At 53.2% G+C, this 61,277-nt stretch overlaps 1 protein-coding gene across 1 annotated transcript; it reads left to right on the top strand.

Annotated features, from left to right (window-relative positions):
- The first annotated feature begins 1,345 nt into the window (after nt 1-1,345).
- On the top strand, nt 1,346-36,451 carry LOC112106566 (IgGFc-binding protein). The gene is made up of 20 exons (XM_026658566.2): nt 1,346-1,352; nt 2,270-2,323; nt 5,626-6,852; nt 7,099-7,439; nt 8,220-8,793; nt 10,677-11,275; nt 12,000-12,549; nt 16,406-16,995; nt 17,618-18,191; nt 19,089-19,288; nt 22,350-22,491; nt 22,982-23,313; nt 24,703-25,273; nt 25,907-26,502; nt 28,093-28,657; nt 29,020-29,609; nt 30,968-31,538; nt 32,925-33,124; nt 35,097-35,477; nt 36,164-36,451. Exons 1-20 carry the CDS (start codon nt 1,346-1,348, stop codon nt 36,449-36,451), a joined length of 8,952 nt encoding a protein of 2,983 aa, XP_026514351.2.
- Nucleotides 36,452-61,277: the final 24,826 nt, after the last annotated feature.

Here is a 61,277-nt window from a genome sequence, read left to right as displayed (position 1 = left end):
GGGGCTCAGGGAGAGGTCCTGGCAGTGGAGCAGCTATGACAGTGCCTGCACTTCCTCCACTGGTGTCAGAGGCGGGATGAGGAAGCTATGCCTGCGGTGGCCCTGACCTGACCCAGCCTGTGTGAAAAGAGTCACAAATATTGACACTAATGCAGGAGTGCTGTGCCAAGGGGTGGGGCCACATGGGGGGGTAGGGAAAGGATGAGGATTCAGGGGGGCAGAGGGATTGGGGGGCTGGGAGCCAGGACTCCTAGGTTTTATCCCTGGATCTGGGAGGGGAATGGGGTCCGGTGGGTTAGAGCAGGGGGAGCTAGGAGTCAGGACTCCTGGGTTCTATCCCTGGCTTTGGGAAGTGAGGGGGGTCAAGTAGCTGGAAGTCAAGCAGTGGCCCTGTTAATCGTGGGTGAATGGAGAGGAAAGAAATTGGTGAAACATTTTCTCCCAGGAGAGGCATGTGACCCACATCCCCCGTCTCTGCCACGTCCACCCCTCACAGATACTGCAGGGGCCCATTACCTCAGTATCCTGTCTCTGGTGGTTTTAGGATTAGGGTTTGGCACAAGAAGGTAAAGAAACCCGCTAGTGGCATTTGGTGGTGGTGGGGGGCATTTCTCTTTAACCCGAGGCATTGTGGGGTTCTATCCCATAATACTTTGACGCTCCTTCCTCAACTGCAGCAACTGCATAAGAACTCTGTCCTTTTTGCAAGCCTTGCTGAGTCCTTGATCCCAGGGGCACCATGTGGCGAGGAGTTCCACAGGCCTCTGTTGCATTGTCCCATCCCCTCGTTCTTTGAATGACAGGGCAAAGGGACTTGACTCTGCCTTCTCTCCCAGTCCAGAGATTGTAACTCTCTGACACAGCCCCTCCTATCTGTCATCTCTCTACACCTCATTCTCCAGCTCTCTTTGCCCCGAGCTGACTCTGTGTAGAATTGCCCTCCTCCAGGAAGCTGTGATGAAACCCGACCCATTTGCCTCACCCATGGGTGTCACCACCCGCCTGGGGGAATCCCTTGCCATATAAGCCCCTCAGGCTCTGCTGCTGAGCTAGCCAGGTGCTCCCAGCAGGTGAGTCCAAATTCTTTCCTTTCTCTCTTGCCCCAGCCACTCACTCTGCACAGGGGTGGGGTAGGGGAACCGGAGGGGACATTTTGGGGGCAGGAGATTTAATGCTGCTTGGATTCAAATTCAGTGGGCGTCAGATAGATAGATAGACAGATGGAGGGTGTGTATGGGGATGAGGGGGGGAGAGAAAGTTTGTATCTAGGGATAGATAGAAGGTGTATATATAGGTAGAAAGCTGATGGGCTCACATGGGGATGGATGGGTGGCTAGCTAGCCAGATGTTGGGTATGTATGGACAGACAGATGTGCATTGAGGCATGGCGAGAGAGACAAGAGGGGAGCAGATTCTCAGATAATGGAGGGGGACAGAGGAGAGCGTGGGTAGATGGGGGAAGGAATAGAGAAGGGGATTGCTCTGGAGCAGGACCAGAGAGATAAATGACAGACAGGGATGCTTCCGTGGGTTCTGTTTTGGGGTGGGGAGCATCCTGCAGGGCCCATATAAGGCCTCACCTCCCTCTAGACCCAGGGGAGCAGATCAGACCAATGGGCCCATCTACCCTGGTATCCCGTTGTCAACAGCGACCAGTCCCAGCTGCATTAGAGTAGGTGCAGGACACCACCTGATAGCCAATGAAGGAATGACGTGCTACAGGGGAAGCTGCTGATTGACCTCATGCCAGGAGGGATGGGTCTCAGGGGGATCACATGCCTGGGGGGCTCCAGCTCCTCCTCCCATGTCCATTACCACTTTGCTAAGGCAATCTAGGGGTGGATGGTCCTATTTTAACCCATTGTGGTTGGGACAGTATTGGGGTGTGGGAGAGATTGAGGGAGGGTGAGATTCATCTGCATTAACCTGTAACAGACAGGAGACCCTCCGAAAGCTGGGAATAGAACCCAGAAGTACTGGCTCCCAGCCCCCCCTCTCTAACCCACTAAACTCCACTCCTCTCCCAGAGTTGGGAATAGAGCCCCTAGACCCCTCTCCCCTCCCAGAGCTGGGGTAGAACCCAGGAGTCCTGGCTCCCTGTTGCCTTGGGAATCCCAATTCCCCATCAGTGCTGCCTCCCCCCATCCCCATACTCAGTGGGTCCCCTGGTCTGCCCACCTCCGCTCCCCCCAGGCTCCCCAACTCCTGGGGCAAAGGTGACCCCAAGCCCCCCACTCCGTCTCCCCTGATTAACCCCCTTGTGTTTCAGCCATGGTGACAAGGAGGATGCTGCTGCTCTGGGCCGGGCTGGCGCTGCTGGCGGGTGAGTGGGGATCCAACCCAGGGGCCAGGGGAGCTCAGGGTGAGGGAGGGTCCCAGGGGCGGAGCAGGGCATGGGGTTACTAGAGCTGGGAGTGGGGCAGTAAAGAGCATCCAGGGACTGGGACCTGGGCAAGGGGGGAACCACAGGGCAGGGAGGGACGGAAAATTCTCCAATCACCCTGGGTAAATCGGAAGTGGCTCCACTGGGGTCAGTGGGGCTGATCCCTTTCACACACACTGGTGTAAATCAGGAATGACTTCACTGGGGTAAATGAGGCTGATTCACCTCTTGCTCACCCCAGTATAAATCTGGAGTAACCCCACTGGAGTCGATGGGTCAGATTTTTCTCTCTGTGTAAACTCAAGCTCACTGCTGGGCCAGCCCCCTGAGCCAACCTCCCTGGTGCCCAGCATAGCTGGGGTCCTAGAGGTGCTGCTCCAGATGGGCACAGTTCACACAGCCTTGGGGCTGCTGTAATATTTGCAAACTGCTCCTGCTTCAGGGGGTGGGTGGCTGGGACCACGCCCCCTTGCCTTAGCCACACCCCTATGTTGAGGAAGGGGTGTGGCATAACTTCAGCTACTGCCACACTCTACTGGGGCATCACTCTGCCCACCCCGGCTGGGGCCATGCCCCAGGTGTGCAAAGTTTGCACACTCGGAGGGCACATCACACTCACTTTTCACATGCAATAGGGGGAGGGGGAGCTGCACAGAGCTCATCAGTGTGTGTGTGTGTGCTCGTGCACGTGTGAGCACGTATGCTATCATAGATATGTATGTCAGTGTGTGTAGGTCTCCGTGTTTGTGTGTGTCAGCATGTGTCTGTGTGTGTTTGTGTATGTCAGTGTGTCTGTGTGTGTCAATGTGTGTGTACATCTGCGTGTTTGTGTGTGTATGTGTGTCAGTGTGTGAGTCAGCATGTGTCTCTGTGTGTCAGTGTGTCTCTGGATGTTTTATGCATGTCAGTGTGTGTGTGTGTGTGTATGTCAGCGTCTCTGTGTGTATGTCAGTGTATGTTTCTCTGGGTGCATCAGTGTGTGTGTGTATGTGTACGTTAGTGTGTGTACATCAGCATGTGTGTATGTGTGTCAGCATATGTCTGTGTGTCTCTGTGTTTGTGTGTGTCAGCGTGTGTGCATGTCAGTGTGCATGAGTGCAGGGGTGGTTTAGCTCTTCCCCTCGGCCCTGCCCCTCCTGCAGCCTGGTTGCCTCCGAGCTGGGGAAGGGGCTGCGAATACAGCTGAGGATGGGCACAGAGCAAGGGTCTGCTGGCCACGCCCCACTTCAATTTGACCACACCCCCTTTCCTCTTTGGCCACCCCTTTCCTCTCTGACCTCACCCCTTTGCCTGCTGGTCACTCTTGCATTTCCTCTGACCACACCCCTTCTTCTGCTGACCATGCCCCTTTCCCCTCTGACCACACCCTTTCCCCTGGTCACTCTTGTATTTCTTGTGACCACACCCCTTTCCCTCTGACCACACCCCTTCTCCTGCTGACCACGCCATTGTCCATTTGATCTGACCACACCCATTTCCCCTTTTTGCCACGCTCTTTCCTCCTCTGGCCATGCCTTTCCCACCTGGACACACCCCTCTGGCCATGCCTTTTCCCCGACACTCAACCTCACTTGCCCACAGCGATGCTAGTGGCAGGGAGGGGCATGGGGGTCCCCCCCCCAGAGCTGGTTACTCCAGATTTAGGGGTGTTTCCTGCCAGGGTTGAGCTGGGCTTTGAGGCTTGCAAGAGTGGCGGAGGGCCTGGGAGCCAGGTCTCCTGGGTTCCATCCCCAGCTCAGGGAGATGTTTTAGTGGTTAGAGCCAGGAGTATCTGTGTAAGCAGGGGAATGGTCCCGCTATTGTGGGGAACTTTCCTGGCTTATACACTACCCTGGTGAAATGGGCTAGTGAAAGGATCTGAGTCCTCGCTCCCTCTCCCTTTACCCAGAAGCCTGCCTGACCTCGAGGGCTCCCCTTCCACTCTCCTGTGTGGCAGAGTCCTCGTAACCCCAACAAGGCTGGGCCCAGGATTCCTGGGGGTCTCGACCCCCAACCTTGTCATGGTCACATAGGGCAGGGGCTAGGGTGTGCCCACTCTGGGGTGCTCTCCTTGCTCTGGATGCTTCCCTGACCCGCTGATCGTTACATACAGTTCAAAGCAAATACAATTTATTAAACGGCATCCAATTAAAAAAAATAAGGAAAAAACGGGAAAGGTTAAAGGAAAACCCGCTCTGTGGCACGGGGACATCACAACCAGCATCTCTGGGATGTCAGGGAAGTTTGGTCTGTTCCTCACACGTCCCAGGCCCCTGCCCAGGCCCTGGCTGTGCTGCAGGGATGCTGCGGGTCGGACACTTGCTCTGGCGGTGGCCCCACGCTCTCAGGCTCTAGATGGCAGGACCCTTCTTCCCAGCGTCACCCCCGCCCCGTCAGGGTGACGATCCCCCTCTGAGTCTGGCCTGCAGAGCCTCTTGGCTGGGGGCATCTCCCTGCGCTGGGCCCACTGCCCAGGGTCCCCCTCCTCTCCCCAGCTGCTCACCGCACCCAGCTCCGGACTGCTCCAGCGCCAGCCCAGCCCCAACTTCACTCTGCCTCCAGCACGGCTGCTGCTGCTGCTCTGCCTCCAGCTCCCTGGGCTGCTTCTCTGGCCCCTCTGGCCGGCGTGGCTCAGCTCCGTTCGGGCCCCTGCTCTCTCCTTAGCTCGGCCCCACCCTGCCTGACCCAGGCAATTCCAGCTCATGCGGAGGACTGGACCCTCCTGGCTGCCCTGTCAATCAGGCTGACCTGGAGCATTGGCTTCTCCCCATTGGCCCTGGGGACTGTCAGTCTCAGGGTCTTGATTTCCCATGGACCCTTCCCCTTTATTTTAGTGCTGGGAGCTAGCCAGCCAAACCCACCCCACTGAGTTTTAGTAAGGGGACAACAGTCCCCCTTACATTTGGAATCTGAAATCTGGTTTCCCAGCTCACTGGGGGTAAATTTAGAGATGAGCTGGCCCCAGACAGTAACAGCAGCACCTGGACTCAGCTCTCGCACACCCGACTGTAACTTCCTTGGGGTTACTCCTCATCACACTACAGTGAGAGGTGAATTGACCTCACTGAGGGACCAGCAGAGCTGTGTGAGGGGCTGCCCATGGCTGGGGTCTACAGGTCAGGACTGAGGGGCACTGGCAGAGCAGTGTATGGGTTACTGAGAGCTTTAGCCATTGCTGTTAGCTCTTTTCCATCACTAAAAGCAGCTGCAAGACCCACTAGAGCTGCCGACTTGGTGACCCCTCTCTGTCCCTCTCCCCTCAGGCCCCGGCACGGCCGCCCCCATGGGCCAGGAGTTCATCACGGCTTTCATGGAGAATTACCAGATCAGCTACTCCCAGGCTGACTTCCAGCTCTTTGTCTCCGGCTACTCGCCCTCCACCACCGTCACCGTCGAGGTGCGTAAGTCCCAGTTCCGCCATACCTTCCAGCTTGGCCAGGGCCAGACGGTCTCGGTGAAGATCCCGGCCAGCACTGAGATGTCCGGCACCACCAAGTTCTGCAGCACCGTCCTGGTGCAGGCGGACAAGGATGTCTCGGTGATGTCACTCAATGCCAAGGAGCTGACGGTTGACACTGGCGTGGTGTACCCGGTCCAGAGCCTGGGCTTAGAGTACTACATCCTCACGCCAGCTGGAGACGTCTCTGGGACCTACAAAGAGTTCTCTGTCATGGCATGGCGGGAGCCCACCACCGTGGAAATCCACCTGAAGGGCAGTGTGAGGTTCCAAGAGCAGGTCTACCGGGCCGGCAGCAAGATCACCGTCTCCCTTGCGCCCTACGAGGCTGTCCAATTCCAGAGCAGCCAGGACCTGTCTGGCACCCGGGTGGTGTCCCGGAAGCCGGTGGCAGTGCAGAGCGGGCACAGCTGTGCCCAGAAGAACACCAAGTGCAACCATGTGGCCGAGCAGCTGTTGCCTGTCTCCAAGTGGGGCACGGCTTTCTTCGTGCCACCGATGCCCTTCCAGGCCAGCTACGACCTGGTATACGTGGTCGCCTCCCAAGCCACGCAGCTCACCTACCTCTCTGGCGGGACCCAGGGGAGACAGGGTCTGGTGTCTGGGCAGGTCCTGCAGTTGGAGGTGAGTCTGGCCAAACCACTGTACATCTCCGCCAGTGCCGGCATTCAAGTCTTCTTCTTCTGCACCGGCGGGACCCAGGGCATCATGCGTTACGACCCCTTCTTGGTCAGCATCCCGGACGTCTCCAGCTACTGTGCCTCCTACTCCATCGCTGGCCAGCAGGGCTTCCAAAACTATGCCATCATTGTGGCCAAGACTGCATCGGCCGCCGGCATCACCATGGATCAGCGACTCCTGAGCGGGGTGCGCTGGAAACCGATTCCCGGCACGGAGTATTCCTGGGGAGAGTTCAACCTGGGCAGCGGGGCCAGTGCCCGCTCGGTAGAGCACCCCAGTACCACCTTTGGGCTGCTGAGCGTCGGCATCGCTCAGCAGAACGGCTACGGCGTGGCTGCCCTTTGCCAGAGTGGTGAGTGGGGGGTATCTGAGGGAAAAGGGGGCTATGGGGTGTATCTGGGTGCTTGTCCTGTTGTAATTGTGAAATCTTAGGGTGGTGAGCAGTGTGAATAGCCCCTACGGGGGACCCCATGCATGGATGGGTGTGGGGGTGTCTCTACGGCTGGACCCTATGGGTTGACCTGGTGGCCAGTTTGCTTCCTGTTATAATGTTCTGTCTATCTCTCTGCTCGCCCTTTCCTTCTCATCCTGTCCCCAGAATCCCGGGTGCCCTCCTGCAGCTCTGTGCAGTGCCGGAAGAAGGAGACCTGCCAGATGACCAATGGCAGACCCGGGTGTGTGGCCACCTCCGTGGCAACTTGCTGGGCGCTTGGTGATCCCCACTACCGCACCTTCGATGGGCGCAACTATGACTTCATGGGCACCTGCACCTACACCCTGGCCAAGACCTTCAGCTCGGATTCAGCTCTCCCAGCTTTCCACGTCACGGCTAAGAACGAGAACCGGGGCAACCAGAGAGTTGCCTACGTGGGCTTTGTGACCGTGCAGGTCTACGGCTACACCATCTCTGTGGTCAGAAATGAATACGGGCTTGTGAGGGTAAGAGTGTACCCATCCCCTTTCTTAGCTATCCATCGAACTTTTCTTTGCTTTTCCCTCTTCATTTCTTTATTTTTCTTCCTTCATTTCTCTTTCTCCCTTCTTTTCTTTCTTATTTTTTCTTTTTTCTTCCTTCATGTTTCTTTCTCCCTTTTTTCTTTCTTCATTTTTTCTTTTCTTTTCTTTTCTAAAATAAAAAAAATAATTTCAGGTCAAAACAAAAATAAATTAGAAATTTTTGGCAAATTGAAAAGTTGACTTTTTTGTTTTGGGTTAAACAAAAGTTTCATTTTGATTTCAACATATTACATTTTAAAAAATGAAAGGAACTTTTGAATTGAGAAGTTGTCTCGAATTGAAAGACCGAAACCTTTTGATTTTTTCCAGAATTTTTTTTTTGAGGATTTTTCTTTTTCACTGAATAGTTTTGGTGTCACCAAATCTGCTTTTTTTTGGGCTGAAAAACTATTTCAGTTGAAAATTTCCCCCGGCTCTATTGCCAAGCAGGGCTGGGGGTCCACCTATCAGGGTCACACCTCTAGCAGCAGCAGATGTTTCAGGGGAAGGTGCAGGGAACCTGTGGGAGGTGGTGGCAGAGTTACCTGCCCTGGGAAATATCTCTTGTAAACACCAGGTGGCTCAAGGTGAAGTGGGTTCTCTTGACTTGCCCTGGGTGGGCTTTGGACTTGCCTGGTTTTTAAGGGAGAGGTTGCTGGGAATAGGACATAGGCTGAAAGGTTTGCCTGAAACGATGACCATTGCTTGTGGTTGCCCTCCCAGGTGAATGCCCAGCACTCCCGCCTTCCTATCTCCCTGATGGAGGGGAAACTGAGGGTGTATCAGAGTGGGGGCTCTGTGGTCATCGAGACTGACTTCTCCCTGAGGGTCTCCTACGACTGGGGCAGCTCGCTGGTGGTGAAGATCTCCAGCAGCTTCTGGGAGAGTGTGCGTGGCCTGTGCGGCAACTACAATGGGGAACCTGGGGACGACTTTGCCATCCCCACGGGGGCACTGGCTGCCAGTCCCGTGGAGTTCGGGAAGAGCTGGAAGGTGGAGGACGGGGACAGGTTCTGCTGGGACGACTGCCACGGGGTGTGCAAGAGCTGCTCCCCAGAGCTGGTCGGCAGGTACAAAGCTGAGCCCTTCTGCGGCTGGATCACCAAAGGGGCGGGTGGCCCCTTCAGCCGATGCCACTCCGTGATCGACCCCAAAATCTACCTGGACAACTGCGTCTATGATCTGTGCATGAACGACGGCCTCAAGGAGATGCTGTGCCGGGCGCTGACGGCCTACGCCGATGCCTGCCGGAGAGAGGGGGTGGATATCTCTGAGTGGAGAAGTCTCACAGGCTGCAGTGAGTGGGGTTAACCCCTGGTTTGATCATGGCAGTTAGTGCCAAAGAAATTCAGAGCACTGGCTGCTCAGGGGATGGAGCATGGAGTCTTTCCCCTCCAGGGGGCAGTGGCTCCCATCTGGCCCCAGGGTGGGAGACTGGCTGGCTCTGGGGGGGCTTGGAATGGGGCATGTGGCCTTTCCCCTCTAGGGGGCGCCATTGGGAGAAGGGCTGTTTTAGGGAGGTGGGAACATGTTGGCCTGGTTCTGGCGAGGAATTTGTGGCAGATCCTTGTTACACATTGCCTGTAACGAGGGGCTGGAGAGAACGGATCCATTTACTAGCGCACCCGGTTTGGGGAGGAGACCTGGAAGCCGCGTCTGTCACCCCTCAGAGCTGCAACAGTGGTTCTCAACCTATTTACCATTGTGGGCTGCATAACAATGTGTTATGTGGGCCATAGGCGCCGACTTCTAATGGCGCCGGTGGGTGCTCGATCCCCCTCTGCCCCCGGCCCCACCCCAACTCCACCCCTGCCGCACCCCTCCCGCCCCCATTCCAACCCCTTCCCCAAAGTCCCCGCCCCAACTCCGCCCCCTCCCTGCCTCTATTCTGACTCCTTTCCCAAATCCCCGCCCCGGCCCCGCCCCTTCCCCGCCTCCTCCCCTGAGCGTGCCACGTTCCCGCTCCTCCCCCTCCCTCCCGGAGTTTACTACAGCTGTTTGGTGGCAGCAAGCGCTGGGAGGCAGATGGAGGAGCAGGGACGCGGCGCGCTCAGGGGAGGAGGCAGAGGAGGACGTGAGGTGAGGCTGGGCTGGGTGGGGAGCTTGGCTGCCAGTGGGTGCAGAGCAGGCGGAGTCGGCGCCTATGATATGGGCTGCATCCAATACGACCTGTATGGCCCTGAGGGTGTCACATGGGCCGCAGCTGTGTGCTGATTGGGCTGCAGGTTGAGAACCACTGCGCGCCATGGTATCACAATGTTGCCCTTAATAAATAAGGCAACAACCCCCCCCCCCTCCAGTGGTACTGACACCAGGATGTGCTTATGGGGCTCTGCTTCCAGGCAATGGGGGATGGGGGGATAGGCTTGGAAGATGGTTAATTTGCGGGGCAGAGGAGGCAGCAGGGAGGAGACTAGGGAGCAGGCAGATATGGGAGGCAGGAGGGAAAGGAAAAGGGTCTGGGGGACAGAGGAATGTGGGGGGGAATAATATGGGGGACAAGGAGAGTTTGGGGGGGCAGAGTGTGGTGGGGAGAAATGTGGGAGAGCAGATGAGTGGAAAGCTGGATGTTTGGGGTCCAGAAGGGTCTGAGGTTGGGGGGCAGGAAGGAAAAGATGGGGCAGAAAGGGGGGCAGCAGGGACACACACACAGATCAGTGTCCATACCCTCCAGCAGGGGGCAGTGTACACACACACATACAGCAGGACCCATCCCCTCCAACAGAGGGCAGTGTTCTCTCTCTCTCTTAACCTGAGACTGTTTTGCAGTGCACCCTCCCACACCTCCCTCAGGACAGGGCTGTTTTCTCAGGACTCTGGCCTCTGCTGCGTTGCAGATAACTCCTAACAACAGTTGGTGGTGGTGGTGGGGAGCTGCAGGTTACAGAAGCTGGAAACAACCAACGCCCGCCTGACACAGGATATTTATTTAATTTAACCTACAAAAGTTTTATGAGTTTTGACCAATCTCTCCATTTTTCAGTGGGCTGGCAGGGGGATTATTTTAAGTGTCATGCTTGGCCTCTGGTGCTTGAGCTAAAGGAGAGCTCCCTCAGTGGGCAGCAATAGTAGAGCTCTTATCCTGCCTCTGAGGCTGATGCAAGAAGCTGGTGGTTCAAGCTGCAGCATGTGTTGAATGCAGCAATATTCCCAGTGACCCATGTCCCATCCCTTTGACAGCTCTGCCCTGCTCGGAGAACAGCCGGTACCAGCTCTGTGGCTCCGCGTGTCCTGCCACCTGCAATGACCGAGCGGCCCCTAGCAACTGCTCCTCGCCCTGCGTGGAGACCTGCCAGTGCAACGAGGGCTTCGTGCTGGATGCTGGGAAATGCATCCCCAAGGCCGGCTGCGGGTGCGAGTTTGAGGGCCGCCTCTACGCCCCTGGAGAGCAATTCTGGGGGGACGGCACCTGCATGAGACGCTGCATCTGCAACCCGCAAACCAGGCAGGCGAGCTGCCAGGTCGCGGGGTGCAGGACTGGGGAGCAGTGCCGGGTGGAGAAAGGCATCCAGAACTGCTACCCCATCAGCTACGCCAGCTGTGCGACCAGCGGGTATTCCCACTACCGCAGCTTCGATGGGCAGAGGTTCGAGTTCCAGGGCACCTGCCAGTACCAGCTTGCCGGGCTGAGCAAGAAGAGCCAGGAGCTGGTGGATTTCCGGGTCCTGGTGCAGAACGCCCGCCGGGGTGGCCGATCGGTGTCCTTCAGCAAAGTAGTGCAGGTCCATGTCTACGGAGTGGAGACCACCGTCAGCTGGGCCTATAGGGGCAAGATCATGGTGAGTCTGTGAGCTTGGACTGGGGAGACACCAACCAGTCAAGGGCAAGGGCTGGCTCCCCAGCTGGTCTGATTCTACGTCAGCCTGAGTTTCCACACTTCCTGTCCTAAACTCTCTGTCCAGTAGTAGCCTCCCCCCGGCCCTATCAGAGAAGTCCAAAGCACAGACGTCGACACAACCCCTTCCTGAGGCTGGGAAGTGCCCATTTCACAGCTGGGGAAACTGAGGCATTGACAGATTAAGGAACTGTCATATAATCACCCAGCAAGTCTGGACTAGAACCCTGCCACTGTAACCAGTAGACCCCACTCACCTCAAAGATGGGAACAGAACTCAAGAGTCCTAGCTCCCAGCACCCCCTGCTCTAACCCACTAGACTCCACTCCCCTCCCAGAGTCAGGGAGAGAACCCAGGAGTCCTGGCTCCCAGCCCCCCCTGCTCTAACCACTAGACCCCACTACCCTCCCAGAGCTGGGGAGAGAACCTAGAGCTCCCAATACTGTGCCTTAACCTAGAGACCATCTGTCCTCCTCAGTAACTTGTGGTCTGTTAATCAGCTGCCCTAACCCAGATGTGGCTGCATCTCAGAGCCGGGCGAGCCATCCCTATGGGGCATTATGTGTGGCTGTTCCCCAGCTGCCCCACCTTAGAGGCAACTGCATTTCTGCACTGGGGCTCAGTGAAAGCTGCACAGTCTTGTATCAAGGTGTCTGTTTATCCCTAGGTGAATGGTGTTTTGACCAATCTGCCATACCAAGTAGGCACAGGGAAGATCTCCATGTACCAGAGAGGGTGGGATGCCGTGATCCAGACAGATTTTGGCCTCACTGTCACCTCTGACTGGCACAGCCGGGCCACCGTCACCGTGCCCAGCACCTACGCCGGTGCCCTGGGTGGTATGTGCGGCAACTTCAATGGGGACAGGAGTGACGAACCGGCTGGGAAGGACGGCGCGGGTGCCGGGCGCAGCTGGAGGGTGGCCGAGCCCCTGGGCTGCGGTGAAGTCGACGTGGGGGCCTGTCCCGAGCTGGAAGCCCTCGCCAATCGCCAGCGGGGCATCAACACCGAGTGCGGGATCATCCTGGAGAAAACTGGCCCCTTCAGGGAGTGCCACAGCAAAATTGACCCCGAGGGCTTCTTCCTCGACTGCGTGTCTGACTACTGTGCGTCCAAGGGGCAGTTGGCCGTGCTAGGGCAGGTGGTCACCGGCTACGCCTCAGCCTGCCAGGCCGCTGGGCTGACTGTATATCCCTGGAGATACCACGTCTTCTGGAGTGAGTGTCCGCTGGGCAGGGTTCCTGAGCCAGGCTACCGCACAGGACAGGCTGGCCGGCATGAGGCGACCTCCTGGTCTCCAATGCATGACCCTATGCCTTGCTTTATTCCTGATGAGGAAGAATATTTATAAACCTAGATAAGTCCAACCAGATCCCAGCTGGGGTCAATCAGCCGTAGCCCCATTGGAGTCAATGGGGCTGGATCCCAGCTGGGATCTATCGGCCGTAGCTCCATTGGAGTCAATGGGGCCAGATCGCAGCTGGGGTCAATCAGCCGTAGCCCCATTGGAGTCAATGGGGCTGGATCTCAGCTGGTGTGAATCTGCACCATTGCATTCAAACCAATTGTGTTACGCCGACAAACAGCAACTGAGGTTTTGCTCTGTTTTTATCCCCTGAGCTGGCTGAGAGAATGGGCCTTTCCCCTCTAGGGGGCGCTGTCTCCAATCCTGCCGCAGGGTTGGGACTGGCTGGCTCGAGGGGTGGGGGTGGGGGGCGAGGAATGGGGCCTTTTTCTAGGTTTTAGTCAGGAGGAGAGGATGGAAGAGGATAAAGTATGGGCCAGATCAGATGAGAAACATTCACATAAAAAAGAATCTGACACATCAGAAAAGGGCAGACAAATAAACGGTGACAAGTTTTAAAGTGCTTGTACACAAATGCTAGAAGTCTAAATAATAAGATGGGTGAACTAGAGTGCCTCGTGTTAAAGGAGGATATTGATATAATAGGCATCACAGAAACCTGGTGGAGTGAGGACAATCAATGGGAAACAATCATTCCGGGGTACAAAATATATCGGAAGGACAGAACAGGTCATGCGGGGGGTCATGTGGCACTATATGTGAAAGAAAATGTAGAATCAAATGAAGTAAAAATCTTAAATGAATCCACGTGTTCCATAGAATCTCTATGGATAGTATTTCCATGCTCTAATAAGAATATAACAGTAGGGATCTATTATCGACCACCTGACCAGAACAGTGATAGTGACGATGAAATGCTAAGGGAGATTAGAGAGGCTATCAAAATAAAGAACTCAGTAATAGTGGGGGATTTCAATAATCCCCATATTGACTGGGTACATGTCACCTCAGGATGAAATGCAGACACAAAATTTCTCGATACTTTAAATGACTGCTTCTTGGAGCAGCTGGTACAGGAACCCACAAGGGGAGAGGCAATTCTTGATTTAGTCCTGAGTGGAGCGCAGGATCTGGTCCAAGAGGTAACTATAACAGGACCGCTTGGAAATAGTGACCATAATATAATAACATTTAACATTCCTGTGGCGGGAAGAACATCTCAACAGCCCAACACTGTGGCATTTAATTTCAGAAAGGGGAACTATGCAAAAATGAGGAGGTTAGTTAAACAGAAATTAAAAGGTACAGTGATTAGAGTGAAATCCATGCAAGCTGCATGGACACTTTTCAAAGACATCATAAGAGAGGCCCAACTTAAATGTGTACCCCAAATTAAAAAACACAGTAAAAGAACTAAAAAAGAGCCACCGTGGTTTAACAACCATGTAAAAGAAGCAGTGAGAGATAAAAAGGCATCTTTTAAAAAGTGGAAGTCAAATCCTAGAGAGGTAAATAGAAAGGACAATAAACACTACCAAATTAAGTGTAAAAATGTAATAAGAAAAGCCAAAAAGGAGTTTGAAGAACAGCTAGCCAAAAACTCAAAAGGTAATAACAAAATGTTTTTTAAGTACATCAGAAGCAGGAAGCCTACTAAACAACCAGTGGGGCCCCTGGACGATCGAGATACAAAAGGAGCACTTAAAGACGATAAAGTCATTGCAGAGAAACTAAATGCATTCTTTGCTTCAGTCTTCACGGCTGAGGATGTTAGGGAGATTCCCAAACCTGAGCCATTCTTTGTAGGTGACAAACCTGAGATTGAAGTGTCACTAGAGGAAGTTTTGGAATTAATCGATAAACTTAACAGTAACAAGTCACCGGGACCAGATGGCATTCACCCAAGAGTTCTGAAAGAACTCAAATGTGAAATTGCGGAACTATTAACTATGGTTTGTAACCTGTCCTTTAAATCGGCTTCTGTACCCAATGACTGGAAGATAGCTAATGTAACGCCAATATTTAAAAAGGGCTCTAGAGGTGATCCTGGCAATTACAGAGCGGTAAGTCTAACGTCAGTACCGGGCATATTAGTTGAAAGAATAGTAAAGAATAAAATTGTCAGACACATAGAAGAACATAAATTTTTGGGCAAAAGTCAACATGGTTTCTGTAAAGCGAAATCATGTGTTACTAATCTATTAGAGTTCTTTGAAGGGGTCAATAAACATGTGGACAAGGGGGATCCAGTGGACATAGTGTACTTAGATTTCCAGAAAGCCTTTGACAAGGTCCCTCACCAAAGGCTCTTACGTAAATTAAGTTGTCATGGGATAAGAGGGAAGATCCTTTCATGGATTGAGAACTGGTTAAAAGACAGGGAACAAAGGGTAGGAATAAATGGTAAATTTTCAGAATGGAGAGGGGTAACTAGTGGTGCTCCCCAAGGGTCAGTCCTAGGACCAATCCTATTCAACTTATTCATAAATGATCTGGAGAAAGGGGTAAACAGTGAGGTGGCAAAGTTTGCTCAAGATAGTTAAGACCAAAGCAGACCGTGAAGAACTTCAAAAAGATCTCACAAAACTAAGTGATTGGGCAACAAAATGGCAAATGAAATTTAATGTGGATAAATGTAAAGTAATGCACATTGGAAAAAATAACCCCAACTATACATACAATATGATCGGGGCTAATTTAGCTACAACTAATCAGGAAAGAGATCTTGGAGTCATCGTGGATAGTTCTCTGAAGACGTCCACGCAGTGTGCAGCGGCAGTCAAAAAAGCAAATAGGAAGTTAGGAATCATTAAAAAAGGGATAGAGAATAAGACGGAGAATATCTTATTGCCCTTATTTAAATCCATGGTACGCCCACATCTTGAATATTGCGTACAGATGTGGTCTCGTCATCTCAAAAAAGATATACTGGCCTTAGAAAAGATTCAGAGAAGGGCAACTAAAATGATTAGGGGTTTGGAACGGGTCCCATATGAGGAGAGATTAAAGAGGCTAGGACTTTTCAGCTTGGAAAAGAGGAGACTAAGGGGGGATATGATAGAGGTACATAAAATCATGAGTGGTGTGGAGAAAGTGAATAAGGAAAAGTTATTTACTTGTCCCCATAATATCAGAATTAGGGGACACCAAATGAAATTAATGGGCAGCAGGTTTAAAACAAATAAAAGGAAGTTCTTCTTCACACAGCGCAGAGTCAACCCGTGGAACTCCTTGCCTGAGGAGGTTGTGAAGGCTAGGACTATAACAGGGTTTAAAAGAGAACTGGATAAATTCATGGAGGTTAAGTCCATTAATGGCTATTAGCCAGGATGGGTAAGGAATGGTGTCCCTAGCCTCTGTTTGTCAGAGGGTGGAGATGGATGGCAGGAGAGAGATCACTTGATCATTACCTGTTAGGTTCACTCCCTCTGTGGCATCTGGCATTGGGCATTGTCAGTAGACAGGATACTGGGCTGGATGGACCTTTGGTCTGACCCAGTATGCCATTCTTCTGTTCTTATGTTCTTTCCCCTCCAGGAGGTGCTGGTTCCCATCCAGTCCCAGGGCGGGGACTGGCTGGCTCGAGGGTGGGGAGGGGAGCGGGGAATGGGGCACGGGGCCTTTCCCCTCCAGGGGGTGCCGGCTCCGATCCCGCCCCAGGTTGTTGGGCTGGCTGGCTCAGGGTGGCGGGGAATGCCCCTCCTTCAGGGGGCGCCAGCTGAGATCAGAAACTGCTGCAATGACACCTCATTCTGCTCCCGTCGCAGAGCCAGCCTGTCCCCGGAACAGCCACTACGAGATCTGCGCCCAGGGCTGCCAGCCGACCTGCAGCAGCCTCTACGCCCCAGTTCAGTGCTCGGCCCAGTGCTGGGAGGGCTGCGTCTGTGATGAGGGCTTCGTGCTGAGCGGCGACCGCTGCGTGCCCATGTCCCAGTGCGGCTGCATCCACCAGGGCTTTTACTACCAGGCCGGGGAGACCTTCCACCCGACGTGCCAGGAGCAGTGCGTCTGCCAGGCCGGTGGGGATGTGGCCTGCAAGGGCTTGTCCTGTGGCCCCAACGAGGAGTGCAAGGTGGCGGGCGGCATCCGGAGATGCCACCCTGTGGGATCCGCCACCTGCACCGTCTCCGGCAGCTCCCGCTACATCACCTTCGACGGCACTGCCGCCAACTTCCAGGGTACATGCACCTATGCCCTGGCCACGACCTGCGCCAATGCTCAGACGCTGACGCCCTTCGCCGTCCACCTGGAGAACAAGCCGTGGGGCACCGGGCAGGTCTCCGTGGCCAAGCTGGTGTCCATCCGCCTCTATGGGACCACCCTTGCCCTGCTGCAGGGCATGAGGGGGCTGATCAGGGTAAGTCTTGCTCATGGAATGGGCCAAGGAGGGGTGGATGCCATAGTGGTGTGGGCAGAACAGCAGGGCCGGTCCCTACATCTCGGAGACAGCAGAGTGCCTGCTGCCTAAGAGGGGTGTCCCCAGCTGAGCTCTGTCCCCCCATCTGCATCTGGGACTGGCCCCTCCAGGGCCGTAGCATTAGACCCCCCTACACGGGTTCAGAGACCTGGGGTGGGGGAAGAGAGGGGTTGATCCTGAGTGACTCTGGAGTCATCCCTCTGAAATCTGTGAGCCGGCTCTGGATTTATCCTGGGGAAGCTGCAATAAGAATCCAGCCTTGACCCTATTGCAGTCAGGGGTGACTCTGGATTTACACCGAATCTGGCCCTGGCTCTGTTGGGATTTACGTGCATAGAACAGAGTGGAATTCAGCCTGCATGTTTTCCTGTTGCATTAAGCTCAGGCTTGACAAAGCCCTGGCTGGGATGATTTAGTTGGGGATTGGTCCTGCTTTGAGCAGGGGGTTGGACTAGATGACCTCCTGAGGTCCCTTCCAACCCTGATATTCTATGATTCTATGATCTCTCCCCCGCCCCAGTGTCCGCTCCCCCACTCACAGGGAATGCTCTCTCTCTCCCAGGTGGACGGGGTGTCCCACAACCTGCCTGTGGTCATGGCCAACGGGCGGCTCTGGGCGTATCAGCACGGCGGGAACGTGTTGGTGCAAACCGACTTCGGCCTCACCGTGAGCTACAACCTCCTGTACAACGTGAGAGTCACCATCCCGGGGAACTACCAGGGCCAGACGTGCGGCCTGTGTGGGAACTACAACGGGCGTCGGGACGACGAGTTCCTGCTCCCCGATGGCAGGGCGGCCCCTAACGTGGCAGCGTTCGCCTCCGCCTGGAAAATCCCAGTCCCAGGCGTGGCCTGTGCGGATGGATGCGCCGGGAACAGCTGTCCGGTTTGCGAAGAGACCAAAAAGGACGTTTTCAAACAGCGCAACTACTGCGGGCTGCTCACGGCCCCCGACGGTCCCTTCGCCGCCTGCCACAGCACGGTCAGCCCCAGCGCCTATTTCAACAACTGCCTGTATGATCTGTGCCTGGGCAACGGGGACTCCCAGGTCCTGTGCCAGAGCATCCACAGCTATGTGATGGCCTGCCAGGATGCCGGGGCCCCCATCCAGCCCTGGAGGAGCACCTCCTTCTGCCGTAAGTGCCGCAATGCTGATGGGGTGTGGGCGGCTGTCCCGCTCACCCCCCTTGATCTGGGGAGCATCAGGTCTGGGCATCTCACAGCTTATCTGTTTCTTCTCACCCAGTCTCTCCTCGCCCTCCCACTTTTGCTCCCTTTCCATCCATGCTGGTGCACAGAATAATCTGAGCCACATGTTCCTTAGTCCTAAAGTTGTGCACAGAGGGATACAGACTGTGGGTCAGATTCGCAGACTGTGGGGGAGGGGCTGTACCCTGGAAAGCAGCTGCCCATGAGCTGTGGCCAAGAGGGTGAGCATGACCTTGGTCTGGAGAAGCAGGGGATAGTGAGGAGAAGCAGGGAGATGGGGTCCCCTTGAGATACAGCATTGGGGAGTCCACGTTTGGAGACTGTGCCCAGCTCTGGGGTGCCGCACATCAGACAGGACGTTGGAAATGGGGGAGGGGTCAGAGAAGGGTTACGGGAATGATCTGAGGGCTGGAAAACCTGCCCGAGAGCCAGGGACTGAAGGAGCTCGATCTAGTGTGTTTAACCCAGAGAAGGCTCAGAGGCTAGTCCTGGTCTATCAGCACCTACCTGGAGAGGAGATTTCGGGGAGCGGAGGGCTCGTTAACCCAATAGACAGAGGCAGAGCGAGAGTTGACGGTTGGTGGGTTGGGGGATGAAGTCAGAGAAATCGAGACTGGGAATAAAGGGCAGATTTTCCCCAGGGAGGGGAACTGACCCTGGGAGCGGCTGCAGTTTCCAGGCCTCTGAGTCTTTCTAGGGAGATCTCCCTCTAAAAGCTGTGCTCTAGCTCGACCATCAGACCTGGGCTGGGACAGACTGGTTGCTCAGGATGGTTCCTGCAAATCTATGGCTCTGTGAATCAATAATTTCTCTCTTTATTTTAGCTCTGAGTTGCCCAGCCAACAGCCACTATGAGGTGTGTGCCGACCTCTGCACTGCGACCTGCGCCGGGATCACCGACTCCACCCTGTGCCTGGAGACCTGCGCCGAAGGCTGCCAGTGCGACGATGGCTTCTTCTTCGATGGCCAGGGCTGCGTGACTGTGGAGAGTTGTGGCTGCTTCGAGGAGGGGAGATACTACAAGGTACTGCCCCCTGCTGGTAGATGAGGATCTGATCCTGTTACCCCGAACTGGGAACCTAAGACTAGCTCCTCACTTGGGACGAAGCAGATCTACAGCCCAGGGGCGCGTATGCTGGATCAAAACATTGGTCCCCTGGGCTTGGCATCCAACCCATTGGCCATGCTCTAGAGACAAGCAAAGAACCCTGATGTGCCGCTTGTCGCTACATTCTGTAGTCAGCTCCTTGATCACATGTTGATGTGTTGTGAAAGATACTCAAGAGATCAAATAACCAACCTCAGTTAGCTTTCTCGATAACAGTGAATAGCAGTAGAGCTAGGCTGATGCAGTGTGGGTGTAGCGGTGTCTGTCCCAGGATATTGAGAGGGGATGAGTTTGTAGAGTTTCTCTTGGAGTTGTTTGGGGAAGGATTTGATGATCTCCTTCAATTCCTGGGTAAATTGTGGTGGGAGGTCTTCTCGTCGTCCTTTATAGGAGTGTTGTCACCCCCTTGCAGTTCAGCTTGGCAGAATTCAGTTTTTATGGTTTTATAATTTCAACCGATAATATCGATGTTTATGTTTAAGCATTTTTTGTTTTTAATCAATTTAAATTTTCACAATTTACATAATTGTGGGTTTTAAACATTTATTTTATTTTGGCTTATTTAAATTTTCACAGTTGCGCAAAGCTGTGGGTTTTAACCATTTTTTATATTTATTTAATGTTTTACCGTTGCACAACATTTGTGGATTTGAAGCGTTTTTAATTTTTTTAATGGATTTAAGTTTTCACAGTTGCACATAATTATGGAGGGGGCGTCAGACTATAATTAATTAATGACAGTAGCTGCTGAGATTCAAGAAGTTACAACTTTATAACCATTAAAACACAAATTGTCAACCTCACATCAAAATACACAAAGTGAACAGCCTTAAATCAAACTCTGATAAGTTGCAGCATTTTTCTTACTTTGCCTAGCTATGAATTTCGACTATTATGGATGGAAATATTTTTGTCCTTGGTTTGTGTGTACGGTGAAAACAATGTTTGTCGACATTTGCCGGTACAAATCTAATCCTGCCAAGCCTAAAAAATAGTACAGGAAAAAAGAGTTCAATACAATAGAAATTTCTGGGAAGTTGTCGCATGCCACATTGTTAAATTCCCTCTAGAAAGAAGGTGTGTGTCCAAAGTTACTGCTCCTTTTTACACCCATCCTGTTTACAAATAAAAAGCTACTATAACCATCATTGGGAGGCTAGATGTAACCAATCATCTTTGTATCTTGTTTTTTGGGTACCGTGGTGTACCTCTTATCCCTGTGTTCTGACACATGGGTGTGAAGGCATCTCCTCGGCTTGTACCAGGGTAACACCCCTATCTTAATCCTGACAGTTTTTCTATCAGCTTCAGCCAAAGTCAATGCAGGGCATTATGTGATACTTAGCACAAGTAAACCGGTTTATAGGAAGATGTAGGCCAGTTCAGGCCCTGTAACTGCCAGAAATATGCACACAGTATAATGTTATAGTGCTTTGTCTACTTAATGCATAGTCATAGATTAATCAGTTTGTATATACCAAGGCCAGAAGGGACCACTGTCCAGAGAGCTGCCCCCAGACCATTCCTAGAGCAGATCTGTTAGAAAAAACCATCCAGTCGTGATTTAAAGATTGTCAGTCATGGACCTCACCCCGTGGGAAATAGTTCCAGTGGTTAATTGCTCTCACCATTAAAAATGGACGCCTTCGTTCCCGTCGGAATTTGTCTAGCTTCAAGTTCCAGCCATTGGATCATGTTAGATCTTTTTCTGCTAGAGCGAAGAGCCCATTATTAACTAGTTGTTCCCTGGGTAGATACTTATAGACTGGGATCAAGTTACTCCTTAACCTTCTCTTTGTTAAAGTAAAGAAACTGAGCTCCTTGAGTCTATCACTAGAAGCCATGTTTTCTAATGTTTTCATCATTCTCCTGGCTGCTCTCTGTCTCCTCTCCAATTTATCAACATCCTTCTTGACCTGCAGTCACCAAAACTGGACACAGGATTCCATCATCGGTCGCACCAGGGCCAGATATAGAGGACAAAATAATCTCTCTGCTCCTACTTGAGTCTCCTCTGTTTATGCATCTCAGGATCACATTAGCTCTTTTGGCCACGGCTCATGTTTAGCTGATTATCCATCCTGACCCCCACATATTAATGTGCGTGGTGGGAATAATACATATCATTCATGTGATTTTTTAAATGTTAGACCCACATATATTGGTCAACACTATCCCACAGTGCTGGGGTCATCTCCCTGATTGGCCTGTTCCCTGAAAGAGACCGGAACCTCCTGTAACTTGCTCTTTCTTCTTTTTGTCGCCAGACAAATTCAAATCGGAAATAAGGCACAGTTGTTTAGCAGTGTGGGTGATTAACCAGTGGGACAAACTCCCAAGGGAAGTGCTGGATTCTCCGTCCCTTGGTGTCTTCCAACCCCGTCTGGTTGCCTTTGTGGAAGATGCTTTAGCCAAACACGAGTGATTGGGCTCAACCCGGGAATAACTGGGGGAAGTTCCCTGGCCTGTGTTCTACAGGAGATCAGACGAGATGATCCAGTAGAAATCTAAGCAAGCTCCCGCTGCAGCATCCTCTCTCTAACCTCCTGCAGCAGTGGGTTCCACAGGTTGATGAAGCAGAATGTCCTAAATTCTCTGGCCATCAATTTTAGGGGAGTGACCCATGTATTCTCCAGGTCTAAAGGAGGCAATGGATGGTTCCTTCTTAATCATCCAGGCCTCACTTCATGCCTCCACATCTCTGCTTCTTTCCAGCTTAATACACCATGAGTTGTTTCTTACAATTGGGAAAGAAAAGGGGTAACTTTGGGGAAGGGGGTCGAGTGGGTTAGAGGAGGGGGGCTAGGAGCCAGGACTCCTGTGTTCTATCCCCAGCTCTGGGAGGAGAGCAGGGGGGCTGACAGCCAGGATTCTATCCTTAGCTTTGGTTTACCTCCAACAGAAGTTCTCACCAGTGAAACTGAAAACTTGATTTTTCTGCTCTGTGACATGGGATTATTTCCCCTTTTCCAAACAGCCCAACGAGACGGTGCTGGCAAGCGAGTGTCAGCAAAGATGCAACTGCAGCCCCGCCCGAGGGCTGAGCTGCGAGTCCCACAGCTGTGCCAGTGATGAAACCTGTGAGATCAAAGATGGTGTCATGGGCTGCATCAACAAAGGTAAAGGACAGTGGCTGATGTAAACATGTTGTGAGGGGTTATCGGGGCCAGAGTATATAGATGATTGTCAATGCTACCAGCTAAGAGTGGGGTCTAAGGGTTAGAGCGGGGGGCAGGGCTGGGAGTCAGGACTCCTGGGGTCTATCCCAGCTCTAGGTGGCGAGTTGGGTCTAGTGGTTGGGGTGGGGAGCTGGGAGTCAGGACTCCTGGGTTGTATCCCAGCTCTGGGCAGGTAATGGGGCCTAGTGAGTTAGAGCAGGAATGGAGGCTAGGGGCCAGGACTCCTGGGTTCTTTCCCCAGCTCTGCTACTGCCTTGCAGTTATTTAAAGTCTAGCCCTGACTGCTTTGTTCTACTGAGCTAAGTTCTGCTGAACATTTTGGCTGGACACCTCCTTAGGCTGATGGGGGCGACTCTGAGCGTACCCCATGCCAGCTCCCCAACCAGCTCTTACCCCTCTGTCCTGCCCCGGCTGGGCTCTCTCCCTTCAGACCCCTGCAAATCCCTGAGATGCCGGACCAAGGAGACATGTAAGGTCGAGAATGGTCGTGCAACGTGTGTCCCTGACTACAAGACGACCTGCTGGGGCTGGGGGGACCCACACTATCACACCTTCGACGGGCTGAACTTCAACTTCCAGGGTACATGCACCTACACCCTGGCCAAGTACTGCGGGACCGACCCCACCCTGGAGCCCTTCACCATCGACGAGAAGAACGATAACAGGGGGGGTAACCAGGTTGTCTCCTACGTGCGCCTGACCAACATCTACGTCTATGGGTACAACATCTCCATCTACAAGAAAGAAGTCGGCAAAGTCCGGGTGAGTCTCCCGGGTCGGGTCGGGCTTCCAGCCAGCCCAAGGGCAACACACCATGCTTCTCACCAACACAACACAGCATAGCACAACTGCAACACAACATGCTTCACACCAACACAACACAGCATAGCACAACTGTGACACACAAAACCTCATGGCAATACAACGCACCTTTGCACAGCGCAACCGTGGCACCAGACAGCACACATAGCATCACGCCACCACAACACACTTCACAGCAACATATTCTTATACACCTGTACCCCCAACACAACACACAGTGCTGCCACTGTATTGTGTATAGTATCTTCCATAGCACCTGCAACACAATATACCACAACAGACAACACTGACACAATATTCTATATAGCGTTTTCTGTAGCACTGGTACCCCCAACACACCACAACACCCAGTACTGCAATGGTATTGTATATAGTATCTTCCAATAGACCGATACCCTCAACACAACACAGCACAGCACCACAACATTGCCGCTATATTGTGTATAGCATCTTCTGTAGCACTGGTACCTGCAACACAATACACCACCACTGTATTGTGTAGCATCTTCTGTAGCATCTGTACTCCCAACACAACACACAATGCTGTCACTGTGTGCTATATAGCATCTTCCAATACACCTGTACTTCCAGCACAGCACTATTAATATATTGCTTATAGCCTCCTCCATAGCATCTGTACCCCCAGCACACAAGGCCGCCACTGTATTGTGTATGGCATCTTCCAATACACCATCACCCCCAACACACAACGCTACCACTGTACTGTGTATTGCATCCTCCGTAGCACCCGTACCCCCAGCACACAAGGCTGCCACTGTATTGTGTATGGCATAGAATCCCAGAAGATTAGGGTTGGAAGAGACCTCAGGAGGTCATTTAGTCCAACCCCTTGCTCAAAGCAGGACCAACCCCAGCTAAATCATCCCAGCCAGGGCCTTGTCAAGCCGGGCCTTAAAAACCTCTAAGGATGGAGATCCCACCACCTCCCTAGGGAACCCATTCCAGTGCTTCACCACCCTCCTAGTGAAATAGTGTTTCCTAATATCCAACCTAGACCTCCCCAGTCTTCCAATACCCTGTCATCCCCAACACACCACACTACCACTCTACTGTGTATTGGATCCTCTGTAGCACCCGTACCCCCAGCACACAAGGCCACCATGTATTGTGTATGGCATCTTCCAATACACCTGTACTCCTAAAACAACACACCACAACACACAACGCCAACCTATATTGTATAGAGCATCTTCCGGAGTACCCGTACCCTAACGTGCTGCGCCCCACCGCTGTATTGTCATGCACGCCCTTTCCTGTCCCAGGTGTGGATGGCCGCGACCCTAATGCCCCCACCCTTCCCCTTTGCAGCTGAATGATGTCGTCACCAGCCTGCCGCTGACCCTGGCCGACGGCAAGCTGCGGCTTTTCCAGAGCGGCTTGAGCGCCGTGCTGCAGACGGCCTTCGGCCTGGAGGTCTCCTTCGACTGGAACTGGCTGCTGCAGGTGACCCTGCCCAGCAGCTACTATGGCGCCACCTGCGGCTTGTGTGGGAATTACAACCAGGACCCAGCAGACGACATGGCGACGCCGGCCGGCGCCCGACTCAGCACGGTGGTGGAGTGGGCCGCCAGCTGGAAGGTGAGGGACCGCGACCCGTTCTGCTGGCACGTCTGCCAGGGGAAATGCCCCACCTGCGAGGAGGAGCAGCGGCAGCGCTACCACCGGGACGAGGCCTGCGGGCTGATTGCCAAGGTGGATGGCCCCTACCGCGAATGCCACCGCAAGCTCAGCCCGGACAACTTCTTCGACAGCTGCATCTACGACGTCTGCCTCAACGGGGGTGCCAAGAGCATGCTGTGCCAGGCGCTGGGTGCCTATGCCGCCAGCTGTCGCAAGGAGGGGGTCGTGGTCCGCGATTGGAGGACGCAATCCGGCTGCAGTGAGTGTGGGGCCAGTGGGGAGAGGGTTAGAGCTGGGGGGCTAGGCGCCAGGACGCCTGGGTTCTATCCCATCTGTGGGAGGGGAGTGGGGTCTAGTGGGTTAGAGCGGGGGGGCTAGGAGCCAGGACTCCTGGGTTCTATCCTCAGCTCTACATCTCCCACGATGCACCAGGGCTATTGACTCCCATGATGCACTGCTTCCCCTCTCCAAAAGGGGAGAGCCTGGTGCATCATGGGTGATGCAGTCCAACACAAAGCTTGGTTTATAGAGGAGAATGAGGCACCTGAACTATGGCCCCCAGGAGGCACGAGGACAGCATTTCTGAATAGAACTTTTTAGATTTCTCTTTCTTTGTTGTCAGCTCAAATTTTCACCCAAAATTGACATTTTCCATGGGGGGGGAAAACCCTCATTTTTCAATCAGCTCTCAGGTTTCAGGGTATGAGTGACTGCAGGGTCAGGAAGGGATTTTACTCCAGTCTGCAGCTAGCTGCTGCGGGTGTGATGCTTGAGTGTGTAGCATCCTCAAAGGGAAGTGGGATACAGAATTGGCTGGACCATCGTCTTATGCATCAGGATAGCTGTTTGGTCAGTTTGGCTGTTGTTAATTCTCGCCCAACTCTGATCCCAGCCCTGCCCTGCCCTGAGAACAGCCACTATGAGGCCTGTGGGAACGCCTGCCCGGCCAGCTGCTCCGACCGAACTGCCCCCTCCTCCTGCCGGGAGCCCTGCGTGGAGACCTGCCAGTGTGACGATGGTTACGTCCTCAGCGCCGGCCAGTGCGTCCCTGTGGGGAGCTGCGGATGTGACTACAATGGCCGCTACTACAAACCTAGTGAGGAGTTCTGGGCCGATGAGAACTGCCGCTCTCGGTGCAGGTGTGACCCCCGCTTGGGCATGGTGGTTTGCCAGGAGACCAGCTGCAAGGCCAGCGAGAGATGCGCCGTGATCAACGGGGTCCGTGGCTGCCACGCAATCAGCTACTCCACGTGCACGGCCTCCGGGGACCATCACTACACCACCTTCACTGGGCGAAGATATGACTTCCAGGGCACGTGCATCTACCAGCTGGCTGGGCTCTGCTCCAAGGACCCCACGCTCACCCCGTTCAACATCACAATCTGGAATAACCGTGGCAGCAGAGCCTTGTCCTTTGCCAAGGTGGTGACCATGGAGGTGTACGGCAGAACCATCGCTGTCAGCCAGCAGCACCCTCGCAGGATCCAGGTAGGGACGCAACCATGGCCCTCTGAAGAGCGGGGCTCTTGGGGCCAGATCCCCAGTGGGTGGGAATGGGCCATCACTGAAGTGGAGTCAATGGGACCAGATCCCAGTGGGGGTCAATCAGCCATAGCTCTATTGGGGTCAATGGGGCCAGATCCCAGCTGGTGGAAATCCACAGAGGATGTGAGCTCTGGTGTCTGTGTAAACCAAGGAGCCCATAGTTAAGCAGGTAGCTGGTATGTTGGAAAATTTCAGTGCCATGTTGTGTGTATGATCCACAGCTACATAATGGGGGTGGGGGCTCAGTAGGGGGCGCTCTCCCCTCGAGGTCAGTGCTCAGCCCAGCTGCCCAGCCCAGAGCTGTGGTGCAGGGAACGGGGAGGAGATTACGGTTACAATGGTCATGGATTCTACTCAGCCGTTCCTTGGTGATTTTCAGGCACAGGTCTCCAGGCTCTGTAGAAAGAATACGTACCATTCCTGTTTAATTAACAGGGAAACTGAGGCATACAGCAGGACAAAGACTTGCCCTAAATTACATAGACAGTCAGTGGAAGAGCTGGGAATAGAGCCCAGGAGTCCTGGCTCCCAGCCCTAACCACTAGACACCACTCCCACCCAGAGCTGTGGATAGAACCCAGGAGTTCTGGCTCCCAGCCCTAACAACTAGACACCACTCCCACCCAGAGCTGTGGATGTGTGATGGACTCACAGGACTCGTGCTCACTCTCAGCTCCATACGATACCTGGGGGCAACCCCCTTCAGTGCGACAGCCCTTCTCGGGGGTCAAGCTGTATGTCCCTCCTCCTCCTGGAACCGCACCTCTCTGAGCCCTCAGCACGTCTCTCGCCATGGGCCTCCTCAGGGAGTCCACTCGCTCTGGACCCCCAGGGCCTCCACACCCAGAAGGAATAATGCCACCCTGTTCTCTAGACCGGGGCGACTCTCAGCCAGTGTAAAACAGGAGGGTTTATTGAGCATCTGAACCCTCCGGGCCCTCAGGCCTGACCTCCCTCAGCACAATACATCTAAGTCTCCCCTGCATCCAGGTGGGCTCTACCTGCTCCCTCTCTCTCCAGTCCAGCTGCCCCCTCCTTCCAGCTGGGCATCCTATATCCCCTCCCCCAACAGCTCCTCCCCTGTCCTTTGTCCCAGGTAGACAGGTCGCTGGGTCCCTCTCTCTTCCGTCCTTTGTTCCCCTCTGGCTGGAACCGGCTGGTCGGGTCACCGGGGTCCTCTCTCCTCAGTCCTTTGTCCTCCCACTGGCCAGAACCAGCTGACTGCCAAGCTGGGATGGGCCTCTTAGTCACCAGGTCACCAGTTGTTAGGGTTCCCCATCTCCAGGCCATTGTCTAGGGGTTCCAGCTGCGAGGTCTCCCCTGGTCCTCTGCAACAACAAACCCTCTCCCACCACCTTGTTAAACAGGCAACACAGAGAAACTGAGGCACACACACACTATTCATGTAAAACACAACAAAAATCCTCAACTTTATCACAGGATAGAACTCTGGAGGCCTGGGTCCCTGTCCCCTGCCCCCTCCTTGCGGTGTTCATTCAAAATTAAGCCCAGGCTCTGCCATGTCTGTTCCAGGTGGATGGAGTCTTTGTGGACCTGCCTTTCTACCACGAGGAGACGCTCCAGGCCTACGTCAGCGGAGCCCAAGTCCTCATCAAGACCGCCTTCGACCTGAGGGTGACCTTCGACGGGAGCGGCCTGGTCAGGGTCACCGTGCCCAACACCTACACCAACGCCCTCTGTGGTCTGTGTGGCAACGGCAACCAGAGCCCCGGCCAAGATCTGATCATGAGGGACGGGAGCCGGGCTGCCAATGCCGTCCAGTTCGCAGAGAGCTGGAAGGTGAGGGAGGTCCCAGGGTGCTCGGACAGCTGCACCGGGGACTGCCTAGTCTGCAGTGAGGCTCAGAGACAACCCTACAAGGGAGACCAGTACTGCGGGATCATCACCAGAGGGGACGGGCCATTCAGACAGTGCCATGGGGCCATCGACCCAGCCCCCTTCCTCAATGATTGTCTCTCCGACACCTGCCAGTACAAGGGGCATCACTCGGCTCTGTGCGACGCGATCGGCGCCTACACGACAGCCTGCCAGGCTGGGGGCATCCAGATAGGGCCTTGGAGAACGGCCTCATTCTGCAGTGAGTGTTGCCTTTGGGGCTCTGCTTTAGGGACGGGCGCATGCGCACCAGCCCCTGCTGCTGGGGACGCGGTGGGTGTGTCTCAGAATTTCCCACCCACATGCCACTCACATTTGTGGCTTATTGCTATCTAATGGAGATTGGCCTGAGGCTCACGCAGCCGGGCCAGGGATAGAGCACAGGAGTCCTGGCTCCCAGCCCCCCCGCTCTAACCACTAGACACCATTCCCCTCCCCGAGCTGGGGATAGAACCCAGGAGTCCTGACTCCCAGTTTCACACCCACCCCAGTTCTGTCCACTGTACCTTAATGGGCCTTTTATCTCACCCACATCTGCACGTTCCCTCTGATCTTCTCCTGCAGGCCCCACCTGCCCCCTTAACTCCCACTACGAGCTCTGTGGGAGCGGCTGCCCTGCCACCTGCCACGGGCTCTCGGCGCCGGACGGCTGTGACGCTCCCTGTGCCGAAGGGTGTTTCTGTGACGCCGGGTTCCTCCTGAGCGGAGACCGGTGCGTCCCCGTCGCGCAGTGCGGCTGTGTGCACCAGGGCAGGTACTACAGGAAGGAAGAGGAGTTCTACGCCAGCGCCTCCTGCCAGGAGTGGTGCCGGTGCAAAGACAACGGGGTCGTCGAGTGCCAGGAGGCCTCCTGCGGAGCCAACGAGCAGTGCGGGGTGGAGAATGGAATCCTAGGCTGCCACGCCATGGGCTGCGGCAAATGTGTAGTGTCTGGCGATTCCCACTACCTGACCTTCGATGGACGGGCCTTTGACTTCCAGGGCTCCTGCGCTTACACCTTAGCCGAGCTCTGCAGCAGCGTCCCCCGACTGGCGAACTTCTCTTTGGTGGTGGAGAAGGAGAGCTCTGGCGATGGTCGCGTGGCTCGGACGAGGTCGCTGGTAGTCTCTGTCCAAGGCTACACCATCACCGTGGAGAAGGGGAGGAAATGGACAGTCATGGTAAGGTCCCTGTGTGCTTTGAGCCCCGTTGCTGGCCAACTCCATGTTTGCTGGTTGTTCCTCAGCCTGACCTGGGTGCCCTGACGTCCAGAGGTAGCATAGCTTAGTGGCTGGAGTGGAAGGGAGGGATGGCCCCTGTGGTGAGGGTGCTTGGAGATTTGGGTGCCAGTCTCTGCTCCATCAGAGGCTTGCTGTGTGACCTTGAGCAAGTCCCTATACATGTAACCTGTGTGTTAGCCCAAACTTTTCTACAGTCCACATGGAAAAACCTCTGAGCTGGGGCTTTAAACCCTGGCTAGCTGACCTAGCTCCTGGTGGGTTAGAATATCAGCGTGGGCTGGAAGCTGACGCAGGCTCAGTCATTCAAGTGTGGATGGTCCTCCAGTGCCTTCCCACAATCCCTGCCTAAGGACAGGCAAGTTCTCTCGCAGTTGACTGGGAAAGGATCCCAGAGTGTCTCATCACTCAAGCTACGCCCCCAGGCAGACAAGGGCGAGCCCAATGAGGGCAAGGGCATGGGAATGTGGGGAGGGCTGTGCAGTGGGGAGGGACACACCCAGGCTCGGCTAAGCTCAGAATCGAGTACCAATCACTCGGGTTAGCTGTGCAATGAAGACAGATTCTTTGTCCATCTGTGCCTCAGTTTCCCCAGTTGTACAATGGGGATAATGGCACTGCCTTGCTTCCCAGGCAGATTGTCCCAATAAATATGCTAAAGGGCTGCTCAGATACCAAATTAATGCAAGCCAGATAAGGACCTAGAATAGAGCAAGGGCACCTGGGCTCTATTCCCAGCTGCTCTGCTGGTTGACCGTGGGCCGGTCCCTTCCCCTTTATGTGTCTCATTTTCCCCGACTGTATAACAAACTCCCCTGCGGCACCATGTCAGAAATAATTTGGTGTTTTGCTGAAAAAAGTTGAAATTTTCCTTGGGGCCGGGGTGGGAAAAAGCCCATTTTCAGAGCAGTTCTACTAACTCAGAAATGCCGGTGGTCTTCTACGCCGAGTCTAGATGTAGTCTAGCCCCAAGAGTGGGGCAAAAAATGGTGGTAGTATGGGTTACATCTTCACGAACATTGGGGCAGCCTCTCCCCAAAATCCACCCAACCTCTCCCAACTGCATTTAAATCAAGATCCTGCATTAAGCTAAGACGAGATAAATAAAGAAATCGACGGCAATGAGAGAGGCCTTGGTGATTTGTCTCGCCCAGGTGTGTGTCCTGGAGGACTAGCTAGAGGAGAGTCCCAGGAAGCCCCAGTAGATGAGCCTATGGAAGCTACATGACAAAGCTCAGGTCAGTCTTTCTGGAATCTAATGCAGTGATGGGCGAACGTCCCTTTCCTTGGCACAGGTGAACGGGGAGCTCTATGCTCTGCCGCTGGCCCTAGACAGCGGGAGAATCCATGTGAACCAGGAGGGGAAGAATGTCGTTGTCCAGACCGATTTTGGCCTCAAAGTCCTTTACGATGCTTCCTACTACGCCTTGGTGTCCGTCCCCAGCTCCTACAAGGGACACGTGTGTGGCTTGTGCAGCAACTTCAATGGCGACAAGAACGACGACTTCCTGCTGCCCAGTGGGAAAAGCACCCGGAACGCAGATGAGTTCGGGGCCTCCTGGAAGGTGCCCGTTGATGGTGCCACGTGCGCCGATGGCTGTGGGGAAAGATGCCCCGTCTGTGATGCAGCGAAGACGGCGCCGTACCAGGTCGAGAGCTCCTGTGGGCTGATCAGAGCCGCCGCAGGTCCCTTCAGAGACTGTCACTTGCTGGTCAGCCCTGCTGAGTACTTCAACCATTGTCTCTATGACATGTGTGCCACCAATGGGGCGGGAGAGACCCTGTGCCAGAGCCTCCAGGCCTACGTGGCCGCGTGCCAGGCAGCTGGGGCCAAGATCAGAGCCTGGAGAACGGCCTCCTTCTGCCGTAAGTTTATAGAGCAACCTACAGCCCTGGGCTGAGATAACTTCCCCAACCTCTTCCCTCCTCTGTCTGCCCCCGCCCCTATCATCCCCACTCCCTGGGACCCCAGATCTCCTGATCCCAACCCTCTCTCCACTCTCCCACTGCCCCATCCCCCCAAAAACCTGCTTATTATCAGCAGCTTGGTCTTTAAAAACCCAAACAAACTAGGAAACATCCAGAAAAATAACTTGACTTGCTCAGGCCAAGGAGTCCCTGGTGGAGCTGGGAATTGAACCCAGAACACTGGTGTCTTAAAAGGTGCATTTCCATGGCAACACAACCAACCAACTGACCCAGCCGAAAAACCAGAGCTCAGGCTGTGAATAGGATTCGGGGGGTGGGTCTCAGAGCCCTGGTGGGAACATCTGCACTGCTATTGACCCATGTTGCTATAGGTATGGGCAGACGCTAAATAAGATATAGGTGTGGCTGAAGGCAGTAACGGAAAAGCCTACAGGACCCTGTAACAGTAGCATCGCCAAACTAGCTAAGGTTCAAGGCCTAAAGATTTGATACAAGCAACTAACCAAATGTGTCTTGTGACCGTCTGTGTCAAGATGTCAAGAGTGCTGTTATAAGCTACAGTGCCGACAGATAACCACAAGTTGCCTGTTTGTACCAGCTGTAGCAGCATAGGCGACCTCGCTAGGTCAGTGTACACACTACAGCCTTGTCCCACAGGTGTAAGTGCCTTAATACACTGACATCATAACTCCACCTCCATTAGCGGCGGCGGGCTTTTGTCAGTGTAGTTAGGGCAAGGCAGTGTCTGTGTAGACACTGTGCTCCTTACCACGGCTGTTGGCTGTCTTCAGTTTAAACGGCTCCATGCAGAAAGCTGGGCAGTTAGCGCCTCACTGCCCCTGGCTCCCTGCTCTGAGCCAGGCTGTGCCTGTCCAGCTCCCTGCTCAGGGCGGCAAGAAGCCCGAGTGGCGGTCTCCCTAATCCCAGCAGAGAGCCAAGAAGCCCAGGCGGCTGGCCCCTGCTCCCAGTTGGGAGCTGGGAGTCAGAAGGGCAGATGGGCTCCCAGCGGGGAGCTGACAGCCTTGGCTCTCAGCCCCCCTCACTGGCCCCCTTCAGCCGATGGAAGTGCTCCTGGTGAGGACGCACATCACTGACAGAAGGAGGGTAGTGTGGACATCAGCCACGGCAGTAATTACGTGGGTCGGCTTAAGTCTGTAGCGTAGACATACCCTTATTCACCTGGCTTTGCTGTACCAGACCCACTCCCCTGTGTGTGGGTGGGTGGGTGCGTGTGATGGATCTAAAACACATGGGTTTGCTGCAGTGTTGCTTGGGCATTTACTCGGTTTTATTCCTCTCTCTCACATCTGTTTCTCTCTCCAGCCCTGGCCTGTCCGGCCAACAGCCACTACGAGCTGTGCACTAGATCCTGTGATTTCACCTGTGCTGGCTTGTCCACCCCTGCCCAATGCACCAGGAAGTGCTTTGAAGGCTGCCAGTGCGACGTGGGCTACGCGGCCGATGGGGAGGGGTGCGTGGCCATGGCTAGGTGCGGCTGTGTGCGCGACGGACGCTACATCAAGGTGGGTGCTGGGTTATCAGGCTGTGAAGTTTCTCAGGCCGGCTGCTGCCGTTGCTACCTGCTGACCTGCAGGGTTAGCACAGGACTGAAGCGGGAGGAAGAGGGAGAGGAGCTGAGTTGAGGACACAAGGGGTCCAACTGGAAAAACAAAAGAGGGCGCAGTACTTCCCTAAGCTCCACCCACAGAATAAGCTCCGCCCACGAGTCACTGCTTGGCTTGTACAGACCTTCAAAGCTGGTTCCTTGCAGCTGCCAGCCGGGGACCAATGGCTGCTAGGGGCAGGAACTGGGAAATGCACACAGAACTCTGAAATTCCTACTATAGAACTAATTGCATCTGGCTATTTCTAGCTCTGAACTAATGAATTGACAGCTTCTTTCAACATCAGAGGGTTGCAATCCTCACGGCCTGGCTGAATTTTGTCCTTTGCATCTGGAAATCTGTGGAGCACTGGTGGTCTTGCAACTAGAGCTGGGTGAATTTTTGCCCAAGACCTTTTGCCCCCCACCGGAGAAAAATGCAGATTCAGTGACATCAAATTGTTTTGCGAATTTGTGTTGGGTTAGCTGAATTGTTTCAGCCAAAAACAACCTGACCAAAAATTCAGAAAAAATCCAAGTGTTTCGTTTCACCGTTTTCTAAATGGAACATTTTGATTTTTCAGTTTGGTTTTCTCTTTTAAAATAAAATTAAAGGAAATTTTGAAACCAAGTTGATTTGAACTAAAAATATGGGAAAGTTTTGTTTCAGTGTTGAGCCTTCTCAAACAGTTGTGATTGTTTTTGTTAATCAAATTAAAGGAACTCTTGAGACCAGTGGCTTGCGATGAGTGAGGCATGCAACAACTTTTTAAATGAACAAATTTTGCACTAAACTATCCATCCTGATGAAGAATTCCTGCCATTGGCTCTGTCCTATCATGGATGATTCAATTCTACGCTTCCACGCTGTTGGTTGTCCAACCTTTTTAGTGATGTTCCACAGAAGTGCCTCCTCCACGTGGATGGTGCATGTGAGGTCACATTGTGCTAGGGTGACCAGACAGCAATTGTGAAAAATTGGGACAGGGGCTGGGGGGTAATAGGAGCCTATATAAGAAAAAGACACAAAAATCGGGACTGTCCCTATAAAATCGGGACATCTGGTCACCCTACTGATTGTGCAGAGATTAGAACACTGTTTTGTTGTAGAACGTGTGGTTGTGGGCTGGATGGAATAATCCTGTAGGCTGGATCCATTCCATGGGCTGCCAATTGGACCAGGTTTTTTGTGAATTCTGGGGCATGCCACTGTTTGAACCAATCGCAAATGTTTTAAAAGGGTCAGCTGTGAAACAAAACATTTTGATTTTTTTTTTTTGGTCCAAATCAGCTTTTCTGTTTCAAAATTTCCTTCAGTTGTATGAATAAAGCCAATCTCGAGGGTTTAAAAATGGTGGACATTGAAACAAAACATTTTGATTTTGTTGAAACAAAATAGTTGGTTTGACCTGAAACTATATTTTTTGGACTTTTCAATGCGCTGAAAGTTTTGACAAATTTCATTTTCAGTTTGACTTGAAACAATTTCTTTTGGAGTTGCCAGCAAGGCAAAAAAATTGCTGTTCACGCAGCTCACTCGTGTCTTTGTTGCTGTTTTCTGTTTGCTTGCTGCTTCACTCTGGGGGGTGTTTTGATACCACCGATTCCAGGGATGTTGAGATTTGACTCCCTTAAGCTGAAAGATGAAGGGCGAGACAAGCAGCTGCTTGAGAGGCTGGGAGTGGGGACCTGAAATCAGGCCTCTCCCAGCCGAGCTGGGCAGTCTGTCTTGGTATTATCAGTGCTTCTGCATCTGTTCTTAGCAGAGTCCCCATCCGCTGCCTGCGTCAGGGGTGTTGGAGAGGGAGATATGGCTGCTTCCTGCCGTTGATATGGAGACTTGACACTCGCCAGTGAAAATTTAACGAAGTTGTTTGGGAATTTCCCTGCAGGCCGGGGAAAGCGTCGTCTCCAGTGCTTGCTCTGAGAAGTGCACCTGCCAGGCCTCAGGCGGGCTCGTCTGCGAGCCACACAGCTGCCCTGCCGGAGAGGCCTGTGCGCTCCAGGACGGGGTGCGTGGCTGCATGAAGCGGGAAGGCCGGTGCACACTGCTCCCCGGAGGCGGGCTCACCTCCTTCGACGGTGCCTCGGGGAAGATCCTCAACAGTGGGGCCTATGAGGTGGCTTCACTCTGCAACAGCAGCGTCCCCTCCTGGTTTAGGGTGGTGGTAGAGGTCCAGCAGTGCAGCAACGGGGGAGTGGTGGCTGGTGCAGCCGTCTACATCTTCTTCCAGGAGGCTTTTGTCGTTGTCAAGAGGAACAAGGAGACGTGGGTAAGAGGGGACCGGGTCAGAACTGGCTGAGACACAGGGGAGTGCTTCCTTCTATTAGAGCCATGCTCTAACTAAATAATAAAATCCAGGAGTCCTCGCTCCCAGCCCCTCCCCCCGTGCTGCTCTATCCCACTAGACCCCACCACTCTCCTCCCCGAGCTGGGGACAGAACCCAGGAGTCCTGGCTCTCAGCCCCCCTGCTCTAACCCACTAGACCCCACTCCCCTCCCAGAGCAGGGAACAGAACCCAGAAGTCCTGGCTCTCAAACCCTCCCCACCCCACTCCTCTAACCTACTAGAACCGACTCTGCACAGACCCAAGACGTCCATTGCCCCTCCTGTTGTGCGTGGACATAACAGCTTTTTACAGTTATTGCAGACAGAGCTGCTAGAAATTAAAATCGTGGGAATATCGAACATCCACAGGAAGCAATTTTTGTGCTGCCCATTTTGGAAATGGGCCAAGTGTTTCTTGACGTTTTTCGCCGATTTATCAAATTGTTTCTATGCCCAAACCAGTCATTTTCCAAATGGGAGGGGAGAGGAATTCCACTTTCTGATGGAACCAGCTGATCCCACTGCCCTGCAACGTGGCCCACGGACTCCAGACCCCGCTGCCCTGCAATGTTGTCGCTCCATCTCACTCATCCCCATGTCTTCCTGACCTCCCAGTCTGTGTGTTCCAGGTGAACGGGCGTACGGTGCCGCTCCCGGCGAAGATCTCCAACGTGTCTGTGAGCGAGTCTCAGGGCGGTGTGGCTGTGGTCCAGGCCTCGGGACTGCAGGTTCTGTTCGGCCCCAGTGGGGAGGTGACGTTGAGAGTCGGCGAGAGCCTGGCTAACAAGCTGTGCGCACCCTGTGGGAACTTCAACGGCGACATCTCCGATGACCTGCGGCTGCCCAGCGGGCAGGTCACAGGGAACCTCATGGAGGTCGTTGCTGCCTGGAAGGCCAGAGACTTCTCCGGTTGGTGAGTGGCTCTGCAGACAGCCTATTTTGGCAACCTCAACACCCCATTCTTCGTCTCCAGAGGATGCCCAAATCCCATTGATTTTCAGACCCACACCCAACTCGTTCCCAACCTCTCTCTCAAGCCATCTAGCCAACATGACTTCCCACCATATCTCAGCTCTAGTTATTGGTACTCTGGTAGTGGTGCCCACTGCAGAGCTCACTTCCGGGATCCCTGGCAGTGTTGCCTCCCATCCCTCTGGGATTCTTTCCCTTTGTCACCGGGTCAGGCACCTCCTGCGATTGCATGAGTTGCAGGTGCCTCCCGCTGCCACTAACACAGATCTCCTGCCACATAGCAAGAGAGCTCCCTGCCCCAGTGTCTCCAACTAGACAAAGAGAAGGATGATCATGCCTGTTTCACACGTGGGGAAATAAGAGACCCAGAAATTGTGATTTACAACATAGCCCAGAACAGGAGCGGAGACACTGCTGTAACATTTGAGAACCTAGGAAGCCTGTTTCCCAGCCGGGGACTGAAGCGAGATCTCCCACATCCGAATGCAGTGTTTTAATTACAAGGCCACCGTGTGGGGATGGGATGAGCCTTGTGTAAAAATTAGAATAGGTTGAAAAATTTCTACCAAAACTGATTTGAAAAATTGGGGTTGTGTTGAAACTATTTCCTCACACACACATACACACACACACTCACTCTCTAAAAATGTCTGTTTCCTATGACAAAGAGATTAATTGAAAACTGAATACTGGAAAACCAAAATATTTAGATTTTGAATTGGTGCTATAGTGCCTGATGAGAGCAATGCCCCTCTGCCATGTACATTGGCCAAACCGGACAGTCTCTACGCAAAAGAATTAATGGACACAAATCTGACATCAGGAATCATAACATTCAAAAACCAGTAGGAGAACACTTCAACCTCTCTGGTCGCTCAGTAACAGACTTAAAGGTGGCAATTTTGCAACAGAAACAGATTCCAGCGAGAAACTGCTGAGCTGGAATTGATATGCAAACTAGATACAATCAACTTAGGCTTGAATAGGGACTGGGAATGGCTGAGCCATTACAAACATTGAATCTATCTCCCCTTGTAAGTATTCTCACACTTCTTATCAAACTGTCTGTACTGGGCTATCTTGATTATCACTTCAAAAGTTTTTTTTCCTCTTACTTAATTGGCCTCTCAGAATTGGTAAGACAACTCCCACCTTTTCATGCTCTTTGTATGTGTATATATACACACACACACATCTCCTCACTATATGTTCCATTCTATGCATCCGAAGAAGTGGGCTGTAGCCCACGAAAGCTTATGCCCAAATAAATTTGTTAGTCTCTAAGGTGCCACAAGTACTCCTGTTCTTTTTGATGGGAGTTGTAGTTCAGGTGCCTCATGTCACCATTCTTATGTATAGGCTGGGCTCTTTTGCTGGAGTACATCTCCCATGATACAGCACAGCCAGGCAACTGCCATGATAGACCCTCTCCCTTCACCAAGAGGAAAGACTGGTGCATCATAGGAGATAACGTGATTTTAGTCAATTAGGCAATAACATGCCATCGCTGGTAAAATGAGGATCCGGCTGGAGAATCTTGCCTATATGCTCGGGGTTCTACTGATTGCCATATTTGGGGTCGGGAAGGAATTTTCCTCCAGGGTAGATTGGCAGAGGCCCTGGAGGTTTTTCGCCTTCCTCCGCAGCATGGGGCAGGGGTCGCAAGCTGGAGGATTCTCTGCGACTTGAAGTCTTTAAATCACGATCTGGAGACTTCAACAGCTGAGTTAAGGGAAAGTGGGTGGGTCAGCTTATGTGGCCTGCATCATGCGGGAGGTCAGACTAGATGACCATAATGGTCCCTTCTGACCTGAAAGTCTATGAGTCTATATATTCCTGCCAGGGAGCCTGGCCTATAGAAGAGAATGGGTATGAGAAACCTGAACTACAGTATCCATAAGGTACTGCAACAACATTTCAAAATTGAAATATTTCAGTTTGGGGGCTTTGTTTTTTTTTTGACCAAAAAACTCCAAACACGTTCGATGGACAACAAGCAGAAAGTTCATTCAGTTTTCCGGGAATTTTTTTTCACCCAACCATAATTTGTTGTTGATTTTCTATTTGCCAAGACCCCAACATTTTCATTTTTTCATCATTTTTCCATGGGGAAAAATACAAAGACACCTTCCCCTTTAGCGACAGGAAAAAAGAAACTCAAAGCATGTCAGAGTTACCCTCTTTTACAGGTAGGGAAACGGAGGCACAGAGACTTGCCTTAGCTCACCCAGCAGGCTTGTGGGAGAGCTGGGGATAGAACCTAGGGGCTCTTGGTTCCAGTCCAGCTCTGATGCACTAGATCATACAATTCTTCCATCTCCAATCACCAACCCTTCCCTCCTAGAACCCCATGCTTCCCCTTTGCCAACACGTCACCCTACTAGCCCCCATCTTTTACCATAGCAGAGGATGGTGATGCTGCTATGGGGCAGCTCATCTCTAGAGGGAAAGGAGGCCTCTTTGAGACGGAGGTTCTCTCTGGGTGGTGGTGGTGTAGACAGGGTTGCCTGGAACTCCTGGAAAACTTGGCTCTACGTCTTACTGGTGGAGCAATCAACCTTCTGCATGGGGCAATCAACCTTCTGCATGGGGCGGTATGCTAGCCCAAGCCCTCCAGGAATAGATAGAGCAGCTGTAGCAGGAGCTGCAGATGGTCCAAGTATTTTGAAGTGCTCAGCAAAGGGTCCCCCTCCGTATGGGTAGAGTCTATTCTAGTCTCGTGAAGGCCAAAAGTATAACTGGGTTCAAAAAGAACTAGAGAAGTTCACGGTGGATAGCCAGGAACACAAGCCTTAAGCCTCCAACTGCCAGAACCTGGGACTGGACAACAGGGGATGGATCACTCAAAAATGCCCCATTCTTTTCATTCCCTCTGGTGCCTTGGCCCATCAGAGGCAGGCTACTGGGCTGTGATGGTCCATTGGTCTGATGCAGTGTGGCCGCTTTTATCTTCTACAGCTGGGTGAAGCTTTTTGCTTGAAATTTTTGGCACCAAAAAATGCAGATTGAGCAACAATGAAAATTTTGACTGCTGAATTGTTTGCGTATGTAAAAACCTTTTACAGTTCTGCTAAATCAAAACATTGTTTTGACAGTTTGAAAAAAAAAGTTTTGATTTAGCTTCCAAATGGACTTTTCAAGGTCTCCTTTACCTGCGTTACATTTTAAATGTGGCCAGACACTGTTCTGATTTGGTCAAAACAAGTTGTGTTCCAGCGGACACAAATTTTGAGTTTTCAGTTTGCTGAGAGCTTGAACCTTTTTGCTCCGACCCAAAACGAATTTTTGCCCTGCGGACCCCCCAACCCAGCAGCAGCCCACCTCTAGTTCACGTGTGTTTTTGATCAATGTGGATGCTAATTACTATTTTCTCTCTTTTAGCAAATAGCAGCTCCACCTGGAACCATCAAAGATCAACACTGCATCTACATTGGACTCGGCCCATTGTCTAAACAATTGCTAACCACCCCAAGGTATTTGTGATACCTGAGGGCCAGTTGTAAGACACTGTAATATCAGTCAGTGTCTCTAGAGCAATAAATCCTTTCAATACCATTGTGCAGCTTCATTGTCTCACCCTGCGTTCATGTTATCCCTCTTAGCAAGGCATGCGCGGAAGGTTTTGGTAGAGCATTTCAGAGCCACAGGGGCGTTAGTGAATTGTGATTTCATAGACAAGCCCCGACCATTGTAGTCATCTACACACTCTGGCATCCTGCAGAAAACAGGACTTCACTGAATTTAATTCCCACACCAATTAATTGAATGAGAGCAGATCTCTTTGAAAGAACATCCAATCTTGATTTAAAAGTGTATGGAGAATTGCCCATGACCCCTGGTAAGATGTTCCCCCATGTTAGTTACCCTTCCCGTTAAACATTTTGCACCTTAATTCTAAACAGGTCAGTTTCCATCCCTTGGATCTTGTTAGGCCTTAGTTTGTGAGATTGAAGTACCTCTACTAAGCTTCTGCTCCAACACACAATCGAGTCCTAGACAGATCAGAACCTCACTATGTCTGAACAGGGCCAGCCATGCCGGTACCTACCCTGCTGAGCCCATGGTATAAATAGGTGAAATGATCACTTATGGGGAACCAAGGCAGAGTTCCTGATTCTCAGATGGCCATCAGCAGCATGAAGTCACCTTGACTGAAGGAAGCCCCAGGGTAGATCTGGGATTCAAACCAGCATATCCCACTGCCTTTCAGTCCAAGGCCATCTCAAAGCACTGCTAGGACAACTGTCACTGGCTGGCCAGGCTCCAGAGCTTACAGGAGGAAACTGATGGATGTTTTTAAGAAGGCAATCAATAGGTTTTTGCATCAGGCCGTGTTTCCATTGATTAAGCACAGTAAGGCCTTAAACAACTTTTAGACACCACAGTAGATCAAGTCTTAGGCCTGGTCTACACTACGAGTTTAGGTCGACTTTAGCCGCGTTAAATCGAATTAAGCCTGGACACGTTCACACGACGAAGCCCTTTCTTTCGACTTAAAGGGCCCTTTAAACCGGTTTCTTAACACCACCTCCGACGAGGGGATTAACGATAAAATTGGCCTTAGGGGGTTGGAATTGGGTGTGTGTGGACGGAATTCGACGTTATTGGCCTCCGGGAGCTATCCCACAGTGCTTCATTGTGACCGCTCTGGACAGCACTCTCAACTCAGATGCACTGGCCAGGTAGACAGGAAAAGCCCCGCGAACGTTTGAATTTCATTTCCTGTTTGCTCAGCGTGGAGAGCACAGGTCGCTCATCAGCACAGGTAGCCGTGATGGAGTCCCAGGATCGCAAAAGAGCTCCAGCATGGACAGAACGGGAGGTTCGGGATCTGCTCGCCATATGGGGAGATGAATCAGTGCTGGCCGAACTCCGAAGCAGTAAACGAAATGGCAAAATATTAGAAAAGGTCTCCAGGGCCATGAAGGACAGAGGCCATAACAGGGACGCACAGCAGTGCCGCGTGAAAATTAAGGAGCTAAGGCAAGCCTACCATAAAGCCAGAGAGGCAAACGGAAGGTCCGGGGCTGAGCCGCAAACATGCCGCTTCTACGCGGAGCTGCATGTTATTCTAGGGGGTGCAGCCACCACTACCCCAACCGTGTGCTATGAGTCCCTCACTGGAGAAAGACACAGGGAAGCGGGTTCTGGGGATGAGGAAGATGAGCATGAAGATAATGTAAATAGCTCACAGCAGCAAGGAAGCGGAGAAACCAGTTTCCCCAACAGCCAGGATATGTTTATCACCCTGGACCTGGAACCAGTAACCCCCGAACTCACCCAAGACCCTGAGGGCACACAGGGGACCTCTGGTGAGTGTACCTTTGTAAATATTACACATGGTTTAAAAGCAAGCATGTTTAATGATTACTGATTAATTTGCCCTGGCAATCGCGGCCAGTACAGCTACTGGAAAAGTCTGTTAACGTGTATGGGGATGGAGCGGAAATCCTCCAGGGACATCTCCAGAAAGCTCTCCTTCATGTACTCCCAAAGCCTTTGCAAAAGGTTTCTGGGGAGGGCTGCCTTATCCCGTCCGCCATGGTAGGACACTTTACCACGCCAGGCCAGTAGCACGTAGTCTGGAATCATTGCATAACAAAGCATGGCAGCGTATGGTCCCGGTGTTTGCTGGCATGAAGACAACATCCATTCCTTATCGCTCTTTGTTATCCTCAGGAGAGTGATATCATTCACGGTCACCTGGTTGAAATGGGGCAATTTTATTAAGGGGACATTCAGAGGTGCCCCTTCCTGGTCTGCTGAACAGAAATATTCCCCGCTGTTAGCCACGCGGTGGGGGGAGGGGTGAAGTGATCATCCGAGAATTGGGTGGGGGGTGGAGGGGAATTAGTTAGGTTTGTGCTGCATGTTAACCCTGAAACCGCAGCCCCTCCTTTTACATCGCAAACCCATTTTAAATGGCCAACCCAATGGGTCCTTGGTATGGTTAATGATAGCAGTACTCTTTGAAACCATCCCCAGATGTTAAGAAGGTTAAAAAAGCCAAAAGACTGTGTCTTACCATGGCTGCCTGCAAGCTGAAATCTGTGACCTGACACTGCGTGAGTGATCTCTCACACCAAACAGGCAGGCCCTCCATATAAGAGGAAAAATGCGACCTTGTAACGAAAGCACATCTGCTGTGTAATGTGAACAGCAAAATGTAACGTGAAAGAGTGTACCCATTGTTCTCTAAAATGTATCTTTTTTTAACCACCTCTCCCTTCTCATCCACCAGCTGCACATGTCTCTCCTTCGCAGAGGCTAGTGAATATTCGAAAACGTAAGCGAAGGACACGTGACGAAATGTTTACAGAACTACAGACTGCCTCCCACGCTGACAGAGCACAGCAGAATGCTTGGAGGCAGTCAATGACTGATTATCGAAAAGCCCAATATGAGCGAGAGGAGAGGTGGCGGGCTGAATCGCGGGAGGAACAGAGGAAGTTGCGGGCTGAAGATGAGAGGTGGCGTCAGCTTGCACACAGAAAGCAAGAGTCCATGCTCCGTCTGCTGGAGCATCAAACTGATATGCTACAGCGTATGGTTGAGCCGCAGGAAAGGCAGCAGGAGCACAGACCGCCGCTACAGCCCCTGTGTAACCAACAGCCCTCCTCCCCAATGCTACAGCGTATGGTTGAGCTGCAGGAAAGGCAGCAGGAGCAGAGACCGCCACTACAGCCCCTGTGTAACCAACAGCCATCCTCCCCAAGTCCCATTGCCTCCTCACCCAGATGCCCAAGAACACGGTGGGGGGGCCTTCGGCCACCCACTCACTCCACCCTAGATGATTTCCATAGCAATAAGTTTTAAATTGGAGTGTGTCCTTTTCCTTTCCTCCTCCCCCACCCATCCCGGGCTACCTTTCCAATTATCCCCCTAGTTGTGTGATGAAGTAATAAAGAATGCATGAATGTGAAGTAACAATGACTTTATTGCCTCTGCAAGTGGTGCTTGAAGGGGGGAGGGTAGTAGGGGAGGGTGGGGTTGTAGGTTTACAGGGAAGTAGAGTTAACCGGGGGTGGGGCGGAGATTTCATCAAGGAGAAACAAACAGAAGTTTCAAACCGTAGCCTGGCCAGTCACAAAACTGGTTTTCAAAGCTTCTCTGATGCGCACCGCGCCATGCTGTGCTCCTCTAACCGCCCTGGTGTCTGGCTGCGCGTAATCAGCGGCCAGGTGATTTGCCTCTACCTCCCACCCAGCCATAAATGTCTCCCCCTTACTCTCACAGAGATTGTGGAGCGCACAGCAAGCAGCAATAACAATGGGGATATTCTTTTCGCTAAGGTCTGAGCGAGTCAGTAAGCTGCGCCAGCGCGCTTTTAAACGCCCAAATGCACATTCCACCACCATTCGGCACTTGCTCAGCCTGTAGTTGAACAGGTCCTGACTCCTGTCCAGGCTGCCTGTGTATGGCTTCATGAGCCATGGCATTAAGGGGTAGGCTGGGTCCCCAAGGATCACGATAGGCATTTCAACATCCCCAACGGTTATTTTCTGGTCTGGGAAGAAAGTCCCTTCCTCCAGCTTTCTAAACAGAGCAGAGTGCCTGAAGACGCGAGCACCATGTACCCTTCCCGGCCAGCCCACGTTGATGTCGGTGAAACGTCCCTTGTGATCCACCAGGGCTTGCAGCAGCATTGAAAAGTACCCCTTGCGGTTTATGTACTCGGTGGCTTGGTGCTCCGGTGCCAAGATAGGGATATGGGTTCCGTCTATCGCCCCACCACAGTTTGGGAATCCCATTGCAGCAAAGCCATCCACTATGGTCTGCACGTTTCCCAGAGTCACTACCCTTGATATCACCAGGTCTCTCATTGCCCTGGTAACTTGGATCACAGCAGCCCCCACAGTAGATTTGCCCACTCCAAATTGATTCCCGACTGACCGGTAGCTGTCTGGCGTTGCAAGCTTCCACAGGGCTATCGCCACTCGCTTCTCAACTGTGAGGGCTGCTCTCATCCTGGTATTCTGGCGCTTCAGGGCAGGGGAAAGCAAGTCACAAAGTTCCATGAAAGTGCCCTTACGCATGCGAAAGTTTCGCAGCCACTGGGAATCGTCCCACACCTGCAGCACGATGCGGTCCCACCAGTCTGTGCTTGTTTCCCGGGCCCAGAATCGGCGTTCCACGGCATCAACCTGCCCCAGGAACACCATGATTTCCACATTGCTGGGGCCTGTGCCTTGTGAGAGGTCTATGTCCATGTCCATTTCCTCATCACTCTCGTCGACGCGCTGCAATCGCCTCCTCCTCCTCCTCGCCTGGTCCTGGTTTTGCTTTGGCATGTCCTGGCTCTGCATATACTCCAGGACAATGCGCGTGGTGTTCATAGTGCTCATAATTGCCGCGGTGATCTGAGCGGGCTCCATGATCCCAGTGCTAGCTATGGCGTCTGGTCTGAAAAAAGGCTCGAAAGTAGTATCTGACGGACCAGGGGAGGGAGGGAGGGAGGGGCGAGTGACGACATGGCGTACAGGTACAGGGAATTAAAATCAAGAAAGGTGGCTTTGCATCAGGGAGAAACACAAACAACTGTCACACAGAATGCCCCCCGCCCCCAAAGATTGAACTCAAAAGCCAGGGTTTAACAGGAGGGAGGGAGGGAGGGGGGAAGCAAATGAATACAGAATAAATCTATTTTTTACATCTCAAGACGACGGTGCAGCATGACTGATAGCCCTTGGCATTTTCTGGGCGCTTGGCAGTAAGCCTTCAGGTCTATTGCACGATCTGATACCCACTGCAGTATGACAATGATGGATACCAATCGTAATATGCTATCTACTGCCCAAAAGGCAAGGGGTTGCTGCTGTGTAGCAATCTAGCCCCACGTCTGCCAGCACCCAGATCACCATCGACCTCTTCTGGGTGCTTAGCAGACAATACTGGGCACTTGGCAGAAAATAGCATACTACGACTGATAACCATCATTGTCTGCCTGGGTGCCCATGATCGACAGCCACTGCAGTACGACGACGACGGATACCAGTCGTAATAAACCATCTTCTACCAAAAGGCAAGGGGCTGGTGCAATGCAGCCCTACGGCTGCCAGCCCCACAGCTGCCCGCACCCAGATCGCCAATGAAGGTTACCAGTCATGCTGCACTGTCTACCGCCAAAAGACAGTTAGCTGCTGCTGCTGTGTAGCAATGCAGTCCCACGTCTGCCGGCACCTAGATGACATATGGTGACGGTGAGCTGAGCTGAGCGGGCTCCATGCTTGCCGTGGTATGTTGTCTGCACAGATAACCCAGGTAAAAAGGCGCGAATCTATTGTCTGCCGTTGCTGTGACGTAGGGGGAGGGACCTGACGACATGTACCCAGAACCCCCCGCGGCACTGTTTTGCATCATCCGGGCATTGGGATCTCAACCCATAATTCCAATGGGCGGTGGAGACTGCGGGAACTGTGGGATAGCTACCCATAGTGCAATGCGCCGGAAGTCGACGCTAGCCTCAGTACTGTGGACGCGGTCCACCGAACTAATGCACTTAGAGCATTTTATGTGGGGACACACAATCGGCTGTATACAACCGATTTCTATAAAACCGGCTTCTATTAATTCGATCTAATTTCGTAGTGTAGACATACCCTTAGTATCAGGAAGGGTTCTGGCAGCCCTACGCACAACCCTAGCCATTTTGGTTCAAAATTGATATTGGGGTGGGGAGGGGGAGAGAAGAGAAGAGAAGAGGAGAAGAGAAAAGGACACAGCTGGTGATTGAACAGCTGCAACCACGTCTATTACTTTCCACTAAAGAGAATCATAGAATATCAGGGTTGGAAGGGACCTCAAGAAGTCATCTAGTCCAACCCCCTGCTCAAAGCAGGACCAACCCCAACTAAACCATGCCAGTCAGGGCTTTGTCAAGCCAGGCCTTAAAAACCTCCAAGGATGGAGATTCCACCATCTCCCTAGGTAACCCATTCCAGTGCTTCACCATGCTCCTAGTGAAATAGTGTTTCCTAATATCTAACCTAGACCTCCCCCACTGCAACTTGAGACCATTACTCCTTGTTCTGTCAAGACCCTTCCATCTCAGCCCATCCTCTCAGTGGATTTTAACAGGCTGAAAACCTGAATAACCTCACAGAAAGGAGGTACCCACAGAGACCCTGGCATAGGGAAGAATGGAGATAAGTGTGGGGGGCACAGACCTGCTGCTATGGTGGTGGAGGAGGAGGACAGAGTCCCTCAGACAGAGGGGGATGGGAGAAGGAGCAGTAGGCTGAGCTCAGCCTACATCTTCTGGAAGTAGAGAGTCTCATTTTGTGAGGGTTTGACAATTGAGGGTCCTCCCCCTCCCCCATTGGAAAGATCCCTGATTTATGCCCTAGAGCAGTGGTTTTCAACTTCTCATTTCCAGCCCTGCTAAAAATCTCAAATGAAGGTGCAGCCCCCTTTGGAAATCTGAGACAGTCTGCAGCCCCCATGTTGAAAACCACTGCCCTAGAGAAAAAAAGTCTTACAAGTGGGGAGGAAAAAAGCCACTGAACACCAAGCTCCAAAGTGTAGCTTGTTCCTTAGTTTCTTCCCACCTCCCTGGGGTGGGAGAAAGGCTGAATAACTTAAAAAGGCTCCCTGATCCTGGCTTCCAGTTCCTTCCCTCCCCCTGGGCCTACCCACCAGACCCTTCTACCAAGAGGAGGGGTAGGAACTAGTGGTATTGCCCTTTCATGTGGAGGGCATTACACGGCAAGTTAGCAAGGGGGAAAGTCACCAGCTGTAGTCTGCCCTCCTGTATGCATGTCAGGAACCATCAGCACCACCCACACCCTAAAAATCAGACCAGACCAATCTCTTACAAAGTGCCTTCCTCCCCAGCCCAGCCAACACAGGGAATGGAAGAAGAGAAGCTGAGCATGGCCCATGACTGCAAAGCTTTAGTTTTGAGAAAAAAAAAAAAAAAAACAAAAAATAGCCAGAGAGTCAGCCCCTCCCCCCCAGTTTTCTTTTGAGAAAAGTTGCCAAAAACCCTTAGTTGGAGAGGCTGGAAAACCTCCACCAGCTGTATGAATGGTAGAGGAGGGCACTGAAGTTTAGAAACTCACCTTTCCATGAGGGTCTCATCTCTGGGCGACACAGCAGAGATCACCCTTTGCATGGTACATGGACACCCCAGTTCTCTGGTGTAAATCCAGAGTCAGTGTAAAGCTGGACGAGTCCCCCCCAAGATCTAGTTCACAGCATGTGAAAGGCTTGGCGAGTACTATATATGGACCTGAACTTGCCTCAAAAGTCAGGGCTGCCCCCAGTGTGACAGATGCCATGCAGCCCATTCTGTTATCCATGTTCCCCTGCAGTGAATCATTCAATGTTTCCTTGTATTAGGTCCTTATTGACAACACTGCCCTGGCACTTGAAGGTGACACCAGAGGAATGCACAAGGGACCAGACTGTTCCAAGAGATTTCAGCTTTATTTGGTTACATTTGAACACTGAAGTCTTAGTTTGCAGCTCCGAGCCTCCGATCTGGACTGGACCCTCCGGTTAGGATTCCGCCACTGCTAGAAAAAAAAAAAAAAGCCGAGGGGAATCTAGATCAGTGGGGAGCAGTAGGTCTGACATGGCTGGAACAAGTGGCCTCTCAGGAGATGCCATAGCAGGTCAATTGAGTCCCCCTGCAAGTGGAAGCTCTTCTTATGCCCGGATTAGGAGCATGGCTCTAGTCCCAGTGCAATTTAGTTGCAGTCAGGATCATATCCCGTGTCACCAGATTTCAAGAGCGCGCCACACCTAGCAGCTCCCCCACCCCATAAGAATTAACTAGAACCCAGGAATTCTGATGCCAAGTGCCCCCACCCATCCCCCTGGCTCCAACCCACTCCCCTCCCATAACAGGGGACAGAACCCTGGAGTCTTGGCCCCCAGATCCTTCCCTCCCCCTGTGCCCTACCCACTAGACCCCTCTACCAAGAGGAGGGGTAGGAACTAGTGGTATTGCCCTTCCACGTGGAGGGCATTACACAGCAAGTAACCAGGCAGCAGTTGGTATTGGGTTGGGGTTAGGGCTGCATGTCTTTCTCAGCTCCAGCTGTAGACATGAGCCTGGGTCAGGGAGGAAGCCAGCAGCCAAGTGCTTCACATTTATATAGCAAAGGGCAACACCCTCATCTAGTGGCTGGTCCACAGAGCCAGCTGGAGAAGTCGCTTCATAGATTTAAGGGCAGGAGGGACCGGGATGGCCCATCCAGTCTGAGCACCTGCATGGCACAGACCAGATATCAGGCAGGGATCCTGCACCCAGCCCAGAGCTTCTTAGGAAGGAGAAAGCCCAATGCACAGCTACAAGCCAGGGAGTTACTGCGAGGTGGGTGCACTGCTGACAAGAAGCTGGGTGTAAGAGATCACAAATTGAATCTGGCCCAATATGATGCAGTTGCAAACAAGGCTAATATCGTTCTGGGGGTGTATTAACAGGAGGGTTGTATGTACGGCATGGGAGGTCACTGTCCTGCTCTGCTCGAGTACTGTGTCCAGTTCTGGGCACCAGGCTGCAGGAAAGAGGGAGCCAAACTGGACAGAGGCCAGAGGAGAGCAACAAAGAGGATCAAAGGGTTAGAAAACCTGACCTATGAGGAAAGGTTAAAAACTGCATGTTTAGTCTTGAGACAAGACCAAGTAGGGACCTGAGAACATAGTTGAAGGCTGAGGGCTGTTAGAGGACAGCGATCAATTGGTCTCCATGTCCACTGAAAGTAGGACAGGCAATAATGGGACTTTATTTGCAGGAAGGGAGATTTTCTTTGTTTTTATTATTAGTTAAGGAAACAAAATTTAATTCTAAGGCAAGTTGGAAGCCTATTCCAGAGCCTAAGGGAGGTTGTGGAATCCCTGTCATTGGAGGTTTAAGAACAGGTTAGACCAGGGGAGGGCAAAGTATGGCCCATGGGCTGGATCTGGCCCATCAGGGCTTTCAATCCTATCCATGGGATTGCCAGCCCAGGGGTGCAGTGGGGCTAAGGCAGGCTCCCTGCCTCCCCTGGCCCTGCTCCTGGAAGCAGCCTGCATGTCCCTGTGGCCCCTGGGGGAGGGCAGAGGGCTCTGTGCACTGCCCTTGCCTACTGGCACCACCCCCACAGCTCCCATTGGTTGGGAACAGGAAACTGCAGCCAATGGGAGCTTGGGGGGGTACCCACAGGCAAGGGCAGCGTGTGGTGGAGCTGCCTGCCCCACCCACCCCCAGGAGCCACTGCTGGACATGCTGGCCACTTCTAGGAGCAGCATGGGGCCAGGGCAGGCAGGGAGCCTGCCTTAGCCCTGCCGCCACCCCAGAGCTGCTTGAGGCAAGTGGTGCCAGGCTGGAGCCTGCACCCCAAAGCCCTCCCTTGAGCCCCCTGGTGCACCCCAACCCCATGCTCCAGCCCTATGTTCATGGCCCTGCATACGATTTCCCCACCCAGATGTGGCTCTTGGGATAAAAAGTTTGCTTAGCCCTGGGTTAGACAGACCTGCCAGGGATGGTCTAGGTTTACTTGGTCCTACCTCAGTGCAGGGGTTGGACTGGATGACCTCTTGGTCTCTTCCTGCCCTATATTTCTGTTAGCCTCACACCCCTGTGGAGATGGGGTAATAGCAGTGCCCCATCTGTACCATGGGCAGGGCAGGTGGAAGGATGTTTCACGCCCTAGGCAAAACTTCCACCTTGCCCCCCCCCCGCCCCGAGCCCCGTGGCCAACTCCCCCCCCCCCCACCCTAAGGCCCCCCCCCGCGGCAGCTCTCCCCGGCCCGGGGAGCCGTGCGGCAGCTCCCCACCCCAGCTCACCTCTGCTCTGCCTCCTCTCAGAGCACGCTGTCGTTGCCGCTCCACTTCTCCCGCCTTATAGGCTTGCGGCGCCAATCAGCTGTTTGGCACTGCAAGCCTGGGAGGGAGAGAATCAGAGCAGGGCAGCGTGCTCAGGGGAGGAGGCGGAGCAGAGATGAGCTGGGGCAGGGAGTTCCCCTGCATGCTGCCCCCCGCTCTTACTTGCTGCAGGCGGCCCTCCCTGCACCCCCCTGCCCCAGCTCCCTCTGCCTAAATGCCAACGATGACTGGGGCGGCCAAAGATCTGGCCGCCGCCGAAGGACCTGAAATGCTGCCCCCCCAAATGCTACCGCCTAGGTCGCCTAATGGGTTGCACCAGCCCTGATCATGGGGCACCAACACAGAAGCTAAGGGACTTGCCCAAAGTCACATGGAGCTTGTGGTAGAGCTGGGGAATTGAACCTGGGTCTGAGTCCCTGAAAACAGCCATCCTGCCTCTATAAGTAGCTTGTATAGCAGCCCTCTGTCATCCCCTCCCCAGAGGGAATGTGTCACCCTGCTAGCTAGGACTTACCATGAAGAGGCGAAGTCCTCAGCTACCCAGGAAGCCAGGACCTCCTGGGTGTTGGAGGCTGGTGTCCCTCCACGTGTCATCAAGTCATCCATGCTATCACCATTGAAGTTCCCACAAGTGCCACAGAGCTGAGCAGCGTAGGACCCATTTGCAGTCACCTCCAGCACCCCGGTGGCATTGAGATGGACCTCCACTTTTTCCAGCCACTGGACCACCACGCCCTGCTGGGACCTGGTTAGATACAGTTCAGCATCAATGCTGGTGGGTAGCGAGACCTCCTGGCCATTGACCTAACAGGGTGAGGAGAAGGAACAGATTAGAAGGCGGTTACAAAGCTCTAGAGACCAGAGCTGAGCAAGATGCTCTAACACAGGGGGCTGGATTTGGGGTCCCTTCTAGTGCTTCACTTCTGATTCTCTAGATGTTGGCTGCTGTTGGGTTGCTTGCACCTTTGGAGACCAGATACCACAGTAAATGGGCCCCTGGCCTGGCCTACCTCCCCATCCCAGTGCCTTTGGTTCTCATGTATGAGTCATCTTCCCTCACCATTCAGGTGAGCAGCCCATGCATTAGTTTTCATGTGGCTAGAGATGTCCTGCTAGTGTACTATTGCAATCTACTAGCTTGAAAAAGCTGTCCAGCCATGTTTCATAATCCCTATACTGCAGGGAGCCAGGTGATTTTCCTGATGCTAGAGTGGCTAGATCTGTGCATTTGGGATAAAGGCAATCCTAAATTACAGCCCCATGGATCAAAGGGATCCTCTAACCTGCCCTGCTGAGGCAGTCCTTACCCAGGCTGTGCCCTCTGTGTCAATGGCAATGAAGACTGCACTGAGGAACATGTACACTGTGGCCACATGTCTGGCATCTGGCTGGCATTGCCAGCTCTCTAGCACGATCCTGAACCAGCCGGTGGCGTTCTGCTCGCAGACCCTGCTCACATCATGGGCTCCACTGGTCGGGGCTGCTCCGGACAAGCCATCGAAAGTAGAGAGGAGCTGCCCGGGGGCCACCAGGCAGGGATGCCGCTCCGCGTAGCAGCCTTGCATGCCATTCCTCAGCCCGCAGGGCTTCCTGCTGGGGCACCGGTGAGGGGTGCAGGTCAGACTCCCTGAGGGCAGGCAGACGCACTGCAGGTTGCAGGAGGCAGACAGGAGCGATTCCCCCAGCTGGAGAGAAGAGGACAGTGGTAGAAGAGGGAATTGAAGCCAGGCTAGTGCCATCTACCTGCAGGGAGACCTAGTGCCAACCCAGGCAGAGCTAGCATAACCCGTTGGGGTTAGAGGGTTGCCTTTAACCCCATCTCCAGCAAGGCCAGCTTTGCCTAGAGCTAAGCTAGGGGAGAAAACAGGCTGACACGCCATTGCTTGGCTCCAGTCTGGGATCCGGAGGCCAGAAGGCAGCATCAGTTTCACCCAGATGTCCTGGTCTTGGGCCCAACGACTGCATTTAGACCAAAGTGAGTCAGTCCCCAGGAGGAGTGTGTGCGCCACATGCAGAAGGCACCTCAGTTTCTCCTGTTGCCAGTGCCCAGGAGATCCCAGCAGGATCTGTGCCCCTGGGGGCAGAGGAGGCTGCTAGCTGTGTACTGAGCTGTTGTAGTTAAAGAGGTGCCATTGGAAGGGGGAGGGATAGCTCAGTGGTTTGAGCATTGGCCTGCTAAACCCAGGGTTGTGAGTTCAATCACTGAGGAGGCCATTTAGGGAACTGGGGTAAACAAACAAAAAACTCCAACAACACTGTCTGGGGATTTGTCCTGCTTTGAGCAGGGGGTTGGACTAGATGATCTCCTGAGGTCCCTTCCAACCCGGATATTTTATGATCTACAATGGAGAGTCTGGACCCAAGTCCCATTCTTCACACAGGCCTGTACATCAGTCCCTGCTGTTGCAGCCAGCCCATCAATCAAGCCCTATCTTCAGATGATAGGGAGCAGTTGGGCAAAGCAGTCCTTGGGAATTTGCTTCCATGGAAGAGCTTGGTGGTTTTGGCCTCACCCAGCTTTTCCCATAGGATGAAGCACCATCAGCTCCCTTTCAGATTCCCAGCTGCAGCTCTGGGAAAGGCTGGGACACTGCCCCCGTGGTGACAATGCCATGTTCGTTCCCTACCTTGTAGGTGGTGCCGTTGCTGTAGCAGCTGCAGCTTCCTGGCCTTACGCAGGCCTGGCCATCCCAGTAGTAGCCCTTGTGGCACTCACAGCCTTCCATGCACCCCCGCTGACACGGGACTCCAGCCTCCTTTGCCAGACAAGCCGCAGAGCACGGGTCCATGCACAGAGCAGAGCGGCTGTTCTCAGGGCAGTCCAGGGCTAGGTGGAAGAAGCCAGACATCAGTCTGCAACTCTAGTGCACCAGGACACAGGGCCGGCTCCAGGCACCAGCGCAGGAAGCAGGTGCTTGGGGCAGCCAATGGAAAGGGGTGGTGCGTCCGGGTCTTCGGCAGCGGGTCCCTCAGTCCCTCCTGGAGGGAAGGACCGGCTGAATTGCCGCCAAAGACAGAATGAAGCAGTGCGGTAGAGCAGCCGCCAAAGTGCTGCCGATCGCGGCTTGGCTCCGCCCCCCCCCCCTTTGCCACTTGGGGCGGCAAAAAAGCTGAGCTGGCCCTGCCAGGACATGCCACTGTACTGACTTCACCTGCTCCAGCCACAGGACTCTCCCTCCAGAGCTAGGAACAGAACCCAGGAGCCCAGGCCCCCAGCTCCCACTCCTTGCCTACAGCTGGGTGTCAGGACTCCTGGGTCCTAACTACTAGGCAGTACTGTTAGCACCTGCATTCATAACACCCAGCTCTTCTATAGCTCTGTTCATCCATAGATGTCAAGTCACTTCACAAAACAAGTCATGATCCCCATTGTACAGATGGGGAAACTAAGGCAGAGAGGGGCCATACCTGCCCAGCATCTGGCAAGTCAGTGACAGAGCTGGAAATAGGTCTCAGGTCTCCTGCATCCCAGAGCCCTATCCACTAGGCCACACTGCCCAGGTTACTGGTGTGATATCAAGTGAATCCTTGCCAGCCTGAGCCAATAAAAGCTTCCTCCACACTGTGGGGAGATTCTCTACACCAGGGTAGATACCTGAGTCTTTACTAGAGCGATCTCAAAGCCAGTTCTCCCCTGCATGGGCAAGTGTTGATTTAATCAACTCCAGAAAAGTTATGTTTAAAACAAAATCCCCTAAAGTTCAATTTGGCTTTTGTTGGACAGGAGACAGTTCTGATCAAGGTGGAAGCTTTGTGAAAGTTAATACTCAGGCCACATATTTTTGATGCAAGTTTGACTAGCTCCGTATGGGCATGTCTAGACTACAAAATTAAAATGGATCAACTTGCTGGTACAGCTGCATTTACATCAGTGGCTTCTTCCAACATTGGAAGAAGGGATCACACCTCTGACAGCTACACCGACACTCAACATGGCATCAGCACAGCTGCAGTGCTTTTATGAAGACTATGGTGATGGGAGACTGCTCCATCACTGTAATTAATCCTCCTCCACAATAGGCAGTAGCTATGTTGACAGGAGAGGCTCTTGTTGTCTACATTGTGAATTTTTCATACCCTGAGTGACATACATGTTATAAGCCTGTAGCATAGACCAGACCTTAGACATGGCTTAATTCAGTGGGAGTTTGGAATATTTCACACCTCGTCTAGGTGATCCTCAGAGGCTGTGTCTACACAGGTAAGCAATAGGGCTTGAACCCTGGGTCTCAGCTTGACTCAGGCTTGAAACCCTAGCCTTACGCTGCTGTGTAGCACCATACCCAGAGGTAGAACCTTCCTTTAGTCCTTGCCTGGGAAGAGGCCTCACTACATTGCATGGTGCTTGGCATGACTGGACCCTTTTTCCTAGAGTGCTGGTTCGGATCTGGCTGAGGAAGGGTTCCACTAACCCATTCCCTTTTGCCCACCCACCATCTATTCCAGGGAAGGGGAGGGTGGAACTCACAGCAGGAAGCCAGGTCCCTCCAGTGGCCAATTGGGACCCCTGCAGCTTGGCACATGGTTGCGTAGCTAGCCATCACACTGCAGTGTATGGTGGCGCTGTTCCCCAGGCAGACATCATAGAGGCAGCCATTGACGAAGGCCATGGGTTCAACAGCAGAGTGGCAACTGCTGAATGGGCCGTCCCTGGCCAGCAGGAGGCGGCAATGTTGGCTTTCATTGCTGGTGCATGGGGGCTGCCAGCCCCCCTCTTCCGTGTAGCAGTCCTCTCCCACGCCGGCTCTCCAAGCAGAGGCAAAGGCAGATGCGTTGGGTGAGACCGAGCCATCCAGCAGTGTGAAGTCATCACTCGAGACACCATTGTAATTGCCACAGAGGCCAGCCACGTGCCCCTGGTAAGGTCCTGGGATGCTGATCGTTACAAGCGAGGCCCCATCATAGGCAACCTGGAGGCCGAAGTCAGTCTCCAGGCGGAGAATTCTGCCGTGCAGGAAGACGCGCACTGAGCCACTCAGATCCAGGGGCAGATAGCCCCGCACGCCATCCACCTGGGGAGGAACAGGCACCTGTGCTCAGCAAGGCCATGGGCTATAAAAACCCTCAACCCTCAGGTCACCAGCGGGGTCTGAATCGGTCTTCGGCACAGGGCGGCCACTAGATCTAGCAGGGGGCAGCTGTTCTTTGCGGGAGCAGCCACTATGAGCTATGGACATGGGCCCAGTACTTGTGGTTGCCTTGGCCATCTCCTTGCTAGCCAAGGGGGGCGGGGGGAGAGAAGATCTCAGTCTCCCCCCCCCCCAACATTATCTGCAATCTCAGCTGGCGGGAAGCCTCCTGCACCAGGTTTTGCAAACCCTCACTTCCTAGGCCTTCTGCTCCATCAGTTTTGGGGGGGGGAGGGCACACATTGCAGTGCTGATATCTCAGATGGGACTAGGGATTAACCCCATTTTAGTGAGTGGGAACCCTGAGTCCCAGAGGGCTCAACCTCAGATCAGGGACCAGGCTGGAATTCCCACCCCCACAAGCTTGGGATAATCAGCCCATGCTCCCTTCCTGGAGTGGGACCCAGGAGTCCAACTCCCTGTTCTGGCAGCAGCTCCCAGTCCCTTCCCAGAACAGGAAGAGAACCCAGGAATCCTGACCCCCTGCTCCCAGCCACTAGCACCCCCACTCTTCCATCCAAACCAGCATCAGAGCCCACAGGACATGCTTGTTACTCACCTGGATGGCTGCGGTGCCCTGGGACAAGGTAAGTCTATGGCCGTAGACCCTGATCTCTGGCCATGTCTCCTGGCTAGCTCCTCTGAGCAGCCAGACAGCAAAGCTGGTCAGGTTACCCCCAGCCTGCGTCTCAGCCAGGACATGGCTGCAGTTCCCCCGGAGGATGAATGCTGTCTTGTCAAAGGAGATGTAGTTGCTCCTGCCAAAGGCTGAGCAGGTCCTGAAGAGGGCAGGGTAGCAGCTTCGCACTCCTGCCTGGATGCTGCACTCCTCATGGGCCCCGCAGGTGTGGGGCTGGCACGCCACCCTCCCAGGGGCCTGGCAGCTGCACCTCTCCTCGCAGGCTGCTGTGTAGAAGGCGCTGCCCAGTGGCCAGTACAGTCCCTGGTGCAGGCAACCACAGCCTGCTGGGGGTACACACTGGTCGCCGCTGAGCACATGGCCTGGGGTGCACTGACAGCCCTCCTGGCATGGCAGTGGGCAGGGGTGTGGGAGGGAGATATTGCAGCAGGTGGCAGGGCATGCTGGGGCACAGGGGTCATAGCGACTGTTTGGAGGGCAGTTGGGACCTGCAAGAGAGGCAGAGAGTTGGTGAAGTCCCCCCCTCCCCCATAGCTTCAAGAATGCTGCCTGACCATCCCACCATGGGCAGGGCCTGAGCCCAGGGCCTTTGACACTGGAGCTAGAGGGGCAACTTATCCGCACCCCCAGCCTCTTGTATGGCCAACAGCACCCCCCTGTAGCCACTGTGCCACCCTCTTCCAGCACTGGAGGGATCCACTGATGTGAGGGGAGGCGGCTCTCTGGGGCTTCACCACCCCACTGCGGGGGGTCCTACAGAGAAGAGCCATGGTTGTCTAGGTGGAGATAGGAACAGGGGTCTGAGCAATCGCCAAACAGGAGTATTGCCCCCCCACTGCCCTTCCCAAAAAATGCACAGGGGCAGAGTCAGGTCTGGGCTTGCCACTGATTCACCCATGTTCCCATCTGTTGTGCAACAACAGCACAGCTGGGAGGTGGATGCAGTGATCAGAACCCATATAATGGAGGGGAAGTCTGGATCCCATCCCCTTCCCCCCCAGCCAGCCCATCCCTTTCACGCTCTCATGTAGGTAGGAGCCCCTGGGCCACCCACTAACTGCCCAGCAACAGAATCCAGGCGTCCTGGCTCCCAGCCCCCCTGCTCTACCCACCAGACCCCACTCCCAGGTCCAGCCCTTCCACTTACTGCAGAAGTGCCGGTTTCTCCACAGGCCGACAGGCACCCGAGCTTCTTGACAGGAAGCTGCGTAAGCTGCCAGAGCACGACACAGAACAGTCTCGTTCCCCTGGTGGGAGCAGAGGTCAGAGATGCAGACCTGGAAATACCGGCTGGGGTCTATGGTGCTGTGGCACCACATGAAAGGTCCGTTCTCAGCCATCATCATGCCACAGCGGTCCCTGGCCCCGTATCTCTGAGTCCCATTGCAAGCACTGCAGTTCCCATTGCACATGGCAGGGCCACACTCCGGGGCAGTGCCTTGCACTCCCCCAACTCCTGTGGCCGCTCCTCTGCTCCCAGACATGTCGCTGCACAGGCCACACACCCCGGCAACATGGGCAGCAGGGAGGCTGAGCCGGAGCCGACTGTCCCAGTCAAAAGCAACCGTGAGGCCAGAGTCGGTCTTCACCAGCACGTTCCAGCTGGTGCAGAAGACCACAAGCTGGTTCTTCAGGATATAGGGTAGGTGGACCAATATCCCATCCACCTGGAAGGTGACAGAGGGACACGATTAGCTGCAGGGGTTGGGAGCAGAGGAATTCTGTTTGAGGGGCTTTCCTGCTTGTTGTGGGCCTCTTGCTTAGAACTAGCACCCACCAGGGAACCTCTCCAGCTGCCTAAAAACCAGTCCTGTTTTGGTTCTTTAAGCCAGTTTTCTAGCATTTGCTGCCAGTGAAAAATCTCAATGGTTTTTCTTCATTCTGATTTGGAAGGAGACATTTTGGAGTTGCACAGAATGGGACAGCCTTTTCCTGCACAGCTCTAGCCAAGGCAATAAAGGAGGTGCATGCATGAGGCTTTGCCACTATTAGACAGCAGCATGTCCCAGTATGCTGGGCCAACTGCTGGCACACAAATATGGGGACTGCAGCTGGAAGCCAGCCACACACAATGGAAATGAAGGTGCAGATCTTAGGATGGCTTCCCCTGTAGGTGAAATTTGATTGCAATGTTCAAAAGCTGTCTCTCACCAACAGAAGTTGGTCTAAAAGATTACCTTACCCATCACATGGAGACTAAAAACCAAGATTTGGAGACAGACTAGGTGGGTGAGGTAATATTTTATTGGACCAACTTCTGTTGGAGAGCTTTGAAGCCCAAAAGTGTGTCTCAGGTCTGGAGAAGGTAATCAGTGTCCAACCAAAACATGTGGTGGGATAGACATGTGAACCCCTTGTACTTAAACAAGGAGTCTGGTGGCACCTTAAAGACTAACAGATTTATTTGGGCATAAACTTTCTGAAGAAGTGGGGTTTTTACCCACGAAAGCTTATGCCCAAATAAATCTGTTAGTCTTTAAGGTGCCACCAGACTCCTTGTTGTTTTTGTAGATATAGACTAACACAGCTACCCCCTGATTCTTGTACTTAAGTGTTGTAGGAAGGCACTTAACCTCTGCAGTTGTAGGACAATGGAGGATTAGCAGGCAGCAGGGTGAATTTTAAGATTAATAGGCCATAAACCCCCCCGCCCCCATCTGCCAAGTCCATGGTTTTTAAATCCATAATTCAGCTGGATGGTAAGTTCCCAGGCTTGTCCCACCTTGTATTTAGCTTGGACACTCTGGTTACTGTCTCCAGAAGTGAAGCTCAACAGCTTGTCCCTTCCACCAAACAGAAGCTGAGCCAATAAGAGCTATTACCTCACCTGACTCCAACAAAACCAAGACCTGATCCAGCCCAATAACTTGGCGCTAAGCTAGATGTGGGAATGACTGAGAAACTGGCTTGGGTTATGAGCTCAGACCAGGTTAGCTGTGGTCCCTCCTGAATTTTAAGGCCAGAACAGCCAGATGGGTTGTAGGTTTATGGGGTTCTCAAAACTGGATTAAGGCAGAGATTCTGTAGGAACTGGGATGAGTCACAGGTCTAGTGACAAGCTAAAGCTGAGCAGCTGATTTGAAGGAGCTTTTTTGAGTAGGACAAACCAGAACCTACATCCTCACCCAGAGGTGATGAAAAGACACCCCACAACACAACCCACACCCCACCCCACAACATTTCAGGTTTAGTCAAAAGTTGACTTTTTGGCTGCCAACTTTCCCATTAGATTCAACTTCTATACAAAAGATTGTAAGGTTGAAGTTGATTTTGACATGGAATGTTTTGATCCATCCAAAGTGAGATTTTTGGGGATTGTGTTTTGCGGGAAGGTTGTTTTCATTCTGTTCTAAAACTCTAAAGTCAATTCCTGCCCATCCTCCCCAGTGGGAAATCCAGTTCCTGCCCAACTCTGCCCTATCTACTCACCAGGACTGCCCTGCTCTGCTGCTGGCTCAGGGAGATAACCTTATCATATACCCCAATCTCAACAGACTTGGTGGCAGTGCCAAGCGGGCTCATGCCAGGGTGAGTGTGGATTTGGACGTAGAAGGGGACCATGCCAGAGAAGACATCATCAGAACAGGATCCAGCCAACTGGTAGCTGCAACTACCCTGGTATTCAAAGCTGTGCCCATCGAAAGCGATGATGTGAGAGTCCCCGTAAGCCAGGCAAGATAGATAAGGAAGAGGATGACAGCCCCATGCCCCATCCACCAGCTGGCAGCTCTCTTGTGCACCACAGCTGGCGTTGTGGCATTCCACCTCCCCTGTGTCCTCATGGCAGGTACAGACACTCCGGCAAAACTCCCCCCAGATCTTTCCTGCCTCCAGATAACGTCCCTCCAGGGCACAGCCACACTCTCCATGGGGGACACAGGCTGCAGCACGCTGGACAAAGCCATTCAGGCAGATGCAGGTCTCCTGGCAGGGGGCAGGACACTTGTCTGGGGCAGAGAGATTGGAGCATGCTGCTGGGCAGGCAGAGGCGCAGGTCTGGAGGTGGCTGTGTGGGGGGCACTGGAGCACTGAAACGAGAGAGGACAAAGCAATTGGAGGAGGAGAAAAGAGGCAACAGCCACCAGTTGCTAGTAGGAAATGGCCTTGTCTAGCAGAGACCTCTCCCAGTTTGTGGGGTTCAGATGGTGAGAACTTGTGGCAAAAAGGAAAGTCCCTATCTCCTACAGAGCCAGAACTGAGCCTTTGACAGCACAGGCCTCTAGTGTGCTATGGAGCAACTCCACCAGCTGAAAGCAATAGCAGGGTCTTATCTCAGTCTCTAGGAGGACGCATGACCCTTGGAAACCTGAGGGCAAACCTTGCTCTCCATTCCCAGAGGGTTCATGTATGGATTCTCCAGCACCCTCTCCCCCGCCCCCCAGGTATTCACAGAAGTCAAACAGGGGCAAGCCTATAACACAGCCAATCAATTGTCAGATCCACATGGTCACCATGCTGCTTACAGAGGTCAGCTGAGTTTCCCCAGGAGAGAACAGCCAGATCCTCCTGTCCGAACAGCAGAGGCCCACCATCTCAGCTAGATCAGAGGTCACCCACAGTCTAGCCTACCCAGGGTTATCCCGAGATGGGAGCAGAGAGAGGGCTAGCCTGTGATCACACAGCAAAGCGGAACCAGGGATAGAACCCAGGAGTCCTGGCTTCCAGCCTCCCTGCTGGGAGCAGGTTCACACTCCCACCTGTAGGAGGATTTAATTTCACATGGGAAAAGAGGCAGCTGGGTTTAGTCACCCCCTTAAGGCAATACCAGTGGAGTGGGGCTGACAGGACGCCAGCCATTACTGGCTGAGAGAGAAGGCAGCTGGGAGCCAGGACTCCTGGGTTCCATCCCCAGCTCTGGGAGGGGTGCAGAAGCTAGTGGGTTACAAGGGGGGCTCATGGCTGGGAGCCAACACTTCTAGTTTCTAACCCTGGCTCTGGGAAGGGAGTAGGGTCTAGCACAGGGGTGAGCAAACCACAGCCCATGGGCTGGATCCAGCCCACCAGCCATTTTAATCCAGCCCTCAAGCTCCTGCTGGGGAGTGGGGTCTGGAGCTTGCCCTGCTCCAATGCTTCAGCTGGGGAGTAGGGTTGGGGGCTGCTCTATGCAGCTCCTGGAAGCAGCAGCATGACCCCACTCCAGCTCTTACATGTAGGGGCAGCCAGAGGGCTCCACTCTGCATGCTGCCCCC

This window comes from Terrapene carolina, unplaced genomic scaffold (assembly GCF_002925995.2).
Source record: "Terrapene carolina triunguis isolate 2854851 unplaced genomic scaffold, T_m_triunguis-2.0 Scaffold461, whole genome shotgun sequence".
Taxonomy (NCBI): Eukaryota; Metazoa; Chordata; order Testudines; family Emydidae; genus Terrapene; species Terrapene triunguis.
The sequence above is the reverse complement of the archived record's forward strand: the minus strand, read 5'-3'. Positions and strand labels throughout refer to the sequence as shown.

Excerpts from the sequence above, each read along its gene's own strand:
- LOC112106566 (XM_026658566.2), top strand. Across the intron at positions 25,274-25,906 it reads GAGGACGCAATCCGGCTGCA|CCCTGCCCTGCCCTGAGAAC; the intron begins GTGAGTGTGGGG and ends CTCTGATCCCAG. Across the intron at positions 29,610-30,967 it reads AGAAGGGGAGGAAATGGACA|GTGAACGGGGAGCTCTATGC; the intron begins GTCATGGTAAGG and ends TCCTTGGCACAG.